General features: G+C 36.6%; 1 protein-coding gene and 3 long non-coding RNA genes across 4 annotated transcripts; 1 reads left to right on the top strand and 3 right to left on the bottom strand.

Moving 5' to 3' along the window:
* Positions 1–1,096: 1,096 nt before the first annotated feature.
* Positions 1,097–5,984, bottom strand: LOC128235146 (uncharacterized). Its single transcript, XR_008261144.1, has 3 exons — positions 5,652–5,984; positions 5,282–5,383; positions 1,097–1,996 (listed from the first exon to the last, which is right to left on the bottom strand). It is a non-coding gene; the product is annotated as an uncharacterized LOC128235146 (long non-coding RNA).
* Positions 5,985–35,399: 29,415 nt separating this feature from the next.
* LOC128233890 (uncharacterized) lies at positions 35,400–42,372 on the top strand. The gene is made up of 3 exons (XR_008260806.1): positions 35,400–35,545; positions 38,835–38,908; positions 39,824–42,372. It is a non-coding gene; the product is annotated as an uncharacterized LOC128233890 (long non-coding RNA).
* A 13,100-nt stretch (positions 42,373–55,472) lies between these two features.
* LOC128235770 (uncharacterized) lies at positions 55,473–59,850 on the bottom strand. The gene is made up of 4 exons (XM_052950568.1): positions 59,841–59,850; positions 59,518–59,622; positions 56,335–56,412; positions 55,473–55,594 (listed from the first exon to the last, which is right to left on the bottom strand). Exons 1-4 carry the CDS (start codon positions 59,848–59,850, stop codon positions 55,473–55,475), a joined length of 315 nt encoding a protein of 104 aa, XP_052806528.1.
* Positions 59,851–59,863: 13 nt separating this feature from the next.
* Positions 59,864–62,294, bottom strand: LOC128233433 (uncharacterized). The gene is made up of 3 exons (XR_008260685.1): positions 62,036–62,294; positions 60,778–61,742; positions 59,864–60,484 (listed from the first exon to the last, which is right to left on the bottom strand). It is a non-coding gene; the product is annotated as an uncharacterized LOC128233433 (long non-coding RNA).
* Between the last annotated feature and the right edge of the window lie 6,033 nt (positions 62,295–68,327).

The raw sequence follows: 68,327 nt of genomic DNA, 5'->3' as shown, positions 1-68,327 counted from the left end.
CTATTGTAGCTGTATTTCACAGGTGAGTGCTTTTCTGTCGGATACATAGTTGATACACAATTTTGTACAAAATTATCACAATTTTCATATAATAAAATCCAGGTTTGTTATAAAGTTAGAACAATAAAAACACATCTAGATATTCCTTGTATATTCATGTTCACACTTGTTAAATCATAATCCAATCAGCTAGATAAAAATCACAAAATTATTTGATAATCTAAGAGAACAGAAAAAACACGTCTGCCTTATACGGCGACACACATGGTTGTTAGTAACTGGAATTTCAAAGATGGGCTCATTAAGGTAGCAACGACTCCTGAATTAACCGTTTGATTAACATTCTGATATTTGTTTGAACACAATAAGTAAACAACATGATTATGTTTCGGTAGGCCAGAAGACGTGATGACTGACGGTTTAGCAATATTGAAATGTATTCTTACCACAACAGAGTTGCCTGGGGTTACAGGAGTGGAGATGGTTGGCATGAGTTTTCTTGCGAAGTTGACCATCTGAGTTGCTCTGACAACTGTAAAAGTTAATTGCAACAATCACGTTATAACAATTATATGATTACTTATTTTAGCTGTTTACACAATCCATATTATTTTAATATAACTGCTCTCATTTATAACCTTATTTTATCATGAATTATATCTTCATAAAATATTTATGGTTCATTAATTAATTAAGCATTTTAGAAGTTTGATCGAGAAAGCAATTATCTTTGCTGTGAAAATTGTTGATGGAGATTCAGTCGAATTGCGTGTGAAAGTGGCTGCTGAAATATCAAGAAGAACACATGTATATGCAGTTTTTTCCGTTTGATAAATTTGTTAATTTAAAGATTGTTTTTAAAATTAAGACTAAAACCGTTATTCCAGCATAATGCAGAACTTAATTAACATTTTGTTGTTTAAACGAACATATTAAAATGAATATATGGGAACTCGGTAGATTCCGGCAACCTTCGTTATGATAAGGCCAAAAACAATATTGTTTGTTTCCGCTAACATCTCCAAAAAAATAGGGTAGGTAGGTACCAGTAGGCATAACTTTTTTCTATTTTTTTTTTTTTGAGAACCGGCATTCAATACCAAACCCTAGACCTATATCAGGGTATATCACTTTTGTAAAATAAATGAATATAAAATGGTCAAATCTTAACATGTTCACATGAATAAATTCACATTTATTTAGGCACAAATCTTTCCTTTAGCCATCAACACAATTTATCAGTTACAATATTATATATAAATGTCTAATGCTTTCTTTATAATTCAAAAAAGTACACATTTTTCTTCAGATATAAACACACGGAAGTCGGATTTTGTATAGGTTTATCTCTTTCAATCAATTAACAATGTTATCAAAGAAAATAAAAGAAAAGAATATCACAAATCTATTATCGGTGTCATTTCCACATATAATGTATATGAATGTTCCAATTGTGTTCAACAGGAATTATTTTCCATATGGGCGTTGGGTTATTGGATGTTTTCCATTATCCGGGGAGTTCTCACAAATGGGTAACAAAGATTTGAATTTGGCTTTCAAAGTGGTATCAATCACACCGCCAGTGTCCCCACAATGACAACACACATCCACTCTGTTGCTCAATTTACTTGCATAGAAACAAACTTCTATCGGTTGCCACAAGTAAGTTTTCTGGATACTACACCTCTTAAACTCAAGTAAGAAGGATGGGCAATAGGAGCCCCACAGGTAAAGGTGAATTCAGATATACATTTAGCTATCAAAAGGTTTTGTTTGCATGTCAACTTGGTGCGACTGTAGTAGAGTCGAGGTTCATTACATTCACAGCAGTGAATGACTCCTCGTGCTGTTTGATCGGTCATTGAGAAGGTTGGTTCCCTCAAGCTATGTCCTACAGCTGGTTGCCTCTGGCTCGGTCCTTCCACTAGTATTGCAAGTCCCTTTGCAGCTGGATTGGTCTGTCCAACAACATGGCCAGGCTCTGCAGATGAAACCTCTGAAACACAGAATATTAAAGTAGAACCCCCGCAAACAACTGAAGAAGCAATATGCTTGAAATACTCTTAATCAATATTTGCCAATTTTAAACAATTCAAGAGGGTCATAACTCTGCAGTGAACAGTGATATCTGGGTAAGCTATCAACCCTCTCTTCCCTCGTCCTTTACGCATTAATTGGACTAGGGCACTTGTGGCCTAGTTCATAGCGATACTCACGATATCTGCATTCTCAAGCCGCATCTGGGTGTTCACTGACGTAATGTATTCATACGCTGTATTTTGATTGGATTGCCGTGAGCGAATTTGAATAATCAAAGTAGCACCAGAACTGATTACAATGAAAAAATCCAATAAAAATAGTTCTAACAATTCAAGCTAACCGTATGTTCTTTTAATGAAGCACAAGAAATTCATACGTAGCTAGTGAGTTAATCGGGTTAACTACATGAATGTTCTTGCATACGGTCAGATTATATGCAATAAGAATATGAACATATTGGAAAAGTATTCATTGAAATTTTCCCGTTCAATGCTCTGTATTGATAGACTGGTACCCTCTTTCTCTTTTATCCGAAAAGAAACCAGTATCAGATAACCGCGGTGCCCATCGCGCATTCGAAATGTCTTGTGAATTCATACGTAAAGCGACTAAAGTGTGCGGTCTAAGTAGAAATCAACCAGGAAAGTTTGTTTAAAAAAGTATTGTTTATATCCTTTGTATAGAATGTTGGTATTTATTTATAAAAACGATATCCATTGTTAATAAAAAAAATCGGAAGTCGGTCCCTGTTCTTTTTTCGACATAATTTGCATGTTTCCGTGATATTTTCTTTTCGATACAAAGTTTATTTTTTAACTTATCATTGCATGGTACTAAGCACTTTTTCAAACACAACATGCTTTTTGGTATTTATTGTTCAAATACTATAAATGTTAACTAAAACCCATATGCCGCGTACCTGTATAACTTTATATTTTTGAGGAAAAGTAAATCAGGGTACCAGTCTACTGTATTGACCTCATTTACTCCTGAAGATGATCGGAGCGGCCGAATGATTCAGACATGTATGTTATCACTACTTCCGGATGCTGATGATGTGAATTTCATACGTGTTTTATTGAAGAAATTTATCAATAAAGCCGCCATTGAATGCTTACCACCATCAAACGGATTTATTTTCATCTTACCGTGGGTAGCATTTTTAATTTGACACGTAAATTTTCAAGCAATACAAGTTCGTTTGATAAAATCATGTGATTTCAATTCTGCAAAATGGAGATAAAAAATATCAAATATGCGCATACTTATTTATGAAGTTTCATGTATGAATATGTGCACAGCATCTTGCTTATGAATAAGATGATTGTTTACCTATGTGCATAAAAAAAGTCTTGGAGCCACTCTCAGTGTAAGTACATTTTGTTCAATGACATTGTGGTAAGAACATTTTGTTCAATGACATTGTGATTAACCATCGCCGTAGGTAAAACAATCTTGCCTGCTCAATTTTGATTTCCTCTCGTATAATGCAGCAGTCAATTGTTACCACGGCCCCTTGGGGATATAACAGGGGGGGGGGCTGTGTTTCAACCTTTCAGGTGTCCTCGTAGCCAAAGAACTTCAGCGTACACATTATATATTACCTTTTTGAACTTGTTCAATGTGTTGTAAACATAAAAAATATCAACCTTAAAGTTATGGAAGCCAGAACTAGTGTCCTCGCAATGCCGGGAGATTGCGGTGGTTTGTCTTCCCGCAAAATATATCAGGGAATTGCTCTTACCTTAGATATCCGGGGTGCGGGTTTTTTCACGGGATTTTACCATCAGTTCGTTCCCGAAGGGCAGGGATTTTACCGCGGACTGGCTGGACCGAAAGTCAAAGTACCTGCTGTTCCCTGCGGGGGGGGGGGGCGTGGTTACAATTGACTGGTGCATACTTTACAAGTTCTTTTTCTGAAGACGCTTTGTGCTCACTTTTTGTTTTCTAGCCAACAATGAAAAACAATAATCAGTCAAAGATACAGTATGGTGATGCATTGTTGTTGATATATCAATATAAATTTGTGAAATATTTGAGGGAAAGGTATTTGGTTACATAATTTACAAGTGTAACTTCTGAGTTTTATTTAACAATGCTGTGCCGAATATTGTCGAGATAGAATTGAATTAATTTGTATTAATCAGTTGACTTGTGGCGTTTAGGGAACAAAATTAAAATCAAAATATTCAATAAAGGTCCATTATCACCCAATGTTGTGGAAGAGTGAAGTAATGAAGATTTAACCTCACAACAGTCTTTCTCAAATACTGTCCAGGCTTTTTTATGCTTAAGAATAACTAACCTGGCAATGTTAGAACAGAAATCGTCTTGGCATGAGATTGGATCACAAGGACCATTATGCTTCAGTCAATTGAAACCACAGCTCCCACATCCGGGGGTATACCGGGGATAGCCGTCGAAATGGGCCATGTTTTTACCTTTCAGTAGGCCCCGCAGTGCCGGGTCTTCCCGGAAAATACAGTGTGGATGGGGCTTAACCTAATGTCTCTTGGGTGCGGGTGCATTTGGTGGGGACTTAACCACCAGATTATCTCCGCAGGGCGGGGAATTTAGCTGGGGTTGGCTGGACCGAAAAAAAAAGTCCCCACTATTCCGGGACCGGGGGGGGGGGGCATGGTTGCAATTGACTGATGCATTAGCTTGTGTATTCAGATTCAGGGGTTTGGTGAGCAGTTGAAATATTAACTAATTGTCTAATTACATATTAAAAGTTAAGAATGAAAGAGGTGACAGGTTTTCTATATAGTATATAATTACATCATTGAAAATCTTCTCTGAAACTGCAAATAACAGACCTTTGATATAAAAGATTTGATCAAATTAAAGAAGTATGTGTACTTTGGTTAACATACGCCAAACACGTAAATTAATTTGTACAAGTCTGATTAAACGACTTTGAGAAATTCAAAAGAACTATGACTTTATCTGATTTAACGCTTTAGCCCCACACCCCGCCCCCCTCACTTTACACACACTTAACGAGATTTTTCAAATTTCCTTTGCAGCTTGCAAGCAATTTAAGTCAAAAGTTTAAGCTAGCCCATTAAACAGTGACCCCTTGTGATGTGAGCCGATTTTTTCAATGCTTAGAACATGGTTGTCAACATTCCCCTAAATGAAGCCCTAGTCCATCAGTGCTTTCAGCACTTTGATTTTTGTTTAAGTTGAATGAGGCAGATTTTCAAAAATTAAATATAAAGTATGCTATTTTCTTAACCTGTAAATCACCAGCGTGGTCATGAACAGGTTGATCAGTGGCACTATTGCTGCTGGCTTGGTCAGTATCAACATCATCTGGAATAGCAAGTTGTTCAGCTCGCTGAAAAAAACAAAACGAAAAAGGTAAACAATCTTGTGCTCTTTTGCCTTGATCCTTTATACAAAGAAAAACAAACTTAAACACAGCTAACACAACAACAATTAATATGTTTCAATACCAAACATTATCAATAATATTCAAATAAGACATTCAAATAAAAACAAGAAATTTAAATGTTATTAAAATTGATTGTTCTGACACACATTTTTGTACATTATAAACACTCTTAATTTAATATTACCATATCTTAATTTAAGGGAATGTATACCTTGTGATGCTGGTCTGTAATTGTTGCATTTACTTCCTCAGCGTCGGGGCTATGAGGTCGCTAATTTGTTTGTGCTAGTGGAAACTACCATAGGTTTCAACGATGGCCGATCAGATTCATCTGTCTCCTTGCCAATCAATTTCAAATTATCCTCCATCTTCCGAGGACGAAACTGTCACTTTCACTTTAATTTTCTGTTTATCACTGGACGTTTTGAATGGATGAACTTGTGAAAAATGTCTGTAATCGATGTAGAGTTACTATATGACGTTAAAAATGAACGAGTCTCGGCATGTGAACATTTCAAAAGTTTGATTCCCAACACTGACGCCATCCTCGTTTGTTTTTGAGGTCTTTGTTAATAGACGCTTGTATTAAAAGCGCTTGTATACTAGACGCTTTTTATAACTTATATTTTAAAGCGCCTATTCACCCTGATGAAAATGACACGACTAAAATACCGAAACGTGCTGCATTCATCGAAATTTTGTCTGAAAGCGGAGAAAATACCGAGCAAAACACGCACAAAAGTGTAGGGTCGGGAGGAAAAAATAGGGTCGGTCGGGTTAGTGGAAACAAAAAACTTTTTTTACGCCTAACACCGACAGCAATTGTATTTACTCGGAAACTTTCGCGGAAACCCGAGGGTTAATGCTGATATCTTTCTTTTCGTTGCACATATGAACTTCTTTGTGAAGTTTAATGATTGCGAAAATGCTTTTCAGGTGACAATTATGTAACAAGGCAAATATAAGGTAATATGGTTGTAATAAACATAGTATCGATATCCAACCAAATATTTTGTGAAGCATAAACCAAGCATTCTTAATCGCAATGAATTCTCGATGTTAATCAAACAAAATAGTTGTAAAAGTGAGAACAGACAAACACAATTTCAAAACAAATATTGGTAAAACGAGAAATAGAAAGGTTACCTCCATCTTTCACGACCACGTACCGCTTTGAATTGTTGCTTTTGATTATCCGCTAGTCTCACACAGCATATGCATTTTATTTCACGATTCAAAATTTGAAAGACTCCTCAAGTCCGCGTCATGCTTATCAATCACGGCTAACGTTCCATCTGTTGGTCAATACACACAACCATACGTTTTAACTATAACGTTACTCACTCAAGTTCAAATGTGTTCTTGGTAAAAGTGTAGTTATCCGTTATTAAGCGCGGTACATTTATGTCTATCAGTAATGGTTTCTGTGTGGGCATCTTGTGAAACACATGACCGGAATAAATAAAGGTTAAGGTTCACAAAGGGGAATCCGACCAGAATTGCGCAAGATAAGGCGAGTATTTATAAACAGCTGGATCTTGTACCCAATTGATAGCCCATGGGGCTTATCGGTGAGTCAAATATTGTAGCACAGTATTGTACATGATGACCTCGAATCGAGTGGAAGTTAATTATGTATAGCCGACTGTGCTAAGTTTAGTTCACTTGCTATAAGTGATTGATGTTATAATATCCCAACTAGTGTCATAAGTAACATTTTAAGTGGACTTCAAAGTTCATAAAAGCTGTATTTATATCATAGGGTCTTTTTTTTCCTTTATGTGTTTGACTTCCCTTTGTAGTTTTATTTTTATTTTTGTTGCATCTTTTATATTACAAGGAGAATGCGGTGTTCAGATGAAAGCATGGAAGATGTTTATCTTTTAACTCGCTATGTGAAATGTAAATGATAAAGGAAACATGAACAATTCAATAATTGGCACGACTTTCGAATATGTTGAATTTTTTGGCTGAAAATATAAGACTAATTTCGAAATTACGCCAATAAAATGTTTAAGTAGGATATTACGTCCCAAAGTTTTCGTAGTCACACAAATGTAAAAATATAATTATAAATACGCCCGTAATTTGTTTACGCCTGGAACTTATATTTTTACGTCCACAATCCACTAGGATTGTGTAGGGATATCGGGCGGAATAATGATTCCGTCCATACTCCAGGCGGAATTCACCGATTCCGTGCCAATTCCGCCTCAATTCCGCCCGGAATCCGCCCCTTTATTTCGTACGGTTATAGGTCTCCATTTTTTCAAGAATTGCTTAGGTCTATTTTCCTTTGGTATAAACACAATCGTACCTACATTTATATTTCTAGAAAACAAATTACACTTTCAGGCATGGTTTTTTGCTCTAACAACAAAATTGCCAATACTTTTCCAAAACATTTTGTAAAAATTTACTGTAAATCCGTCGCTTCCCGGACTTTTATCAGTTATCATAAGTTTTAAAGTATTTGATACTTCATCATATGTCAGAAGACCCTCTAAGGAGTCTCTCTGATGTTTGTTTAAAATATTATTTTCAATCCAGAGCATGTACGTATGAGAAACATGCAATAAATATGTAGTTCATTTTTTTGTGTTTGGGTTAGCTAAAAATGCTGCACGTTCAACATCAGAAAGTCTTGTAAGCAGATTAGTTGCATAAACTATTTTAATATGTGCCAGGTAAAAGTAATCTGAGGGTAAAAATATTTGCTTTTAAAACTGTACTCATGGTCAAAATTTCATTCCTGTAGCTTTAAAAATAAAAAAGTTGGTCAAAAGGTCAAAGTCAAGGACATCCGAGGACACATGTGCAAAAGTGTACACATGGTCAAAATTTCATTGCTGTTTCTTTAAAAATTAAAAAGTAAGTCAAAAGGGGTAGGACCAGCTTTTGCCCAAGGGGCATAATTTCAAATGTTTTGCTTGACGGTCGTCATATGATGATCCACAACAAAAATCAAAGGTATGAGCCTTGTGGTTTGAAACAAGAAGATTTTGAAAAATTTCTTAAATAAGTCCCCAGGAAACTTGTGACCCCCGGGGCAGTGCCAGTTTTGACTCAAGGGGTATAATTTGAACAACCATGGTAGAGGACCACTAAATTAAGCCTTGTTTAAAATAGCAGAGATCTGCATAGCTGTTTCAGACAAAGAGGTTTTTAACATTTCCCAATTTATGTATACCAAACCTGTGAACCCGTAATGATCCCAGGGGCATATTTTGAACAGACTTTCACAAGCAATTGTGACTTTACATGTAAACTTGGCTAAAAATAGACTTCGCTCATGTAGGCTTGGCATAAAATTACTTAGCTAAAAATACTATTTTTTTATACTTTCAAGACCCATAATCTAGGCATGCATCATGGGCGGATCTGGCTGGTTTTCGAAAGGAACCGAGCTCTAATGGATATCTAAATACTATTCAAGTTTCATCGAGATACAATCAAAACAGTGAAGACTGTATCGTGTTCACAAACCACCGCATTCGCTTTTCGGGAGAGTATAAAATCCGGCCCTATAAGGTCTCTAAAGAGGTATTGGTAAGAAAAACACGGCCCTAGGGTCTAACTTTTTTAATTCTTCACCAATTTAATAAATTTTGGTATCGTTGTAAAGAAGAAACAACCACCTTTCAGAAAATGTTTTTGGTTTTAATTTCTAGTTTAAAAAATTAAGCTAATAATACCTTAAAGTCATTGTTAAAAACCGCGTATTTTCACACAGAGAAACAGGTATGAAAAACACGGCCCTAGGGTCTAACTTTTTTATTTCTTGATACTTTTTTAGTTTTGGTACGATTGTTAAGTAGGAACATCCAGCTTTCAGAAAATGTTTTTGGTTTTAAATTCTTACCTTTATAAGTTATGTAAATAATGTCAAAAAGTCACCGTAGAAATTCGCGTAATATCGCACAGAAACGCAAGTAAGGAAAAACACGGCCCTAGTGTCTAACTATTTTAATTCTTCATCAATTTAATAGATTTTGGTATCGTTGCAAAGTAGAAATAACCAGCTTTTAGAAAATGGTTTTGGTTAAGCAATACTGCAGTTCCTTGGTGTGGGGATTGCTTTATTTACTTTAATAAACAAACAGTTCTTGCGTTGGAAAGTACAATGTATTAATATGCATTTTTCTTGCCCCGACTCCATCCAAGCCTTAAATCTTAGATCAACATGTACTTGGGGCTATGTGTAATATCAATGAGGACTATAAATTATGTTCAATTTAGTGTCACTTATGATATTTCATTCCACATACAAAAACACTAACATGTTCTTTAAAACCAATATCCTATGTTATAATAAAACCATTGCCAAGTTGGTAATTTAAAAAGACAAGAAATTATATCTGGTCAGGGTTTGACATAGTCTTTCTAGACAGCGTGCTGGACTTGTTTTGCATTTACTTTAAAAATCTTCAAAAGCTTAACTGAACAAGACTGGAGCAAAAAACTTACAATACCAAAAGGGGTTTTAAAGACTTACGAGATCATTCTCACATCACCTATACCATTAGTTCTTATCTACAAACTTAAGTCAACATAATAATTAATGTTTTACATAAATATTGCAATGAATTAAACATATTGCAAGTGCCAATAACATAGCAATCAAGTATGATCACTATAGGCCTAAACATGAGATTTCAACATTTCCTGATAAACAATAAAAAAAATTACTTAACAATTTTCTCATTATTTACACAAGCTGAAATTATTTTTGAATACTTCACATATTTCATGGCTTTCATCATTCAAACTAACATTTCGCTTGTTATTTCAATATTCAATGATTTTGTAAACATTCATAAATGATGGTTAAAATTAACCTTCATGCTAATCATGCCTACCAAAAGCATCTGACTGACCAATCAGTATCCAATTTTGGCTTGGCTTATTGGTGGTTCATTGAAATCAATCATGACCTCCCACAATCTGCACTGATCAACAGTAGTAAAAGAGTTGTTTCAATTGTTCTTATTTTCATAAACTTAGAAAACAACTGCAGTGAATAAAATGTGTTCATGATCTAGTAGGATATCAAATCCTACAAATGTATTCATCATTTTATATAACCGTATATAGTAAATGTTAAATTTTTGAAAGTCTAAAAAGTTTCATTTTTTTTTGTATATCAAAGATCATTTGTGTGTATAATTTGTGATTCATTTAATTTCATTCTTGTTTCATTTAGTGTTCAATCCCAAGCCTTCTTGTTCACATTTAAGTGCAAGAAAAGTCACTTAATAATGATCTGAATAAATTCATTTTTATGTAAGGTCACATAAAGGATATATTGTGCGTTTTGAAAATAACAATTTTTCATCTGTTTAAAATTATGTCAAATGTAGTGCATAGAAATTTTATTATGAGTTTAAAGCTGCACTCTCATTTTGACAACTTTTTTATTTTTTGTCTTGGAACGAGCCATTTTTTGCGAAAATCCATGTAAACCAGTTATATAAGACTGCTGACCAAAATTTAGATGGCAGATTTTTATATTAAAGTTAAAAAATTGATGTTTTAAGCATTATTCTTAAACTGTTAGTAACGGTTTAAGCCATAAAACATTAATTTTCGAACGGAAATATGACAAACTACGAGCTGATTGTTTGTCAGCAATCTGATATCATTGGTTTGAAGATGTTTACGCAAAAATTTGCTCTTTTTAAGACAAAAAAGTTGTAAAAACGGTAAATCTGTGAGAGTGCAGCTTTAAACTATGACAGGAATAATTCAAGGGAATGATTTTTTTGTGAATTCTAGCATTAAAATTGTATGAATCGCATGAAAATTTATAAATTATGTAAGGTATTCTCACATTGGTCACACTTTTTAAACTTTGTGCTGTCTTCTTTTTGTTTATGTCTCAAATTAATACAGCATTGGCTTCACTTGTTGTTTATGAAAGGGACTGTACACCAGATTGGCACCAAAAAAGTTGTTTTTTTCTGTAACGAATCTAAGGACACTTTTTTGATAAAATATTTTACTCTTTGATATCGTTATTGTAAATAAAATACTAAAAAAATGCAGTAAAGTGTCGTATCCACTATGCTATGAAGACTTACTTTTACTGGGTGGAATTTTCCAGATGTATACCTAACTCGCTAATATCATGAAATAACATCAACTGCAGATCGCGCATAAGGAATGGATTCTACTCTGTAGACATACCTAGTAATCTTTTTTTAATGGAAAAACACGAAATAACTGCTATTAAGAAATCATTTGTAAACTATGGGGATCATCAGTTAGTAAGTTTCAATGCATTAATTGTACACATCGATACCAAGTTTGTCAATTTTCTACAATTTTCTTTAAATTTTTGCTTTTTCATCATTAACTGAGTACAGCCCCTTTAAACTGTACCTTATAATGTCTGTGACTTATCAAATATTTAATAGTAATGGTCTACAACCAAGATTTGTTTTAATTATCCAGGTTTCAAACTGCATTGTGTATGCGATTGGAAAGGTAATCTTGAAAGCTCACTTAGTATAATTTTTACAAATAACATTCACCCTGCAAGGTACTCATATTTGGATGATACATAAAGATTTGCACAGTCATTTATGTATACTTGCATTTATTGATAAAGGATACCTTTTTCAAATATTTGATTTAGATTGCAAAGTATAACTTATATAAATAAATATATATTCTTAACTTTATCTGAATACACAAGCTAATGCATCAGTAAATTGTAACCATGCCCCCCCCCCCCCGGATCCGGAATAGCGGGGACTTTTACTTTCGGTCCAGCCAACCCCAGCTAAAAACCCCGCCCTGCAGAGATAATCTGATGGTAAAGTCCCCACCAAATGCCCCGCACCCAAGGGACATAATGTTAAGCCCCATCCACACTGTATTGTCCGGGAACACCTGGCACTGTGGGGCTACCTGAAAGGTAAACACATGGCCCATTTCGCCGGCTATCCCCGGTATACCCGCGGATGTGGGAGCCGTGGTTACAATTGACTGGTGCATAATGATCCATAGTGATCCAATCTCATGCCAAGATGATTTCTGGTCTGACATCGCGAGGTTAGTTATTCTTAAGCATAAAAAAGCCTGGACAGCATTTGAGAAAGACTGTTGTGAGGTTAAATCTGTATTACTTCACTATTCCACAACATTGGGTGATAAGGGAACTTTATTGAATATTTTGATTTTAATTTTGTTCCCTAAACGCCACAAGTCAACTGATTAATTAATACAAATTCAATTCTATCTCGACAATATTCGGCACTGCATTGTTAAATAAAACTCAAAAGTTACACTTGTAAATTATTTTATATTATAATTTATAATCATAATCTCTAATGGCGATTTGACATTGAGCTTTTCAAAGTGGCGTTTTGGCAAAGTATTTACGCTGCTTCCTGTGTCAATTTTGAAACTAACGTTTTAAAATTGTGGACCAATGCCTAAATTTACAAATGCGCGATCTGGGGCGGACGATTGTGTATGACTTACCGTGGGTCACTAGACTTACCGAAATACGATTATTTACCGAAAGACGGATAAAATTACCGAAATACGCATGAAAGTTACCGAAAGACGCCTTCTAATGCATTTATTTTTATATAATCTTGTATATATAATGATTATACGCATTGTAGCCAAAAAATATAAAAAAAATATTTAGAAATAATGACTTGATTGACAAAAGAATTCCCTTTTTTAGTCAAATAGAGTTATCTCCCGTCGTCAACCGAAATACGATTTATGGATACGGTTAAACTGGAGTAAACATGATAGAAATTTACCGAAAGACGCTTGCTATTGTATTTATTTTTAATATTCATATATATTTGATGATTTTACACATTGTAGCCAAAAATTAGAAAATAATATCTAGAAATAATGAGTTTTTTGACAAAAGAATTTCCTTTATTTAGCCAATAAGAGTATTCTCCTGTTCTCAACCGAAATACGATTTATTGATATGTTTAAGGTGAAGTAAGAACATGACAAATATATACAGTTAACTTGATACTAATTTTTTATTTTATTTTTCATCATTTCTCTACATACATGACATATACATTTGATTAACATCGAACATGGAAGGCTGCATAAAACATAAGTCATACACATAATAAAGTTACATGAAATATTGAACGCTGCAAATACAAAATAAAATGATTAACTTACAATATGTGTTGAAATCATTGACAAAGACAATAAAATTGAGATTGAGTTATAAGAATATATTAATAATTACCTTTGAATGCACCATGCGTATATATGACCATGAAGAAAAGAAAGTTGTTGTTACCTAAGTTCATATGTGCATGGCAAAAATGTTGCCCGAATTGAATTATGTTTCATTATTATGTGCAATATTTATTATTAACTATGTAGATATCTTCATCGTTGAAATCAAACAGTTAAAGTTAAGATACTTTATTTGTTATGGTTTAGCATGGTGCATTAGAAATAATAGCCTGCATTTCCAGTGTCTGCAATGGATTTCGACTAGTCTGAGTCTTCTGACGTACGTGGGCGCTTAAATTTTCCTTTAAATGTCTAGTGCAAAGGACATGGGTAGCATCTGGGAAACTAGATTCAATAGCCTTGACCAAGACCTTTTCATCGTCAGTTCCAATGACCAATTTGTCGGAACTGACTCCTAACTTGAGTTTCAGGTGATGGAAAAAGTGACTATATGTTTCAAAATCACTGTGGTCGTGTATGAACATGGGGCCTAAGAAAATTAAAATTTGAAAGCCCTGAACTATACTGTAGATCTAAGTTAGTTTAAAAGAAAATGATTTTAGCGACATTTTCGACCTATTTCAAAGGCAATGTTTCAAGTATATTCCAAAATACTTTCAAATGCTGTATATTGATCTAACATTTCCATAAGAATATAAATGCTATTATTTGAATCCAAATTCATAATCATTTTCATAATACAACAACTAATAAGTTATTTTTACCTGCGTTAAATCGTATTTCGGTTAGCGAAGGGAGACAACTATTTCACTGACATATTGTCTTTATTCAATTGAACAATAAGTAAATATTTTCATGAACTTTTTCATTTTTATGAGTGTGTTTTAGTTATATGAATATTATGAGATCATCATTAATTGGAATAATTGATTATTTTGGAAGCTTTTATCTGTCTTTCGGTTGGCGAGTCAGCACGCGGAATTCGATCTCGAACACTGAAATTTCAACTGCCTATTACATCATTATATTTTAATATTTTTCTCTAAAATTTGGTTTGGTAATGTATCTGTATAATATTAATATAAAAACAATAAAATAAATGCATTAGAAGGCGTCTTTCGGTAACTTTCATGCGTCTTTCGGTAATTTTATCCGTCTTTCGGTAAATAATCGTTTTTCGGTAAGTCTAGGGACCGACTTACCGTATTTAAAAAGTAATTGTCCATCCAAGAATCCTCCTCATCTTATCTGCGACACGCTATTTGTCACTTGGTGCACATCTTTCTTTGACCGGCATACAATTTTCCAGTGATTGTATTTCTTGCACAGTAAGCATTGTTTCCCATATGCTGGACATCTCCTTTTGTCTGATTGGTTGTGTATTGTCCCACATTTTCAACAAGTCGGTTCTTTTTTCCTATTCTGCGGCGGATTTTGCGCTCTTGGCATATGAGGTCTGCGTCCATGTCCACGTCCACGACCACGGCTGTTGACGTAGATGACATCTTGGGGTGATTTTGCTTTAAGAATATTCACCTGTTGTTTACAATATTCAAAATTTTGAGATAGTTGAATGGCCCTTTCTAGGGTGAGTCCTTCGCCCTCATTGATTAGTTTCTCTCTTAGTTTTTGATTACTAATACCAAATACAATTTTATCTCTGATCATTTCGTCCACAGAATTTTCTTGATATTTGCATTCCGTTATTTTTAGTCTGGTGACGAATTGTTGTCTTCTCCTTGCCTTTCTGATTGTTGTTCATTTCTGCAGTGCATACTTGTATAAAATGAAACGAAAAAGACAAATTAAAAGCCTGAAACAACATTCGTTTTCTTTTTATATCATTTTTTGTTAAAATACGTTATGAAAGTTTACTTTAAAGGTGAACATGACCAATAATACGACCAACGCAAAATATACGTCATTAACGATATATGTATACACAATCTTGTCTTTGCGAACACATATTCAATCTTCCGAGTAATCGAGTACTCGGGTACTCGATCGTCCGAGTACTCGAGTATTAATTTTACTACTCGTTGCCATCCCTAGTATTAATAGATCTATAGTCTGTTTCACAATAGAACAGAAACCAAACAACGTAAAGTGCTAGTTTTCAGACAGCTGTCATACTATGCCTTTATTACCACAATGAAATATGGTAAACATACTTAACAGTCGTTCTTAATAGTGTGAATCTTGGACTTCAGGACCTCTTCTTCCATGTGTGAGGCCATTTTCGGTGTGTATGTAGTTTTGCGTTGTGGACGTTCCTCGACTGGCAGATCTTATGTGTCCACAACCACTCGGTCCTCCTCCTTCATGTCGAAGGGAGATGGTGAATCCAGTTTTTACTGTAAGGGGGCCCTTGGTCTCATAGAATGTTTAGAACTGGTTTTATTTTTTTATTTTGTCGAAGACCGTAAAAACTGAAATTGAAAATAAATCTACATCAATGCACAAGAAAAATATGTATAAAAAAGGAAACCAAACAAGTACGTAAATTGCTAGTTTTCACACAGCTGTCATACTATGCCTTTAACCACAATGAAATATGGTAAACATACTTAACAGTCGTTCGTTAATAGTTTGAATCTTGGACTTGAGGACAGTAAATCATTTAAGAAATAGATACATGTACTTACGAATGCATATATTTATAATAAACAAAAAACCGCCTTTTAAACGATTTTCTTTGAACAGAAATTTCAATTGTTAAACATTTAAAAAAACAGAAGTAAAGCCTTCGTTCAATGCATTAATATAGAAAGCATCAATATACTTTGTCAGTTGAAAACACACAAATGTACATATACTACAAAGTTCTACATAAATCATAGGATACCCTACTAAAACAAGTTTCAATTACAAATGATTACATTGTCACCTGAAAGAGTCCATGGTATTAAATTAGCCAATAATCAACTTGTTTGTTGTGACAGTGTTGTTTACATTACTGTACAGTATATTTACATATATTTAGCATCCGTTTTAGATGTGTAAAAATAAGAAAAATAATAATGTTATATCATGACATGATAAAATGGTAACACTGTTTAATAATTCACTGACTACATGCCACAAATGCCGGTATATATATATATATAGCTTTATTTCCCCCATTTTCTGGAGATGTACATGGTATATGGTAATACATACATAAGCATGAATATTTACAAACACAATACAAATTTGATAGTACATAGTAATGAAAGAAAGTCACAGTAACATAAATTGCGACAAGTTTGTTTTATACGCATTAAGTTGGTCTCGTTTATAATTTAGCCGCTGCATACAAGTCTGATCTTACAAACGATTAAGAACAATGATAATGCATCGGCTAAAATCAATAGACTGTTTCCTATTAATTTAAGCAATATTTCTTCGAAAGCGAAATAGAAATAGCTGTTTTAGGATTAGCTCATTTTGTCGAGTGGCATTGTCATTGGTGAAGTGCACGCATCTAAATGCGTCTTAGTTTAACACATCATTGTATAATTTAGCACAGTTGATAAGGAAGTCCGGGTATAATTGTACATCGAGTACCTTTATCAAGAATTTCATGACATATTAAGCAGCAATGAAACCAAATCAAATTCTACATCATAATCCATGTTTTAGATGTACACAATATATATATATATATATATATATATATATATATATATATATATATATATATATATATATATATATATATATATATATATCAGCACATTACATAGATATAACTAAAAGCTTACATGTTCTACAGTTAAAATCCTTTTTTGACAGAACGGCGGAAATAGAACATTTTCATACTGTTTTCAGCTATTTTTAGACATAGTTTAAATCCACACCAGAGGACATGCTACATGCAATATTAAACTCTCAAATGTTGATAAAAGGTAAAAGTATGCTTTGATATGGGAAAATCTTCATCCGCCATCTTATTAAGTTAACGAGTGCCTCTTACCGATCGTAGGTTTACGAGCAAAATTAACGATAAAGCAGGTGCACGTTGTGTCTCTGAAACGGTGCCGATCGGTAATTTTGGTCGTACTACCAAAATCAGCTAACGATCGCCTTAACGATCGTCTCTGAAACGCACCCCTGGTTCTTCTAACCAAAGGTCCTTACGTTATTGAATTATTATGAATAAAAGAAAGAAAAATAGTCAAAGCCATTCGTTCGTTAGGAAAACGTTTTATCAGTGTCGTTGAACGCATAAACAAAGCGCTTAGCCGACAATGATTAACGATCACAGTATACTATATTTCCAAAATTTCACACAGCGGTTACTTTCCTTGGACGTTAAAGTAGCATAGCCGATGCAAGAAGTGTGTATATTTACAAGCTCTGACAACTTAATAAACTTAGACATTTACACTCCCACCAAATCATCCATGATTTCTCAAAAAATTCTTTAAAACTTATTTTAGGCAAAATATCTTAACAAGTACAAAAGTTGCTGCAAGATGCAGCAATTGGATGTTAGCGCGGGCCAACTATTGGTTATGCAAGTCTTTATATAGGGTCAGAACGAAGTAAATAAAGCAAGGGCTAACATTGATTGTAGATGTCAGTGAAGTAAAGTTGATTAAAAGATGACATAATTGGGCTGTTGTTTCTGAAATGAAAATAAAACGTAACACAATAACAATTGTACAACTGATGGTATATCTATGGCAGAAACCATAATTGTATCAAATAACTTTATTCATGAACTGTATCAATATACACACATTTATAAAATACAACATGGCCACAGTGGTGGTTTTCTTTTGGAGTGGCTGATATGATAGCTGAAATGTTAAATATGCCAACATGATTTGGTAAATTCTGGGCAAAGTTCGAGACGTTGAAAATTAGTACTTTGGTGAAATGTTGACTTTAAACAAGAGTAGCACCAAAGGTTTATCAAAAAAACTAATTAAGGACATCTGCTTAAAACAATGTTTACTTTTGGCTAATAATCCGCGAAACAAGTTGACCGGTATAATATTGAGTGTTACAAAGCCACTGTTTCTAACTGAAAAACACATAAAACTGTTTGCTTATGAAGCAGGGTTCAACACAATTAAAAAAAATACATTTAACATAACCTAAAAGAATTTGGTTATCCATGAGCTTAAAGAAAGAAATGTGATCATCATTATTAATGTCATTTTCTTTGTTCTGTGGCGTAGATGATTTATAGGCATGCAGGATGGAACAAGAAAGCCACACATGTATTACAAAATAATATGTTCTGATTTTATAGAAGAAAATTAATTTGTCCAAATTATCCCTTCAAATCAAATCTTAATCGGCAGGAATAGAATAAAAAAAAAACCTACCTAAAATTCTCAATTCTAAATTGCGTATAATTTTGGCGCCGCACTGAAGTGCGCGCCTATTATGGAATGGGAATTTATTTTAGTTAGTGGTAGGAGCGGTTTTTAAGTTGATTGACAGTTGGGTTTTACTGTTATTTTATTATGATTAAAAATGCTTATGTTTTATGTTGTTTTGTTATGTTTACTGCATTGCTAAACCATGAGGTAAGCTGTTTTCTTTAATTTAATTGATATTGGAATTAAATGTTCACCTAACTTTATTTGTTGATATGTTGAAGGTGACATTAGTAAAATTTTATCACGATTGCCCCCCGAGTTGTTTTATTTTTAGAACACTACACATATCCGGATGTTGCTATTTTTAGAACCAGAAGGTATTTCCCCGCTACTGTATAGTTGGAAACTAGGTGATGTTTTCTCATGAATATACGTTTAAAACACTAACAGTGCACACTGCCAGTTGATTACGATACATCTAACAATTTGAGTCATTACAGTAAAACATGGATTATAAGTGAATTATACGCGTAAGAGAAGATTTTCTGTCGAAAAAAACGAATGTCAACAATCAGCATGGAACTGGGATATTCGTATCAAAGTGCTATTCGTGTAAGTATCCTTGAGTAGTTGTGTACGTTTATGTGTTCAAAAATGTTTGTTTTTTAATTTATCTTTGGAAATCTTAAATCATTTTTATTTGCCAAATGTTAAGACAGCGTGTTAATATTTTTACATGTACTATAACTACCAGGTATACATGTTACATACATTACATCTACTTCTAATGCACCAGTCAATTGTAACCACGCCCCCCCCCCCCCGCACCCAGGTCGAGGAAAAGCTGGGACTTTGACTTTCGGTCCAGCCAACCCCAGGTAAAATCCTTGTCCTGCGGGGATGAACTGATGGTCAAATCCCCGCCATATGCCCCCGTACCCCAGGGAGCTTAGGTAAGGCATATGCCCTGCTATATTTTGCTCAAAGACAAAACCACCGCATTCACCCGGCGCTGCGAGGCCACCTGAAAGGTAAAAACACAGCCCATTTCCCCGGCTATCCCCGGCATATCCCCAGGCCTGGGGGCTGTGGTTACAGTTGACTGGTGCATTATACAGGTTACATATTTTTAAATGTACTTATGTACATCATTTATGTACATGATATGAGTATGTTATTTTTTATTTGATTGTTTTATCTTAGAAAAATATTAGACTTAAAATTTTGTTTAAAAATGATGTGTTTTGGTATGTGACCTATTCCTAACATACCATAATACATGAACATACCCATTATTTGTTTACAAACTGCATATTTTCAAAATAAACCTGTAAGAAAAGATGTACATGGTTTCGGGCTGGAAGCCACGACAGCTTGGACACAAGCGACATTCATTTGCTTGGTGTAGGTCTCGTTGAACGCCATACTGTTGTGAATCATTATCAACCATATGCACAACAACTACACATTTGTGCCTACCAACCCTTACTCTTGGCTAAAACGGATATTAGTGCAGAATGTATAATTAATAAATGTACATTTGTATTTTACGGTTGTAGTTTCTGTTGGTTGATAATCAGAAGTCTAATTTCTTTCAGGCAGGAAAATGACTGAATATTACTAAGTCAACAAATCGGGGTTATATGAAGAATTCCAGCCTTCATTAAATACTTTGTTGGATCATTGAGACAGATTTGACATCCATGTCTATCCACAAGGCAGTCACATCTGATAGAGATGATGTGAGTATTTCATATACTAACATATTTGAGTTGGTGTTTGTTGTTTTATAAACTCACTGCATTCAGTAATCCAGTGGTGGTGGTGGTGGTGGTGATGATGATGAATTTTATTGATAAATTTATTAATTTTCTTTATATAATATACATGTATGTATCAGCTTGTTGTTTTGTTTTTCATATAATGTCGAGAAATATTAAACTTGAAATATCTGGCTTTATGGACATAGTTCTTTGTGCGAAATCAGACACCTCTCGATTCCATGCAATAAGTTGCATTTATAAGCAATGTAATGCTTGTGAGGATTTCGGACAGACAATCCGTGAGCATTACAAGCCCCTACTTGAACTGGAGTCACATCAGAAAGTTGTTTGGCATCATTGGGAGCGAACAGAGGAGGGAGGAATTGTCCGAAAGCGTCTTACGACAAAGAAAGGTAGTCTTTACCAAGCAGTACAGGAACTGGTAAAAGATTTTGAGAGCCCCACTCAGGGAGCCTCTTTCCCAAAACATCATTTTGAGGCGGAATGGCAACAGATGCAATTCACCAGGTTGAAGAAAAATGTTCCACCTAAATCAGCGTTAATGGTTGTCGACTTTGGGAAAAATCGGACAATTCAACATCAAGACCAAGCCAAATCTGATTTCTTCTCGGCAAAACAAGTAACTGTGCATCCTGTAGTGATGTTTTACCAGTCTCCCTCAGTTCCCGGTTTAATAGTACGAGATGCAATGATTTTTGTGTCTGATGATCTGAAGCATGATTATTTTGCTGTTCAGCATTATTTTCAAAAGGCGGAAAGTTACCTGAGAGAACATATTCCTGTCAAGAAACTGTTCGTTTTTTCTGACGGTTGTGCTTCCCAATACAAAGGTAAAGGATCCATGGCTTCATTGTCACTTCTTGAAACGGATATTGACTGGAATTATTTTGGATCAGATCATGGAAAGAGTGAGGCAGATGGCGAGCTAGGGTCACTAAATAGAGCAGTGGACAAAGCTATTTTAGGGAGACAGGTGATTGTTTCGGGAGCAGAAGACCTTCAAAAATGTTGTAACTCAAAAGACAACTTAATGATTGATGAACCAGGTGTGAAGAGGCATTTTCACCTAGTAGATATTGATGAAGTCAACAGAAGTGGGGATGAAACATGTGTTCACACAATGAAAGGAATAAGAAATGTTCATCAAGTGAGAAATACCAAGCAAACATATGAATTGAAAACACGTCGCCTGTCATGTTTCTGTCTAGAATGCCAGACGATCACAGGAAAATGCATAAATTCTGAAGTCGTTGGAGAATATACTCACCAAGTACTTGTCAAGAGTAACGCAGGCACAAAGAAATGTGTAAAAGAAAAAGCTACTGTTGATACTGATTCAAAAAAGTTGGAGCTAACAAACATTTGGATAAAAATGAAATAAAAGTTGAAGCGCAGCAAAAAAATGGAAAGGCTGCAGGTGATGCAGATACAGGACCTAAAACGAGACGATTGGGCAAAGGAAAGCATTTGGATGAAAAGGAAATAAAGTTTGAAGCGCAGCAAAAAAATGGAAAGGGTGCTGGTGATGCAGATACTGGACATAAAACGAGACGATTGAGCAAAGGAAAACCTGCTTGTAAAACTGATTCAAAAATAATTGCAGCTAACAATCATCTTGATAAAGTTGATATCAAAGTTAAAGCGCTTCAGATAAATGTTGAAAGAAAGTCTGCTACTGACGCAGATTTTGAAGCTAGAACAAGACGAATGGGCAAGGTAATAGCTGCTGGTGAAACTGATTCGAAGAATATTAGTGATATAGAGCATCTGGATAAAGTTGATAAAAGAGTTGAAGCGCAGCAGAAAAATGTTAAAAGAAAGGCTGCTAGTGACGCAGGTATTGGTGCCAAAACGAGACGAATGAGCAAAGTAAAAGCTGCTGGAGAGAATCTGGATCAAGTTGAAGCACAGCAGAAACATGATAAAAGAAAGGCTGCCTGTGTTTCAGATATAGGAGCTAAAACGAGAAGATTAAGCAAAGATGATGATATAATATTAGGTGAAGTGAATAGAGACAGCATTTTCAAAAAGCTTCAAGCTCAACTTGCATCGTGCAAAACCTATAAAGAACTGGATGACAAAGTAAGAAATATGCATAGGCAACAGCCTGAGCTGCCTGAACAGAACGAAATAACATTTGTGTTCAGCAAAAGGCCAATTGATAAGACTTCAGTGCCGCTAGTGAAAAAGGAACTAATTGATGCTGGAATGTATCCCACAACCATTTTTGGGGACGGAAATTGTTTGCCGAGATGTGCAAGTTTGTTGGTATACGGAACAGAAGAAAAATATACGGAAATGAGAGTAAGAATTGTACTTGAATTGGTATATCAAGCAGACAAATATTTAGAAGACCGCTACTTGAAAGCAGGCGGTTCTATTTCAAAAGACGTAGCAAAAAGGTTTGCAATGTTCTCTGATAAATACACAGCTCAACGTCTGACAAAGCAGACCATCCGTCATATCTTTCAGTCAGAAACTTTAGGTATTTGTAAAAGTGGCGCGTACATGGGCATTTGGCAGTTAGCATCTCTTGCTAACATTTTGATGCGAAAAGTTATTTCACACTACCCAATATATGGTGGAAGGACTGTCCATCATGACCTAGACAGATATTTTGTTCCATTTGCCAAATCCGGACTGACTACTCTTCCACCTGTTACCATAATGTGGACGCATATTGATGGCTGCATGCTTGCTGCAAAGGAATGGTTTCCAAATCACTTCGTTGTCTTGCTTCGCACTGACAAACATAGTACATGTAAAACTGATTATGAAGCTACCAACATGGAAACTGATGATGAAGAGGAGAACAATGACACAGAGATGGGAAGTAGTTGGCTCTCCGATTTGCTTCTGGACGTTGACATTTCCATTGGGGATATTTCATTTGACGAGAAGATGTAGTAAGTGAATAATTTGAATTTTTAATCATAACCTATACAGATTGAAAACTAATTATCATCAAATCTGCACTAAAAGAACATTTTAAATTACTGGAGATATTAAGATCAAATAATTAATATAAATATTAAGATATATTGTTTGTTTTTCACCTGGTACCACACTCAAATGTTTTTTCTCCTCATTTTACAGCGCTGAGAGTTTAGCAGATAGCCCAGTCATGTCCACCCCGAAAGAAGTTGGTCCAGCAGTATTGAAGCAGAGCTGTGAGGCGGATCAATCTGCAATTTTACCGTCTGTCTCTAAGGAACAGCCAAGGTACTTTTTTCTGATACATGATACATGTCACTAAGCTAGAAATGTTACTTTCACCTGATACCACACTCGAATGTTTGTTCTCCTCATTTTACAGCGCTGACAGTTTAGCAGATAGCCCAGTCATGTCCACCCCGGAGGAAGTTGGTCCAGCAGTATTGAAGCAGAGCTGGAGGAGGATCAATCTGCAATTTTTCTGTCTGTCTCTGAGGAACAGCCAAGGTACTTTTTTCTGATACATGATACATGTCACTAAGCTAGAAATGTTACTTTCACCTGGTACCACACTCGAATGTTTGTTCTCCTCATTTTACAGCGCTGACAGTTTAGCAGATAGCCCAGTCATGTCCACCCCGGAGGAAGTTGGTCCAGCAGTATTGAAGCAGAGCTGTGAGGCGGATCAATCTGCAATTTTTCTGTCTGTCTCTGAGGAACAGCCAAGGTACTTTTTTCTGATACATGATACATGTCACTAAGCTAGAAATGTTACTTTCACCTGGTACCACACTCGAATGTTTATTTTCTTCATTTTACAGCGCTGACAGTTTAGCAGATAGCCCAGTCATGTCCACCCCGGAGGAAGGTGGTTCAGCAGTATTGAAGCAGAGCTGTGAGGAGGATCAATCTGCAATTTTTCTGTCTGTCTCTGAGGAACAGCCAAGGTACTTTTTTCTGATACATGATACATGTCACTAAGCTAGAAATGTTACTTTCACCTGGTACCACACTCGAATGTTTGTTCTCCTCATTTTACAGCGCTGACAGTTTAGCAGATAGCCCAGTCATGTCCACCCCGGAGGAAGTTGGTCCAGCAGTATTGAAGCAGAGCTGTGAGGCGGATCAATCTGCAATTTTTCTGTCTGTCTCTGAGGAACAGCCAAGGTACTTTTTTCTGATACATGATACATGTCACTAAGCTAGAAATGTTACTTTCACCTGGTACCACACTCGAATGTTTATTTTCCTCATTTTACAGCGCTGACAGTTTAGCAGATAGCCCAGTCATGTCCACAACCGAAGAAGGTGGTCCAGCAGTATTGAAGCAGAGCTGTGAGGCGGATCAATCTGCAATTTTTCTGTCTGTCTCTGAGGAACAGCCAAGGTATTTTTTTCTGATACATGATACATGTCACTAAGCTAAAAATGTTTCTTTCACTTGGTACCACACTCGAATATTTGTTCTCCTCATTTTACAGCGCTGACAGTTTAGCAGATAGCCCAGTCATGTCCACAACCGAAGAAGGTGGTCCAGCAGTATTGAAGCAGAGCTCTGAGGCGGATCAATCTGCAATTTTTCCGTCTGTCTCTAAGGAACAGCCAAGGTATTTATTTCTGATACATGATACATGTCACTAAGCTAGAAATGTTACTTTCACCTGGTACCACACTCGAATGTTTGTTCTCCTCATTTTACAGCGCTGACAGTTTAGCAGATAGCCCAGTCATGTCCACCCCGGAGGAAGTTGGTCCAGCAGTATTGAAGCAGAGCTGTGAGGCGGATCAATCTGCAATTTTTCTGTCTGTCTCTGAGGAACAGCCAAGGTACTTTTTTCTGATACATGATACATGTCACTAAGCTAGAAATGTTACTTTCACCTGGTACCACACTCGAATGTTTATTTTCCTCATTTTACAGCGCTGACAGTTTAGCAGATAGCCCAGTCATGTCCATCCCGAAAGAAGTTGGTCCAGCAGTATTGAAGCAGAGCTGTGAGGCGGATCAATCTGCAATTTTACCGTCTGTCTCTAAGGAACAGCCAAGGTACTTTTTTCTGATACATGATACATGTCACTAAGCTAGAAATGTTACTTTCACCTGGTACCACACTCGAATGTTTGTTCTCCTCATTTTACAGCGCTGACAGTTTAGCAGATAGCCCAGTCATGTCCACCCCGGAGGAAGTTGGTCCAGCAGTATTGAAGCAGAGCTGTGAGGAGGATCAATCTGCAATTTTTCTGTCTGTCTCTGAGGAACAGCCAAGGTACTTTTTTCTGATACATGATACATGTCACTAAGCTAGAAATGTTACTTTCACCTGGTACCACACTCGAATGTTTGTTCTCCTCATTTTACAGCGCTGACAGTTTAGCAGATAGCCCAGTCATGTCCACCCCGGAGGAAGTTGGTCCAGCAGTATTGAAGCAGAGCTGTGAGGCGGATCAATCTGCAATTTTTCTGTCTGTCTCTGAGGAACAGCCAAGGTACTTTTTTTCTGATACATGATACATGTCACTAAGCTAGAAATGTTACTTTCACCTGGTACCACACTCGAATGTTTATTTTCTTCATTTTACAGCGCTGACAGTTTAGCAGATAGCCCAGTCATGTCCACCCCGGAGGAAGGTGGTTCAGCAGTATTGAAGCAGAGCTGTGAGGAGGATCAATCTGCAATTTTTCTGTCTGTCTCTGAGGAACAGCCAAGGTACTTTTTTCTGATACATGATACATGTCACTAAGCTAGAAATGTTACTTTCACCTGGTACCACACTCGAATGTTTGTTCTCCTCATTTTACAGCGCTGACAGTTTAGCAGATAGCCCAGTCATGTCCACCCTGGAGGAAGTTGGTCCAGCAGTATTGAAGCAGAGCTGTGAGGCGGATCAATCTGCAATTTTTCTGTCTGTCTCTGAGGAACAGCCAAGGTACTTTTTTCTGATACATGATACATGTCACTAAGCTAGAAATGTTACTTTCACCTGGTACCACACTCGAATGTTTATTTTCCTCATTTTACAGCGCTGACAAGTTTAGCAGATAGCCCAGTCATGTCCACAACCGAAGAAGGTGGTCCAGCAGTATTGAAGCAGAGCTGTGAGGCGGATCAATCTGCAATTTTTCTGTCTGTCTCTGAGGAACAGCCAAGGTATTTTTTTCTGATACATGATACATGTCACTAAGCTAAAAATGTTTCTTTCACTTGGTACCACACTCGAATATTTGTTCTCCTCATTTTACAGCGCTGACAGTTTAGCAGATAGCCCAGTCATGTCCACAACCGAAGAAGGTGGTCCAGCAGTATTGAAGCAGAGCTCTGAGGCGGATCAATCTGCAATTTTTCCGTCTGTCTCTAAGAAACAGCCAAGGTATTTATTTCTGACACATGATACATGTCACTAAGCTAGAAATGTTACTTTCACCTGGTACCACACTCGAATGTTTGTTCTCCTCATTTTACAGCGCTGACAGTTTAGCAGATAGCCCAGTCATGTCCACCCCGGAGGAAGTTGGTCCAGCAGTATTGAAGCAGAGCTGTGAGGCGGATCAATCTGCAATTTTTCTGTCTGTCTCTGGGGAACAGCCAAGGTACTTTTTTCTGATACATGATACATGTCACTAAGCTAGAAATGTTACTTTCACCTGGTACCACACTCGAATGTTTATTTTCCTCATTTTACAGCGCTGACAGTTTAGCAGATAGCCCAGTCATGTCCACCCCGAAAGAAGTTGGTCCAGCAGTATTGAAGCAGAGCTGTGAGGCGGATCAATCTGCAATTTTACCGTCTGTCTCTAAGGAACAGCCAAGGTACTTTTTTCTGATACATGATACATGTCACTAAGCTAGAAATGTTACTTTCACCTGGTACCACACTCGAATGTTTGTTCTCCTCATTTTACAGCGCTGACAGTTTAGCAGATAGCCCAGTCATGTCCACCCCGGAGGAGGTTGGTCCAGCAGTATTGAAGCAGAGCTGTGAGGAGGATCAATCTGCAATTTTTCTGTCTGTCTCTGAGGAACAGCCAAGGTACTTTTTTCTGATACATGATACATGTCACTAAGCTAGAAATGTTACTTTCACCTGGGACCACACTCGAATAGTTGTTCTCCTCATTTTACAGCGCTGACAGTTTAGCAGATAGCCCAGTCATGTCCACCCCGGAGGAAGTTGGTCCAGCAGTATTGAAGCAGAGCTGTGAGGCGGATCAATCTGCAATTTTTCTGTCTGTCTCTGAGGAACAGCCAAGGTACTTTTTTCTGATACATGATACATGTCACTAAGCTAGAAATGTTACTTTCACCTGGTACCACACTCGAATGTTTATTTTCTTCATTTTACAGCGCTGACAGTTTAGCAGATAGCCCAGTCATGTCCACCCCGGAGGAAGGTGGTTCAGCAGTATTGAAGCAGAGCTGTGAGGAGGATCAATCTGCAATTTTTCTGTCTGTCTCTGAGGAACAGCCAAGGTACTTTTTTCTGATACATGATACATGTCACTAAGCTAGAAATGTTACTTTCACCTGGTACCACACTCGAATGTTTGTTCTCCTCATTTTACAGCGCTGACAGTTTAGCAGATAGCCCAGTCATGTCCACCCCGGAGGAAGTTGGTCCAGCAGTATTGAAGCAGAGCTGTGAGGCGGATCAATCTGCAATTTTTCTGTCTGTCTCTGAGGAACAGCCAAGGTACTTTTTTCTGATACATGATACATGTCACTAAGCTAGAAATGTTACTTTCACCTGGTACCACACTCGAATGTTTATTTTCCTCATTTTACAGCGCTGACAGTTTAGCAGATAGCCCAGTCATGTCCACAACCGAAGAAGGTGGTCCAGCAATATTGAAGCAGAGCTGTGAGGCGGATCAATCTGCAATTTTTCTGTCTGTCTCTGAGGAACAGCCAAGGTATTTTTTCTGATACATGATACATGTCACTAAGCTAAAAATGTTACTTTCACTTGGTACCACACTCGAATATTTGTTCTCCTCATTTTACAGTGCTGACAGTTTAGCAGATAGCCCAGTCATGTCCACAACCGAAGAAGGTGGTCCAGCAGTATTGAAGCAGAGCTCTGAGGCGGATCAATCTGCAATTTTTCCGTCTGTCTCTAAGGAACAGCCAAGGTATTTATTTCTGATACATGATACATGTCACTAAGCTAGAAATGTTACTTTCACCTGGTACCACACTCGAATGTTTGTTCTCCTCATTTTACAGCGCTGACAGTTTAGCAGATAGCCCAGTCATGTCCACCCCGGAGGAAGTTGGTCCAGCAGTATGGAAGCAGAGCTGTGAGGCGGATCAATCTGCAATTTTTCTGTCTGTCTCTGAGGAACAGCCAAGGTACTTTTTTCTGATACATGATACATGTCACTAAGCTAGAAATGTTACTTTCACCTGGTACCACACTCGAATGTTTGTTCTCCTCATTTTACAGCGCTGACAGTTTAGCAGATAGCCCAGTCATGTCCACAACCGAAGAAGGTGGTCCAGCAGTATTGAAGCAGAGCTGTGAGGAGGATCAATCTGCAATTTTTCTGTCTGTCTCTAAGGAACAGCCAAGGTACTTTTTTCTGATACATGATACATGTCACTAAGCTAGAAATGTTACTTTCACCTGGTACCACACTCGAATGTTTGTTCTCCTCATTTTACAGCGCTGACAGTTTAGCAGATAGCCCAGTCATGTCCACCCCGGAGGAAGTTGGTCCAGCAGTATTGAAGCAGAGCTGTGAGGCGGATCAATCTGCAATTTTTCTGTCTGTCTCTGAGGAACAGCCAAGGTACTTTTTTCTGATACATGATACATGTCACTAAGCTAGAAATGTTACTTTCACTTGGTACCACACTCGAATGTTTATTTTCCTCATTTTACAGCGCTGACAGTTTAGCAGATAGCCCAGTCATGTCCACAACCGAAGAAGGTGGTCCAGCAGTATTGAAGCAGAGCTGTGAGGCGGATCAATCTGCAATTTTTCTGTCTGTCTCTGAGGAACAGCCAAGGTACTTTTTTCTGATACATGATACATGTCACTAAGCTAGAAATGTTACTTTCACCTGGTACCACACTCGAATGTTTGTTCTCCTCATTTTACAGCGCTGACAGTTTAGCAGATAGCCCAGTCATGTCCACAACCGAAGAAGGTGGTCCAGCAGTATTGAAGCAGAGCTGTGAGGAGGATCAATCTGCAATTTTTCTGTCTGTCTCTAAGGAACAGCCAAGGTACTTTTTTCTGATACATGATACATGTCACTAAGCTAGAAATGTTACTTTCACCTGGTACCACACTCGAATGTTTGTTCTCCTCATTTTACAGCGCTGACAGTTTAGCAGATAGCCCAGTCATGTCCACCCCGGAGGAAGGTGGTTCAGCAGTATTGAAGCAGAGCTGTGAGGCGGATCAATCTGCAATTTTACCGTCTGTCTCTGAGGAACAGCCAAGGTACTTTTTTCTGATACATGATACATGTCACTAAGCTAGAAATGTTACTTTCACCTGGTACCACACTCGAATGTTTGTTCTCCTCATTTTACAGCGCTGACAGTTTAGCAGATAGCCCAGTCATGTCCACAACCGAAGAAGGTGGTCCAGCAGTATTGAAGCAGAGCTGGAGGAGGATCAATCTGCAATTTTTCTGTCTGTCTCTGAGGAACAGCCAAGGTACTTTTTTCTGATACATGATACATGTCACTAAGCTAAAAATGTTTCTTTCACTTGGTACCACACTCGAATATTTGTTCTCCTCATTTTACAGCGCTGACAGTTTAGCAGATAGCCCAGTCATGTCCACAACCGAAGAAGGTGGTCCAGCAGTATTGAAGCAGAGCTCTGAGGCGGATCAATCTGCAATTTTTCCGTCTGTCTCTCAGGAAGAACCAAGGTACTTTTTCTGATACATGATACATGCCACTAAGCTAGAAATGTTACTTTCACCTGGTACAACACTCAAATGTTTGTTCTCCTCATTTTACAGCGCTGACAGTTTAGCAGATAGCCCAGCCATGTCCACCCTGGAAGAAGGTGGTTCAGCAGTATTGAAGCAGAGCTGTGAGGAGGATCAATCTGCAATATTTCCGTCTGTCTCTAAGGAACAGCCAAGGTACTTTTTTCTGATACATGATACATGTCACTAAGCTAGAAATGTTACTTTCACCTGGTACCACACTCGAATGTTTGTTCTCCTCATTTTACAGGGCTGACAGTTTAGCAGATAGCCCAGTCATGTCCACCCTGGAAGAAGGTGGTCAAGCTGAATAACAGCCAAGGTAAAGTTATGAAGCACTATCTTTTAATAATGAATATATTTTTTAATGATAATAACATCTGTTTAAATATATTTTGGAAATGATGCAAATTTGTTGCTTTATTATAATAATATGCAATTAATATTATTTAGCTATTGTACTGGAGATTATGTATTGGTTGGTCATGGAACAAGTTTGCTTCCGGCGGTTGTAAGTATTCTAAAGTTGATGTCGATGATGAGACTTGTACATCATTTGTTACTTGTTCTTCTGTTTTCCCCTTTTTGTTAATGTATTAAGACAAAATTCGGATAAGACAGTTATTGCGCATTAGTTTCTTTCCTGTTATTTTCTGTTGGTTCAATAGCTGTTGTTTTTTTCTTTCATTTGTGTTTGACAATATTAGAAATTTATTTTAAAACAACAGGCTGCAACATGTTCTGTGTTATAACAACCGAATACTATTGTTAAAATAATAATTTGATTTCAAGCTCAGATTGTAAGGAAATTGTCAGTTGCAGTTAAGTTTGTGAACAAATTGATGTTTGCACTGTTAAACCCGCTGTTAGAGCCTAAGAAATAATGATCGCCTTTTTGTAACCTGATTTTAATGTGTGTCTTACCTTTACCACTGAATTTGCAACCAGGGTATCTTTAAGTTGATTCTTCAAAATTGTATTATGTTCTGCCTCCTTACCTGTGCTTAACCTACCGGGCCTGACTCTCAGTTGATGACTGCTCATATAGATTCTGAGACCAGTTCTTCATTTGTTTCAGGTCGATGAATGGCCATGGGTTAAATTTTTCAAAAAAAACAAAACGAATCTTTGGTCGATGAATGACATTTGTTACACCATTATGACCACTGATGTTGTGGGGAAGGTTGACCAACCAAATGAAGTCCCTCGTGGAAGGAGGCTGTTTTACAGATTTACAGGTAATAACTTGACTGTGTATGCTAGGAATATTTCAAACAAATCAGCTTTTGGAATTATTTTGTACAAAATATTATTTGTGTGATTAGAAGTCTTCTCTAAATAGTATGTTGCTTAAGATATATTCAGTTTAAACTTAACTCGTTTTAAATTTTGAAGATGGGTCTGGGCTTCTATTTGTCACCCTCGAATCCGTTCCCGTCGAAGTAACCATGTATGATGTATGATGCACTTTTAATTTATTCTTCAGATACACGCCTTTGAGCCTTTGAAGACCATGGATGATCTCATTTCTTAAATTGATCTGTCACTGTGTCAGTGTTAATAATAAATAAAGAAGCCATAAGGCAACTAACAGGTTTTCAATGGTTGTTTTCTATGCAAGTCTTAACAGCAGATGGAGTGGTTCTTGTTCCAAATATCAAGATGTTGGTTACATTTTCGACCAGACCTTGTTTAGCAAGCTTAGTTACAGTAGCTGGTTCATTTACTTTGTCTGTACATACTGTGTATGCACGTAGCTGAGGTTTCAGATTTCTCATAAATCCCGAAAGCATCTTTATTATCACTTGAATCTTAACACAAAAACTCACAAGCCACACACGATGGTCATGTATGGCTCTACTGTAGGATTGTTTGTATTGAAGCTATTCTATCCCGTTTCATATATATTTTTATGAAGGTATATTTGTTTATTGTGTGTCGAAATAATATTGCTTTAATTCTGAAATAATAATAACAAATTGATCTGCTGTCGGATGTATTTGCCCTAATACTACTATGTAATGATGACCCATACAGTGTTCTCGTACAGAGGACTCGTCGGACAAACACTGGAGACTTGAATCAACAGAATATTTATATAAATATAACAAGACTAGAACCCATTTAATAGATGTATTTATTTATTTGTTACACAACTATAAATGAGAATAGCATTATAACAAAATATAAGGTCAAACACTAATTTTTACTGTAGATGCTATTCCAACCATCATGTTGCAACTTCGTAAAATTGTGAATGCACATAGTATATTTTAAGTGATTATCAATTGCTGTCTAACAGGTAATCTGATATGTTTGATATTATATCAAGCTGAAGCTGTAGTATGTATGTAGAATTTTTTTTCTAATCTTTTGTGGAACTTTCTGTCCAACTGCTAATGTGACGTAGTGCTAATGTTACTCATTCTGTCTTGCGGTAACACTAGCACATACACATGATCCCCCCCTGAAAATCTATAAATAAAATGAAAACGCTATTGATAAGTGCACCATTCTAGAGCCCACTTGTACCACTGCAACATTACATAGATATTTATAACTTATCTGATCTGAAATGTTAAGAAAACATAACTTCTTGGGATCTATTTTTCGTCTTGTTGTCCAATTTGTATAAGTTTCAGTAAATTTACAAGAGAAAATAAAAATCTCTTTATTTTTATGATGGTGCAAACTTTTTAACGGCTTAATGTATCATTTGGTCCTAGACAAAATATTACTAAGGACCAAATTGTTTTGAAAAAAATAGTTTTAACTTTCAATATTGTAACACTAGCACAATCGGTATGGTGATACAAAAATCCATTTTTTTAAACAATAAATGGATTAATCATTGCAAATCTACTCATTTATGATCAATTAGGAGTTCTTTTAATAGTTTCAGGTGAAAGCAATGACCTGCAAAACATTTAAAAAATCAATTTTGACCGGGAACTTTATGGTCACATTTTTGTGAAATCTGCCATATGTATGGCAGTATTATTATCTATACTAAGTTAGAAAGTACTTTTTTTCTTTTACAGCACTAAACATTCTAGATAGCTAAAAAACCTGAAGCGGCATGAAAACCAAATCAGCATTGACTCAGCATTGAGTAATTATCATCTGTGCACACACTACAAGTACAAACGCATGGGGACAAACCAAACTTCAAATGTTGAAGAGTGAAGAGTTATTGTGAAAAATTCTAAATGTTAGAACACCATTGACTAAATAAAACAATGAGACATCGATTACCCGCAGAGAATGTTTATGATGTTGTTATGGTTGAACCTGTAATTATGTCATAATGTGTTTATACCTTCTCTAAATAAATATATTATTATTATTATTATTATTATTATTATTATTATTATTATTATTATTATTATAAATTGTCTTTTCAATTGTTCATTAGACATCATAGAAAATATTTAAAATGATTTCAGCAGGTTGTCTTATTATTAACTATTTTTTATGAATTTATAAAACTGCTATATATTTTCAAACATCGAAATACTGCTCTGTTCCGAAGACTCACAAGATCAATCAAAATGATTTTTTTTCCATGTGTATCAATAATATGTTCGGTTGAACTTAAGTTTTCTGTTAACTGAAGTTTATTTTACCAGAATCTATTGTGTTTATTTCATAATCTCTGATAATGTGAAGAAAAAAATCAAATATAGACACAATATTTTTAATTCACGGTAAAAAATCTTCAACATTTGGATAGAAGTCCCATAGTGTACCATGATAATAACTATGTTGTGGGTAAAAGCTTTATAAAAGTGTGTATTACTTATACCTGAAGTTAATTCAGTTTAAATAATTATCGCCTTTAAGGATTTTTGTTTTCATATAGATTTCCTGTTATATTGAGCTTTGTCAATTTTTGTTGTTGTTTTGTATTATGTACAATTACTACTTCTATTTTCTAACTTATTTTTTTTTGTCTCATTTGTCAAATTGAATTGTTACATATTTAAGTGAAAAAACACACACACTATTTTAAAGATGCACTCTTACTCCCAAATAAGACTTATCACAATTAATATTGTTGTTTTGATTTTTGGACGGTGCCCGCTCAGGGAAGCGTTCATAGTAGGGGCAATCGGCTGAAAAGATACAAACCGATTTACCGGCTGTCTCGGTCGAAGAAAGAGTGCGGTTTTTCAATGCTTAAAACACCAGTAATATTCAATAGCTTACAAGAACATTAATAATTATGCAATAAATCTATAATTCTAAAGCACAAAGGATATGTTTAAAAAACATTACTTAAGAATGCATGATTTATTTTATCTTGATTTTTTCCTGCGCGAGCCGACCGTTACATTTAATGACATTGGACTTTTTCCTTTTTTTTGGCACTGGTCAACCAAATTACTTGCTAGAATAAATCCGGACTCCAAGCTTTACTAGAATAAGGGCCAGTTTTATTAAACTTCGTACGAAGTCAGTTTTGCTTACGAACTTTGTACGATGTATCTCAGGCTGTTTAGCCGTTTTATAAGAATTTCGTACGAACAAGCACCAGTCCTGTTTCTTCGTAGATCTACGAAAATTTCTACGAAAGCTCTTAGGGTGGCGTACGAACTTCGTAGACTAAAATATGGCCGCCACAACAACAGATATATTCTATATTGGCGATCGTTCATTTATTATGGCGTATTTACACAAAATCATGACAGAAGACAACTCTGTGGAATCTACAATCCGGTGAGTAAATTAACAAATCGTTAAGACGCCGTTTTGACCAAATTTTCAGGGGACGCAACCTCGCTCCAACTGTCAAAATGTTTTGAAAAACAAAATGCTCTTATTTCGATGCATTTCAAGAGTTTTGTTGTGATACGAACACTGGAATATACTGTCGGAAACTGCTTCTCAACCAGTAGACTGAAATACTATCCAACCATTAGACTCATGGTATATGAATTTTACGGTGTTTTAAGTAAAACAAACAAGCTAAAAGCAGACTGATTTTATGACAGTGTTTACACTGATCTTAGTCCTTCTTAAATGCCGTCCAGGCTTCTTTTTTTAATGATGGTTAGCCTGGACGTCATTCATAACAAAATTCGTAAACATGTTCAAAATGCCGATCAGAATTTGGTCGCACATTTATTAAGAATTTTCCAATTTAGTCTATCAAAACAAAAAAAGAAGACTGTACCGGTTAAAAGTAATCCTTTTTACATCAATTGTACTATATATTATAAAATAATCATGTTCCGAATTGTTAGAACAACATGCATTTTCAAACACCATCAAAATTCATGGAACACCATTGTTTTCTTTAAAGAATGTAGCCGAGAATATCCAAATGCATTTTCTTTTCTCTGCTTAAGGTTACACATGACTATTAGTTACTTTAGTACGAGCTGTAGTGTCATTGGCAGTAGTTTTGTTAAGGCAACTTAAATGCTGTATTGTAAATCTGTAAATTATTCAAAATAAAATAAGAATGAAGTGTTTCCAAACATTAATTACTTTTGTTATTATATTGGAATAAAGGCATTTAGTTTTTGCAAAATGAATCAAATAGCAATATTGTTCAGTTCGTGGAATGTTATCATGCAGAGTATGGGAAGAATTTTCATTTGCATGCATGGCATTTTTTTCAATTCGTTTTCATTATTTTCTATTGTAGTAATTCACCCCTCTTTGCGCTCACTTGGATGTCTTTGGACTTTTGTATGCTTCATATCCTTTGTTTGGTGTCTTTAAAGCATCCAGATTCTGACACACAACAAAAAAACTTTTTCAAGTACTACTTGTCACAAACTTGTGGTAAGAGCAACCTCAGAAACCAACTGATGACTCTACGAGCTCTCTCCTCCCTACCTTCTTCCTACCAGTAGGCGAGTTAGTTTTCTGGTGTTCCCCAGTGAACGACCATTTGTATGTATGTTGACAAAAACCTGCCATAACGGTTTGAAATTCTGCAATTATTTGGAGGTTTTTAATTGCCATCTATTGACATAAAAACATTTCTACATTTCTTTCCCCTTTCCCACACGCATCTAGCCTCCCATCTAAAAACGACCATACGTTATAAATACTATATGTGTGCTTTTACTTTGTATGACTGTGTAATGTTGTCAGTGTAATGTATATAACGGACCCAAAACGGGATGGTTTAATATAGCTTTATTACATTCATATTCATACGCACACGATCTTGAATCTAATCAATAACTGAACTATCAACATACATGCAACTGTAAGCCAGAGGCGGGCTTATCATACAAAGAGGCGGGTTTATCAATACTGGGCTCTGAGTGGCCACTACAGACAGAAATGAGAATACTGGGGAAAATTACCGGTTGGCCTTTATAAGCTTTGTTAAATTTTATAGCGTCTCTTTGAACCGCTGGCGCGTTCATGTCACAAACTGGGCATCTGACCTTCTATAAGATGACATTTTAAATGTAAAGTCGGCGAAGATTGCACAAGTGTCTCATAAAAACCCGAGGCATATTCTTTAAGAGCATGAAGGCCAATTCTCACACAGGGGACCGGCTTTGTCATGTTTTAACCCCTTAAACACATTTATAAGTGTTACTTAAAATTGTTTACCAATATAGTTCTTTTAAAAAACACACAACAATTCTAACTCTAGTTGTTTTCCTATAAGCTTTAAGCTTGACAATAAAATGCACTCTAGTCGGAAAAAAAGCAAACAACAATGTTCTGTAATTACGTTTTTCTATCAATTCCTTTAAAAATAGTAATTTCCTGAAGATTCCCTTTAGTTGAGTTTTGTATAGGTTTTCTAATGTGAGGAATAAGGTATTTGTTAATATAAATATCATCATGAAACATCTGTTCTAGCGAAACTATATATATATATATATATATATATATACACATAATAAATTGATAAGTCAGCAAAAAAATATTTTAAACTTGGATTGACGTGTTGAAGTCAAATTGTGATTAATAGGTTACACAATAAAACATTTTGATTCACTTAGTGTAACAATTCTGTTGATATACATGTTGTTTTTTTAATATTTAGTCTTATTTTATATACATATGTATAATAGTATGCATTGTCCACATTGCCCTTAGAATAGTTTGTAAATAAATCTTGAATCCTGTATGTGACGATAAATGTTTTTCAAATTCATTAAAAACAAAAGTGTGGGAACTGATAACGATAGTGTTAGGGGAAGGTAATCCAGACTAAAAATACTACATCAGATTAAAACCCAAAAGTATAGTTGTGTGTAACCTTTTTTCTTTTTGGCAGTATGAAAGCTCCTGTCAACTGAAATCAGGTATTTAAATTACTTTTTTGAAGAAATAGCTTGTGAATTTGCAAAATGGATATGGTAATTGATAAGAATTAAGGTATTTATTGGCAGTCTTAAGCCACAGAATACAAATGAAGAACATTTCATTTCATTGACAGTTTTTACATGTTTTTGAATTTTGTTATGAATGACGTCCAGGCTAACCATCATTAAAAAAAAAGCCTGGACGGCATTTTAGAATGACTAACACTGATCTGTCATTTCATCTGTCAAAGTTTTTATCATTTTTCGATAACTTGCCTTGACTTATATTTACAAGATTATCATGTCTCTTATAGTGTTCAGAAATTCTATATCAACATTGAAGCTTATAAATTTAAAAGTTGCATGGGGGTGGGGATGGGGGTGGGGATGCGGGGGGTGGGATGGGTCAAAAAGTATTTTTTTAAATATCCAGAGCAGCCAAAAGGTAAGCATGAGCTCTATTGGTCACAGTTGGGAGACTTGTTTTTCCCAAACTACATTTTTTTCAATTTTCTTGCGGTTCTGAAAACAGTGCAGCTAGTAATGGGACTTGGACTGGGGACTCCCTGTTAGCAAGTTTGTGCTCTATCAACTTGGCTCACAGGCCCTTAGAACTTAAAGCTTGCAGTTGAATTGTTCAACCAGCTGGACAAACTGTTCCTGATAACTTAATTTGCAAACAATCTGACCTTTGTGGGTTAGTACTGGGACACGCTCATGAACGGTATATAGTATTAGTCGGTAAACCTGGGTGCAAAAGTGGGACAGGTTCAGATCTTGAACCCCACGACTGATGACTACTTGAGCTCAAGCAATGGCTTTATTAAAACAGAAACCACCTTGCATTTAAAGAAAAATGTCAACCATATTTTAAGCTTCAGAAAGAAAATAGCCTGTTTATAAATAAATAGATTATTCATTTTTTATTTCAGATCTTGACATGGATCCAAGAGGCTGGTAACTAGGCGGGATGGATTGTTTCACAGAACTGCAGGTTTCTGGATGGGTAACTAAATTTCCATATTTCCAGTTTACTTGTGTTATTTATAAGCAAGATAAAAGTAAATACACCACAAGAGCAAATCAAGTGGAAACCGTGCATTATGTATGTATTTACAGTCAGTTTGTAGCATATTTTTTTACCAAATCTCAATTTAATACAAACTTTTAAGCTTATCATGCTTATAGTTTGATGCACATTCTATAATTATAATATTGAAGATGTGCAGCATATATAATTATGGAATGATCCACATCACTGGATACTGTATATATGTAACATTGCATGTGAAAATGCATATAGCAACAAGTGATATAAGACTGCTGAAAAAATCACATTGCAAGTTTTCATATTTATTTTTAAAAATTGATGTTTTATGCATTTTTCAAAAACATTAATTTGCGACAGGAATATGAAAAACTGCGATAAAATCTTTTGTCAGCATTCTTGTATCGCTGGTTTTCAGATGTTTACTTAAAATTGGCTCATTCCTGGACAAAAGAAAAAATATTATCAAAACTGGTAATCTGTAAGAGTGCAGCCTTAAAGAAAACAAAAGAAATAAAAACGGGTTTTAATGATTTCTAGTAGATAAGTCTGTTTTCAAAGAACCAAATTCAAGGTATCATTATAGCCGTCCATCATGTCAGAGACAATACACTAATGTTATTGTATTATATTTGTATATGATGTATAGGTCCTAATTATTAGGTCTATAAATCCGGCTTTAAGTGATTTTGAGTTGTGCCCTTTATCTAACTGAGAAAACAAATGATGTCTTATTATACATATTTTACAGTGGCTCTGTGAAATATTCTGTGACTGTTAAAAAGTGTAAATTTAAAATATTTTGTATACCGGGTATGTACTCAATTTTTTTTTATCATTGTTTATTTTTGCAATTTTTGTTATTCGTTTCAGAGACTCAGCGCCATGTCACAAATACTTCAGAACCTAGAGTGAAAGTTACCGAAAGAGCAATAGACTTTCCAATCTCTACAAAATTCATCTTAACTGTTTTTCAAGGAGATACTTGAGACTACCAAAGACTTTTCAAGGACAGAATTCACAAAACAGTTTATGCCACCATCTCATATCAAAGGATTGTGCTGGAGTTGAACAGCCTTCAAACAAAAACTGTTTCAACACCTTCAATGGATTCATTCTGATTCAGTTTACCCTTGCTGTGATCTGAGCAACTATTTACATCAGTTCAACATTGTAAATTGTTTTAACTTGAAAATTCTGTCTTCTTGCAACTCACATGAATCTATTTACTGTGGACTTTGATGTTGAAGAGACCATCTTTATACATGCTGGCATATCATTTAAAAAGGAAGCAAATATTATAACCAACATACTGCACTGTTATGTCATCCAAGGACTCAGCTACTGACTCAATTTATAAATACTTGAAAGGAAAAATGTCTCTGTCAATGTAATTACTGTTGTGCATAATAAGACATTTTTTATTATGCCCCCCTTCGAAGAAGAGGGGTATATTGCTTTGCACATGTCGGTCGGTAGGTCGGTACCGTCTACCGTATGTAGACCAAACCTTATCCGAGTGATAACTCAACAATTCCTGGACGTATGGTCATCAAACTTGACATGAAGGTTGGGCCTGACCAGTAGATGATTTTAGGGCTCATCGGGTCAAAGGTCAAGGTCACAATGACCTTGAATGGTAAATTCATTTTAAAGCTTGTCCGAGTGATAACTCAACATTGCCTAGACCTTGATATGGAAGTTGGGCCTCACTAGTAGATGATCCCTATTGTTTTTGGGGAAAATCGAGCCAAAGATCAAGGTCACAGTGACCTTGAATGGTAAAAGGTTGTCCAAGTGATAAATCAACAATGCCTGCACCCATGGCCCTCAAACTTGACTCGGAGGTTGGGCCTTACCAGTAGATGACCCCTATTCATTTTAGGGGTCAAAGGTCAAGGTCAAAGTGATCTTGAAAGCAAACTGGACAATTCCTGGACCAATCATGCCATTCAGTCTGAATGGTCATCAAACTTGACATTAAGGGTTGGGCCTGACCAGTAGATGACCCCTCTTGACTTTGAGGGTCATCAAGCCAAGGTCAAGGTCACAATAACCTTCAATGCAAAAAATATAACAAATCCTCTCCCAGGGATATCTCAACAATGCCTGAACCTATGATCATCAAACTTGACATGGAAGTTGGGCTTTACAAGGAGATGGCGCTTATTGATTTTAGGAGTCATTGGGACAAATGTCAAGTTCACAGTGACCTTGAATGCGAAAATGTTTGTCTGTGTGATAACATGTCAATGCCTGAACCCATGTCCCTCAAACTTGACTTTTAGTTTTTTGTAGACCAGCTGATGACTCATATGGATTTTGAGGTCATAGAGTCAAAGGTCATGGTCATAACACACTCTATCCTCACACTTTGAATGGTCATAATCTTAAAACTGCCTCAACGGCATCCAATGTCAGTGACTAATCAGCTGTCATTTCGGTCCGTGCTTATTTCATTCAATTGTTCATAAAATCCTGACGACATGGCACTCAGGTGGGGGCATAATGTTTGACAAACACTCTTGTTGATACTTGGCTCATTTCTTACATGTAGCTGTAACATTTTGGGCAACTTCTCAATTATTTTGTTGAAGACATTTTTCATTCAGCTCATCTAAGCCTAAGTTAGTGTTCATGTTAACTTTTATGACTGCCTGTTTATTGTACTTTTTATAAATTATTTTCAATGAATTTTTCTCAAGAACCATTTGGCTAAGTACGTCTCCTCCTGAAATAGACTAATTCTTTTAGCTGGAGTTGTCTGTCTGTAACAAATTGTGTCTGCTTCATGTCTCTTTAACCTTTTGAAGGATTTGATATAACTTCCCACAAATGTACACCATATTGAGAGGAAGGGTATATTATTATAACTGTTAAGCAGTTTCTGAACTTGACTGTATTATATCTTGCATTTACCTCAAGCTGTGAAGTGAACAATATAACATTGGCCAATACAAGGAACTAAACCTTCTAGGTCACCATTTTGGAATAAAGTAATACTTAAAGCTCATATTTTCATAAGAATCTGCTCATATACAGTTTAAATAGCTTATACAAGTATATCATTTCAACATAACATCAGATCCTCCACTGTTTTATGTTTGCAACATTTTTGTTTTAAACTTTGAGTTATATATCATGACTTTTATTAACAAATACCAAACAGCAACTCACAGACCTATGCTCATTTGGGCAGAATTTTGTAAATCCAAGCATTGTCTTTTGATATTCAATGCTTTTTGGCAAATTGGGGCATTTTCTGTCACATTAAAATCAATTTTAACCATAAATCTACAACTTAAATATTCTCATATTTTTGTGCCCATTCTTTGCCAATTATTTGTTTGTCTATTGGTATACATGTATGTTTATTCATACTGTTTGTCAAAATAACGAATGAATAAAATGTTTGAAATATTTTATTTGTTAATAACATATTTAATATGACAAAAAGATGACTGCATTTTGTTTTATTTCACATCATGATCACTCGTAGAGTGAGACTTGAAGAAGTATAGTGATATAGCCACAGGTGTTTGTCTGACCCTTCTACCCAAGAGGGCATGCGTTTGAATCCAAAGTTGGAAAACGCAGTTCAAAGGTCAGTTGATGTATCCTGATTGCAGGCAAAGAGAAACACTCTATGATCTGCACCTGTAAAATAGAAGATACATAAATCTTTACTATTATCCATAAAACGTGAAAGTTGTTAGTAAAATAAAAAAGAAATGGTCTACCATTTTTTTCAAATACAATTCTCGCAGAAATCTTCGTATGCAACTTCGTACGAAGTGATCGTTTGCTTAACATGCATTCATAAAAAATAGTCATGCATGACGAAAGTTGGCTCTTGAAATAACCAAACTGTCAATAGTTGATAGTTTTTCTGCACATACACCAGAGGCACCGTCCCTCAGCACTTTCAGTGCTTTGATTCTAAATGGGTTGATAGATGTCAACAACAATGTTTCTAATGAAGGATCTTGAGTTCAATTTGCTAATAAGAATGAACATAAAACATGGTATTTCTGCCTTGTGATTCTATAGTAGACCACAGTAAATCTTTTAGCAATCACCAATCATTTAATATTTGTCATGCTTTCTGCTATTATAAACAGGGTCAAAAGCTTGTTATCAGTAAACAATAGTTCAGTAAGTGCATTATTTAGTAAGTAGTTATTGTTTTATCAGTCAATTTGATGTGTGTTATAAATACAATTATATGTATTGATTTCAAATAAGTGTTTCACTTTAAAGATGCTCATTTAAAGATAACAAACAGACACACAAAAACTAGACACATTTGATACTAATTATATGAATGATTGTTTGGGTGACCTCTGATTATACCCCCACAAACGAAGTTTGAGGGGGTATATAGGAGTGAGCTTGTCGGTCGGTCTGTCTGTCGGTTGGTCGGTCGGTCGGTTTTCATGGTTTCCGGACGATAACTCATGAAATCTGTCTAAGATTTGAAATTTTTTTGGTACACAGGTGTAACATCAGAAGATACAGGTCAAGTTCGATATTGGGGCTGGTGGGGCCAAAGTCAAGGTCACTGTTACTAAAAATAGAAAAACGGTTTCCGGACGATAACTCATGAAAGGCTTGACAGATTTGAACAATTTTTGGTACACAGGTGTAACATCTGAAGATACAGGTCAAGTTCGATATTGGGGCTGGTGGGGCCAAGGTCAAAGTCATTGTTACTAAAAATAGAAAAACGGTTTCCGGACGATAATTCATGAAAGGCTTGACAGATTTGAACAATTTTTGGTACACAGGTGTAACATCAGAAGACACAGGTCAAGTTTGATATTGGGGCTGGTGGGGCCAAAGTCAAGATCACTGTTACTAAAATAGAAAAACGGTTTCCAGACGATAACTCATGAAAGGCTTGACAGATTTGAACAATTTTTGGTACACAGGTGTAACATCAGAAGATACAGGTCAAGTTCGATATTGGGGCTGGTGGGGCCAAAGTCAAGGTCACTGTTACTAAAAATATATAAACGGTTTCCGGACGATAACTCATGAAAGGCTTGACAGATTTGAACAATTTTTGGTACACAGGTGTAACATCTGAAGATACAGGTCAAGTTCGATATTGGGGCTGGTGGGGCCAAGGTCAAAGTCACTGTTACTAAAAATAGAAAAACGGTTTCCGGACGATAATTCATGAAAGGTATGACAGATTTGAACAATTTTTGGTACACAGGTGTAACATCAGAAGATACAGGTCAAGTTCGATATTGGGGCTGGTGGGGCCAAGGTCAAGGTCAGTGTTACTAAAAATAGAAAAACGGTTTCCGGACGATAACTCATGAAAGGCTAGACAGATTTGAACAATTTTTGGTACACAGGTGTAACATCATAAGATACAGTTTGGTACACAGATGTAACATCAGAAGTTATAGGTCAAGTTCGATATTGGGGCTAGTGGGGCCAAGGTCACTGTTACTAAAAATAGAAAAACGGTTTCCGGACGATAATTCATGAAAGGCTTGACATATTTGAACAATTTTTGGTACACAGGTGTAACATCAGAAGATACAGGTCAAGTTCGATATTGGGGCTGGTGGGGCCAAAGTCAAGGTCACTGTTACTAAAAATAGAAAAACGGTTTCCGGACGATAACTCATGAAAGCCTTGACAGATTTGAACAATTTTTGGTACACAGGTGTAACATCAGAAGATACAGGTCAAGTTCGATATTGGGGCTGGTGGGGCCAAGGTCAAGGTCACTGTTACTAAAAATAGAAAAAACGGTTTCCGGACGATAACTCATGAAAGGCTAAACAGATTTGAACAATTTTTGGTACACAGGTGTAACATCATAAGATACAGTTTGGTACACAGATGTAACATCAGAAGATATAGGTCAAGTTCGATATTGGGGCTGGTGGGTCCAAGTTTACTGTTACTAAAAATAGAAAAACGGTTTCCAGACGATAACTCATGAAAGGCTTGACAGATTTGAACATTTTGGTACACAGGTGTAACATCAGAAGATTCAGTTTGGTACACAGATGTAACATCAGAAGATATAGGTCAAGTTCGATATTGGGGCTGGTGGGGCCAAGGTCAAGGTCACTGTTACTAAAAATAGTAAAACGGTTTCCGGACGATAACTCATAAAAGGCTTGACAGATTTGAACAATTTTTGGTACACAGGTGTAACATCAGAAGATACAGGTCAAGTTCGATATTTGGGCTGGTGGGGCCAAAGTCAAGGTCACAGTTACTAAAAATAGAAAACGGTTTCCGGACGATAACTCATGAAAGCCTTGACAGATTTGAACAATTTTTGGTACACAGGTGTAACATCAAATGATACAGGCCAAGTTCGATATTGGGGCTGGTGGGGCCAAGGTCAAGGTCACTGTTACTAAAAATAGAAAAACGGTTTCCGGACGATAACTCATGAAAGGCTAGACAGATTTGAACAATTTTTGGTACACAGGTGTAACATCATAAGATACAGTTTGGTACACAGATGTAACATCAGAAGATATAGGTCAAGTTTGATATTGGGGCTGGTGGGTCCAAGGTCACTGTTAATAAAAACAGAAAAACGGTTTCCAGACGATAACTCATGAAAGGCTTGACAGATTTGAACAATTTTTGGTACACAGGTGTAACATCAGAAGATACAGGTCAAGTTCGATATTGGGGCTGGTGGGGCCAAGGTCAAGGTCACTGTTACTAAAAATAGAAAAACGGTTTCAGGACGATAACTCATGAAAGGCTAGACAGATTTGAACAATTTTTGGTACACAGGTGTAACATCAGAAAATACAGTTTGGTACACAGATGTAACATCAGAAGATATAGGTCAGGTTCGATATTGGGGCTGGTGGGGCCAAGGTCAAGGTCACTGTTGCTAAAAATAGAAAAACGGTTTCCGGACGATAACTCATGAAAGGCTTGACAGATTTGAACAATTTTTGGTACACAGGTGTAACATCAGAATATACAGGTCATGTTCGATATTGGGGCTGGTGGGACCAAAGTCAAGGTCACTGTTACTAAAAATAGAAAAACGGTTTCCGGACGATAACTCATGAAAGGCTTGACAGATTTGAACATTTTTTGGTACACAGGTGTAACATCAGAAGATACAGGTGAAGTTCGATATTGGGGCTGGTGGGGCCAAGGTCAAGGTCACTGTTACTAAAAATAGAAAAACGGTTTCCGGACGATAACTCATGAAAGGCTTGACAGATTTGAACATTTTTTGGTACACAGGTGTAACATCTGAAGATACAGGCCAAGTTCGATATTAGGGCTGGTGGGACCAAGGTCAAGGTCACTGTTACTAAAAATAGAAAAAACGGTTTCCGGACGATAACTCATGAAAGGCTAGACAGATTTGAACAATTTTTGGTACACAGGTGTAACATCAGAAGATACAGTTTGGTACACAGATGTAACATCAGAAGATAAAGGTCAAGTTCGATATTGGGGCTGGTGGGGCCAAGGTCAAAGTCACTGTTACTAAAAATAGAAAAACGGTTTCCGGACGATAACTCATGAAAGGCTTGACAGATTTGAACAATTTTTGGTACACAGGTGTAACATCAGAAGATACAGGTCAAGTTCGATATTGGGGCTGGTGGGGCCAAAGTCAAGGTCACTGTTACTAAAAATAGAAAAACGGTTTCCGGACGATAACTCATGAAAGGCTAAACAGATTTGAACAATTTTTGGTACACAGGTGTAACATCAGAAGATACAGGCCAAGTTCGATATTGGGGCTGGTGGGGCCAAGGTCAAGGTCACTGTTACTATAAATAGAAAAACGGTTTCCGGACTATAACTCATGAAAGGCTAGACAGATTTGAACAATTTTTGGTACACAGGTGTAACATCATAAGATACAGTTTGGTACACAGGTCACTGTTACTAAAAAAAGAAAAACGGTTTCCAGACGATAATTCATGAAAGGCGTGACAGATTTGAACATTTTTTGGTACACAGGTGTAGCATCTGAAGATACAGGCCAAGTTCGATATTGGGGCTGGTGGGGCCAAGGTCAAGGTCACTGTTACTAAAAATAGAAAAACGGTTTCCGGACGATAACTCATGAAAGGCTAGACAGATATAAACAATTTTTGGTACACAGGTGTAACATCAGAAGATACAGTTTGGTACACAGATGTAACATCAGAAGATATAGGTCAAGTTCGATATTGGGGCTGGTGGGGCCAAGGTCAAGGTCACTGTTACTCAAAATAGAAAAACGGTTTCGTGACGATAACTCATGAAAGGCTTGACAGATTTGAACAATTTTTGGTACACAGGTGTAACATCAGAAGATACAGGTCAGGTTCGATATTGGGGCTGGTGGGGCCAAGGTCAAGGTCACTTTTACTAAAAATAGAAAAACGGTTTCCGGACGATAACTCATGAAAGGCTAGTTTTTCTTGTCAGCAGTGTAACTTCTAAATTACTCAATAGATTTAAATAAAACAATACATGCATGATAAAAGAAGATGCAGTGTGCAGTAACCTTGGAGTTATGGCCTCTTTTCAAAGAATTGGTTTGCCATTCCTGTGTCCAGGCGGCATTTGGGGGTATTCGTCACTCCTTTGACAGCTCTAGTTTGTTTTGGAGATATTCATAAATGGGTGTTATTCTTTGTTATCTTCAGTTTCTTATACATTTAAGGATTTTTATAATTGCTTTTCTGGTATATATTACAATGTAATTTAATGCAAATGAAAACACACTTTAAACTAGACACATTTGATACTAATGATATAAATGATTTTTGATTACATGTACTCTGATTTTTTATGACGATATTCATAAAGGGGTGTTCTTCATGTTATTATACATTTTGGACTTGATTTAGTATTGCTTTTCTGGTATATATTCATTTAATGCACAAAGAAATTATTTTAAGTGTTCAGTATCACTTTCACACATTGTTTACTATTTTTGTGTGCATATTTGGCCTATTTATGCTTATATGTGCATTGTTGTATTTCAAAACCTTTGTGAAAAATAGAAACAGTATTATTTCTTTCATACATAGTCTGATACATATTCAGTTTGAATGCGTTATTTTTATCATATTTAAAAAATTGCCACTGTCCAATAAGACCCATGCTATTTTTGTGTTAATATCATTATCAACTAAAAATATCCATTTTCAACTCTCTACTTTACCATGTAAATGAAGAAGTTAACATTATAACTCCATTGACCAGATTTTTATGCAATTTCACATTACGTTTAAGTATTATTAAACAGCTAAAAACAAGGCATGTTATGTTATAAATGCATTTCATCTAGTAAACAATGTTCACTTTTTATATAACAGTTCAATAATTATGTTCTATTTATGTTTGCAACTTTCAGACGAAATGATAATGTATATTAAAGTACTACAAAAATTGTTAAATTGTTATTTCATATCACTTCTTCATGATGAATGAGGAAACTTATTCTTCCCTACAAGTTGTCATTCCAGCATGGTGACGTTGCCCCCTCCCCCTATATGATTAGAACTGTAGTGTACATGAACAATAACTCTATTTCAGCGTATTGCAAGAGTTATTCCCTTTGTACCTTTTCCTGTCCGGAGCATAACTAGAAAACTACTTTTTTGGATTTTCATTAAACATCATTCAATAGTATTTAGCACAACGAGAGGAAGTGCAGTGCACAATGACTAAAGCTGTATTTCAGCTAATTACATAATTATTGCCCTTTGTCGCTTTTTCTTGACCAGAGCATTACTTTTAAACTACTTATGGTATTGAAATAAAACTTGGTATATGGGTAGGTGGCAATGACAAAAAGTACAGTGCACAAGCACCCTAATTCTGTCGTTTTCATTAATGTACCACACCCCTAATGAAATGTTCAACTTGAAACTCTTCAATTTCAATGCTTTTGCCTATGTTGTCAAGCAGAATACTACAAATATTTTGAGAATTTCATGGATGCGGTTCATTATGCACCATAATATGCTTGTAGGCCTTGACATTCCTTGTTTTTCAACATATAACAAATGCATAAACTATTAAACGGCGCCCTTTGATGCTTTGCATCAATGGTCTTTCTTGTATCTTCTGTAATTGGTTTCTACCGTACATGAAGCAGATGCCATTCAAACCAGCTGACCGATAATCGATTGCATAATCACCGCCAAGATAAGGCGGGGCTTATCAGTTGCCCAGCGCTTTCCTCCATGATCTCCAACAATAATGAATTGACATGACGCAGACTGCCTGTCAGACTAGCCGCTTCAAATCACACTGACAAATCAGCGTCCAAACTGGGCGGGGCTTATAAGTAACCCGTTGCTATCAATCGATGTTACTCTAGAGTCCCGACAAAAAGAAAATAGGAAAGCAAAAAATTCTGACTTTTTTAATTTAAGCAAAGGAAATGCAAAATGAATGAATCCTCCAAATATATCGATCGTTTAATGTAAATTTTGCAAATAATATTCGTAAAAGTAGAAAATATCATTATGAGTACATGGAATCTATTAAGTGTGTACTAGTGACGTTATTTTGCGTTTTTGTTTTTATATTTTCAAATGTGTATCATTCTTGTGCATAAAATAAAGCATTTTGTTTGTTAAGATATACTTTTAAGGTATTGTTTTTTTTTAAGAATTAAGAAAAAAATATGACTTAAGATTACAATAAGTATAAACATTTTTAAATATATGTATTCAATGTTAAAATACAAATCACATGCTATCCAGAAAAGTGTACCTTACCGACTTAGTTTTTTGCGCAGTATCAAATAATCTAACCCCTATACCTGTTTCTCATTCAATGCGTATTGTATTAAAACGTTTAACATGACGTTATACGTAATACGTAATATTATTATTGTTAATAAGAGCTTAGTTTTGAAAAAAACAACACTGATCAATACTATAACAGTAATTGTTTATTTCCGTTAAATTCATAATTCAGCATGTTTTTGTTTCTGTTAAACCCCGAATAATAAAAATTATCAAATCATTGTAGCACTGATTATAAATGAACTATAGTTAAATAGGTTATATAAGCTCATTTAGGGTGGTTATAGCTCACATACAAATACACGCACATAACGCAGGTACAATAAAAGCACGCACGTAAGAATGCGTAAAAACTCACCCCACAAACCATCCCACACTCAAGAACGCGTGAGCACGCAGGCAGGTATGCGGACACGCTCGCAGGCGCGCGCACACACGCACGCACGCACGCACGCACACACACCAACACGCACGCACGCACGCACACACACACGCACACATACTAGCACACGCAAGCACGCACGCACGCATGTCCAGTAAGTTTAATGCTAGGGATATCTGTTATTGCTGTTGAACACACACAAGACGGGCGCTGAATTACCAGCATTCTCAATCAACGGATGACTGAAATCTGGCGGCTATTTTAATGAGAGGCTTTCGAAATTTGCCGAATTATAATTTTTTGATAATACACATCAATAATCTTTCAATTCATTGGACTATGCGTATGCACCAGTCAATTGTAACCACGGCCCCCAGGTCCGGGGGTATACCGGGGATAGCCGGGGAAATGGGCAGTGTTTTTAATTTTTTACCTTTCACGTGTCCCCGCAGTGCCGGGTGAATGCGGTGATTTTGTCTTCGCGCAAAATATAGCGGGGAATGGGTCTTGCGGGGGTGCGGGGGCATTTGGCGGGGATTTTACCATCAGTTCGTCCCCGCGAGGTGGGGTTTTTACCCGGCGTTGGCTGGACCGTAAGTCAAATTTCCCACTGTTCCCCGGACCAGGGGCCCATGGTTACACTTGACTGATGCATTAAAATCATCCAATATTACCTAAGTACGTCACTATCTGAGAAAAATGTAACAGTATACAGACCTATAAAATACGCGATAATAAAGTTCAGTGTTTTGGATCTAGGTTTGATGTAGTCAAACGGTTGGGGAAGGGGGTGGGTGATGGTCAGTTATTAACGTTTAAAAATAATCGGTCATTCTTTGAACAGAAAAAATACTCATATTGTCAATATATAACGGGGTCAAAATTGAATGTTTCATCGGCGTTAATTGAAAAAAACACTTACATTTTAAAGTGAAATTCATATTCAAAATCAACATTTTATGTGTATAACAAACATCAATTTGGACTGATAAACCCTACTAATTAATAAATTCATGCAAACTATTATTCACTGATAAGAAGGTTTTACTTGTGTATTTAATAGCAGAAAGCCAAAAAAAAGATTTATTTTTTAGGTAAATGCTGAAAGATTTTCTATGACCTTGTATCGCCTTATAAGGTAAAAAACGTGATAAATGCACATTTCTTTCAAATTAAACTCGGTTCCATACGAACCATTGATTTCGATATTATTTATTCATTCTTAAAGGACTATCAAAACAATTTTATTAATTGTGGAATCTCTCATTTGGGAGCAATAGTGCATCTTCAAGCATTGCGTATTGTGTTTAATACTTGCATTTGCATTGATTAAAAATGATCATATTGAATCCTTTTCAAGGTTTTTATAGTTTTTTACACAATTTGCACTCACATCATGAACGCACGTATACGCCCACATACCCGTCTATGTACGCACTCCCCCCTCACACTCATCCACGCACTCACTCACGCACGCACACACGCACACGCACACGCACGAACACACACATACACATGCACATATGCCCATACGCTAGCCCATACATACGCACACATACACACACGCACACGATTACGCCCACACACACGCTCTCACACTCATACAAGCTATCCCATGCAGGCATGTATGCACACACGCGTTCACAGCCATTGTACGCACGACAAAGTGCAGGATAATGTAGCTATGTTGGCTTTTGTATCATGGGATTGAATGCATTGCTGAAACAGAAAAATTCGGTATTGGTAAAAACAAGCAATGCGTTGATTAAAAAAAAATATATTTTAGTGAACTTATAACATTTAACTTCAAGATCATCATTTTAGCCATTTGGAACATATATTTTATCGTATTGTGTGTGAGTGTGTGTGTGCGTGGGTGCGTGCGTACGATTGCGTATGTGTGTGTGTGTGTGTGCGTGTGTGCGTGCGTGCGTGTGCGAAGGTGCGTGGGTGCGTACGTGTGATTATGTGTGTCTGTGTGCGCGTGTGTGTGCGCGCACGCATACGTGTATTGCATGCGCTTTGAGGACCTTGACATATATCGACGCTCGGAGGACCCATTGTTTATATGGACGCTACATCGTCGTCTTTTTCAGTATATATTGTTCATGAACGGCAATTTCCAATGTTGAAAATTATATATTGTTTCTATTTTTGGTTTCTATGAAATTGCCATTTATTTATTTGTCAATGTTTTCGAAGGCAATGAGGACCCCCATAACCTATCGGCATTACGAGGACAGTGCTAAATATTACAATGCTTGCCAACTTTGAGAGGCCTTTAAACAAAACATTTAATATGCTTCAGTTGAATATCTGAGTTCTCAAACACTATAACAAAGAACATGTTTATGTGTGTGTTTTTAAAGAAAGAAACAGAGCCGAGACAGCGGCCGCCATACAATCTTCTTTGACAAATATCAAATATGCATACTACTCAGAAGTTCTAAACCGCCATGGGCCAGCAAACCTATTGTTTAATTCCAACCATATTTTCTTACCAATTTATTTTCATTGCATTTTTTAATCATATATCTTAAAGATATTTCAGTGGCTCTTCTTTTCTATATATGTATCTGTAAGGTAGCATTTTTTCTGTAAATGGCATGTTGTTTCTTTACATGGGATAGAAAATCAGAAAAGTTATATTTTGTCTTTTTATAACAGTGAAACTTAAGTTGAGTGAATCACTCATGGAGTCATTAAGTTACAAGCAGTTTCGCTTGGTATTCTTCGATTTTATTGATTTTAACATAAAACATACACATATCGTAGATATAGCGTATTTTAAGAGACTCAAATGTTTATGTCCTCCAACAAGGAAAGGTCATTGTCAACATTAGTAGAAATATTTGACCTTCGTTTTCAGGGACCATGGTAATTTTTTTCTATTTGTGGGGACTTTCTTATATGGGGAATTATCCTGATGACAGAAATTGCTTAATCATGATAACCTAGAAAATGTGTCCATATGACACAGATGCCCTAAACCTCTACTTCTGCTTTTTCACAATAATGCCATATTTTCACAAAATAGAGGTCCAAAACTCCGTGAATAATAATTTCGGACGGATGAAAATACCCAGGTGTACAAGTTCACACCTTGAATATTATATCCATACGGTTTCAAATCTGTAGAAAAAAACACGCTTTTTTTGAGTTACGCGAGACACAAACTGTTCGGGACGTACATACATTGTGCCACACACTGAACACACTGCAACAACAAACAATCAATCTGAGGACTTAACATTTTGAGGACTTGCACAAATATTGTCAACTATTTGCACAAGTTCATTTAATATCTGCAAATTATGTGATGCAGTCTGACAGCAGAACAAACAAGAAATTGTGAAACAGAAATGCCCCCACAGGTTATTGTCACAAAAACTAGAACATGTGTCCATAGGACACAGATGCCCCCACTAGCGCTTTGTCAAAAATGCAGATTTTTCACTAAATCAAGGCCCATAACTCCGTAAAAATAAAATTTAGCTGACTAAAAATACTCAGGTGCACAAATTCACACCCTGAATAATACATCCATGCAGTTTCAAGTCACTACTACAAACGCTTTAAGAGTTTTGGACGACACAAACTAAAAATGCCGTTTTTTCACTAAATCAAGGCCCATAACTCTGAAAATATAAATTTTGGAGGGATGAAAATACAGGTGCACAAGTTCATACCCTGAATAATACATCCATGAAGTTTCAAGTCTGTACTACAAATGCTTTTAGAGTTATGGATGACACAAACTTAAAATGCCGCTTTTTCACAAAATCAAGGCCCATAACTCCGTAAATATAAATTTTGGCCGGATGAAAATACCCAGGTGCGCTAGTTCACACCCCGAGTAATACATCCATGAAGTTTCAAGTCTGTACATCAAACGCTTTTAGAGTTATGGACGACACAAACTTTTCTGGACGGACAGACGGAATGACGGACGGACATACCAAAATTTGTGTGTTTATGGGCTTTTTGTTCTTTAAAAGATCAAAGGAAAAGCCCGTAATAAACAAAGATATTATGGGCTTACGGAATGAACCTATTGTATTCTTTTGTCTTAGGCTCCTCCCCTAAGCTCATAAACCCACATTTGTTGGCTCGGACGGACGGAATGACCGACGGACAGACGGACAAAGGCAAAAAAGAGGTGGGGGCATAAACAATGACCTTTGACTTTAATTTGACCTTTGACCTTGAATGGTGACCTTGACCTTGACATGCAACCACTCAAATGTTTGGTTTCAGACGACGTACATGCATGCCAAGTTTCAAGTATGCGTATATAATGGTTCAAAAGTTATGGACAATGGTAAAATTGGTAATCGGGGTTTGGCGAAAGACTATTGTAACTCCTTCACAATTGTGAAGGAGTAACAATATTCTTGCGCCAAACCCTCGAACTATATATTTGACCGCTGACTTTGAACGATGACCTTGTACGTGTAATATTTGCCCTCAAAATGTGTGGCTTTATGAAATACATATGCATGCCAAATGTGAAGTCTCTATCTGTATTATTTCAAAAGTTATGGCCAATATTAAAGTTGAACACACACAAACAAACAAACCAACAAACAGACAGGGCAAAAAAAATATGCCCCACATCTATAGATGCTGGGGGCATAGAAATATCCCAATTCAATTTAATTCCCTTGAATTCAAAAGGTAAACACTTACTAAATACAATCCCATAGCCCCCCCCCTCCCCCTTCTCAATAACGGGTATCTCAATGTGTATGGCACTCTTTTGCCAATATGCCTATATAGTGTTGGTTTAGTGATTGATTTATTGGCTTATTAACAGGTACTTAATGGTTTCTTGAAAACGTTAATTACCCCCACCCTCCCCACAAACACACATCTTTTTTAAAACCTTTTTATTGCTGATACTTGTACTTTTATAGTTGTAATGTCGGTGTAGATAAAGCATGTGTTGCTTTACCTTCTTTTGCATTGCATTCGGCCATTTAAGTGTTTTCTTTTGTTTGCTTCCCATTACACAGGTTGGCTTTTTGGATGTGGATATGGGGTGTATTTAACTTGGCTTGCGTTTTCTATTTTCTACTTTTGGTATTCTCAGGATGGTAAAGGAGAAATGATCCAAAATAGTTTTTTTTCTTTAACTGAAGTCATAGGTTAAGGTTAAGGTCACAGAGTAACACAAATAGGAAATGGCACACTTCCTACCCATGATGTATTGACACAACCAAGTAACCAGCTAACAGCAAAGCGGTTTAGATATTGTCTGGACAAAATATGTCAGGCCGACAGAAGCATGGAAAGGCGTAAGGACCGATGGACAGAGTGCAAATCTCTAGGCCCCACACCCCATCAGTGGGGCCTAATAACTCTACTAGTTCTTACCACTTTGATGTATGTCGGGGTGGGGTTGTAGAACTACCAACGACTGGTACCCTAGCTGACCATCATCACATTCATCACCACTGGACGACCTCACCATTTCATCATTTGGCCCTGTTTTATAAACATAATATAATGACATTAACAAGAAAGCTGTGTTTGTGAAACAGCAATGCCACCACAGTTTGTTGTCACAAAAGAAATGACCTTTAACCTCAAATGGTGACCTTGACCTATATATTCTGACTATATATGTCTGACTTTGAACAATGATCGTGACCTGTCTGCATTCAAAATGTGCGGCTTCATGAAATACATATGCATGCCAAATATGAAGTCTCTACCTGTATTTCAAAAGTTATGGCCAATGTTAAAGTTGGTCCCAAAGAAACCAACCAACCAACAAACAAATAGACAATATGTCTCTAGATCTAGGGATATAAAAAACACACTTTGTAAGATCAGTACACAATCTGTATGAGAACCTAACATCCTGAGAACTTGCAAAAATTATAAAATATTATATTGTTACAGTTCATCTTTTATCTGAAGATTATGTGAAACAATTTGACAAAATAACATAAGTCATTCCAACTTCAATGGGGGCAGCACAATATGACATTTATAATACACACTGTAAGGTCACACAATCTGTGTGAGGACCTAACATTCAGAGGACTTAAACAAAATATTGTCAACTATTACATAACTAACCAGTTCCTTAAATATCTGCAAATTATGTGATAAAGTCTGAATTATGAACTAAGGCTTTCCGATTTCAACATAGTTGCTAGAGACTAATACTGTAAATAATTTTTTACTAACGAAGAGACATTATCTTAACTAGATCTTACAATTGAGCTGTGTGTTGATATGGTACCATTGCTGGCAATGTTTAATGGGCGACCTCAACTGCAGCTTATCATTCTGCCCTGTTTTAAAAACAAAACAACATAAGACCTTTAAAATTCACTCTCTGTAATATACACTCTTTGAGAGGACCTTAGTCCAGAGGACACACAAAATAGTGTCAGCTGTAGTATAGTGCACTATACGATGCAATACATTATACCATACAATCTCATTCGATGTTGGTGCCAAATTTAAAAGCAAGGTAAATAATAAGCTGCTGTAAAATTTGTTTTTAATACTATGGTTTGTTAAAACTCATTTGCAGGGTAACAATATACAATTATTGATTTTTAGTGAGGTCGATATGAGGATTTATCGACTTGGAAAAAGTGATATTGACCGAGGGCGCAGCCCGAGGTCGATATCACTTTTTTCAGGTTGATAAATCGTCATATCGACTGAATCTGAAAGGCAACAATTGTTTAATAATTAAATAAAGCCTACATGTACGCTTTCAATAACTTTGACTTAATGTTATCGTTTCGCACCAGAGCCTATATTCACAAAGCCTTTAAGTATTTCCCTAAGGAGTTTCACCTAAGTGAGATTTTCCCTTAAGTAGCGAAACTCCCTAAGGCGTATTCACAAAGCTCCTTAGGAATTCCTTAGAAAATTTGCTCCTACAGGAAATCGGACTTCTAAGTATGTCGGAAATAATACCAGACCTTGTGTGCAACATGGCTGCGCAGGACGTCGTGTGTGACGTTGCTGCGCAGGACATTGTACATGACGTCAGTAGGAAAGCGTTAAGCGTGAGTTAAATGGATGCGATTGTGTCAGAAACTTATGGAATTATTCGGATCCGGTCAGTTCATATTTAGGCCACGACTACGAGTCATATTTTTTTAGGCCACACCTATGAGTCAATATAGTAAAATTACTGAAACTCACGTGACCTCATTTAAACCAATCAAGATCTAGATGGGGGGGGGGGGGCATATTGTTTTTGCCCCGTCTGTTTGTGTTTGTTGGTTTGTGTGCAACTTTAAAATTGGCCATAACTTTTGAAATAATACAGGTAGAGACTTCATATTTGGTATGCATGTGTATTTCATGAAGCTGCACATTTAAAATGCAAACATGTCAAGGTCAAGGTCATTGTTCAAGGTCATACGCCAAATATATAGGTCAAATAACCAATTTTAACATTTTACATAGCTTTTTAACATACTAGATACTTGGCATGCATGTACGTATCCTGGAACCAAACATTTTGAGGGGTCTCATGTCAAGGTCAAGGTCACCATTCAAGATCACAGGTCAATTCAAGGTCAAATGTCAATTTTTGTGACAGTAACCTTTGGGGGCATTGCTGTTTCACAAACACAGCTTTCTTGTCAAAATTAAAGCAAGATCCAATTGAATGGTCAGAAAATGTTGACATGCTTATGTTCCTCCACGACAATCAAAAGACTGAATGACCCGATTCTCATATACTTAACATTTTGAATCTGGAGTAAACTAGGGTTCCAAAGGCAGATTTAGAGGGGTAGGAAGCAGCGTACGCCTACACTAAAATTTGCCAAGGTGCATTTTTTCAAAGAGGAAAATCGCCTAAAAAAGACCAAACTTTGATAAAATGAGATCGAAAAGAACCATATTGAGTGAAATAAGTCATGTTATTGTAGTACCGTATTTCTCCTAATAGTAGCGCCCGGGCGCCGTGCAAACCGATCAGGGGGCGCTCTTATTTCAGACCTTATTTTTCATTATCTAGAAATTTCACGGTCACTAAGTGCTATGAAACTCTATACACAAATACCGATCGGTAATTGCAGCTTCTCTGATAGTACGACGTTATCTTTCGATTATTTGAAATTGTAGACACCAAGTTTTATCTACAAGAGATCCAAAATGCCTGCCAAACGATTTTTTCCGCAAATTTTAACTTGTAATATCATCGGAGAGGAAAGCAGAAGTTGACAATATTGGAGTCAATGGCTAGCACTCGGGAGTGGATCGGATTTTCTCTGAGTACCCTAAGATCTACTTTAACCAAATATGAAATTCATTTTTTATAACAGAATGTTTGACGGATATATTTTAAACTGGGAATTTAATTAAAATAATCAGGTATTATCATTGTTTACGAATGGAAACAATCCAGCTGTATCCGGGGGAAAAGAGACCGGTCCCGAATGGTAGTGCAGTAATGTTTACGTTTTACGATGAAACGAAACACTTAAGAGTTTCTAATAGAATTTGTGTATGGAAACGGCGGAAAATCTCGTTTTTTACAAATGATGTATTCATGTTTAGTTTACTTTCAGCCTAATTAGCAATAGAAACCTTTTTTTTTCGATCGCAATACAAGATTCACCAGTGCATTGATATCTTTTAGTCAGTGGGTGGGGTTGACATTTGGATTCAAAACATGGGGGGGGGGGGCGCTACTATTAGGGAGGGTGCTTCTATTAGGGGAAATACGGTATTTATCTACTTTTCCTTTATCACAAACACTGTCGTTTATACCCATTGACAGACCCCTGCTTTGTAAAACCTGGTGTGCATTTTCACTAAACTCGTCACAGTTTACATGTATTTTTAGATGTTAAACACATTAATTTGTCTATTAAGACTTTAAGAGTCTAAGATACCCTTGGGGAAGACCCAAAGTTTCTTGCATATAATCATGGTCGCTTTATTGTTCATTTGTAGGGGGTTACATTGCCAAACAGTTGCCCCCCCCCCCCCCCCAAACCATCGGAAAACCCTGGATCCGCCCCTGGGTTCCCTTAAAGTATTTCCATAAAACAGAATTCCAATAGAAAACTAGAAAATGTGTCCATAGGACACAGATGTCCCCACTTCCACTTTGTCAGAACAAGTTATACATAATACATAAGTCCCTACCGGATGAGAAAAGCACAAATTCAAAAATTTGAAATACACACTTTGAAAGATCACAAAATCAGTTTGGGGACCTTACATTCAGAGGACTTGCACTTTGGAAGATGAACAATCAGTTTGAGGACCTTACGTTCAGACGACTTGCACAAACTAGCGTAAAAAGCACCCTTTAATTAAATATCTCTAGATTTAATTATACAAACTGAATGATAAACAACGGCATTCAAATATCAATTGAGTTGCTAAATATTAAGAAGTAACAAGCCACAACCTACTCAGCCTGAGCTGTCTGTCAGTATTGGATGTTACAGCATTTGGCGACTGGTACCCTTGCTGGGAATCATCACTTGGAGACCTCTCCTGCAGCTCATTATTCTGACCTGTTCAAAAAACAGCATAACATGATTTCTAACCCATTCCCTAATATGGGGTTTCTGCAGCAAACAACATTTAGAAAGATGTGGATAAAAGATCAAACTGTTTACAGAAATGAAAATTTCATGTTTAGAAAGCATTAAAAATTGTGGCAAAGTGAGAAATTGCTACTGCTACTCCCCCTTTGACAAAATATTTTCAACTGTTGTCTGCTGCAGGAGACCTAAAAACATGTTAGCAGGGCCTCTGTGGTAGCAAGGTTAGAGTCGCTGACTCATAATCTCTAGCCCCTCACTGCTGTGGGTGTGAATCCCAAAAGGAGTGAATATCCTTATGTGAGGAAGCCACCGGCTGGCTTGCGGTAGGTCAGTGGTTCTACCAAGTTGTCTGTCTGTGTAACTCAGGTGGGTTTCTTGGATCTTCCTCCACTTGTTATAAGCCGGGCGTCGCAAAATGACAGAAATACTGTCGAAGTGATGTGAAAAACCCGACAAAACAAGCAAAGACATGTTAGTATCTAGTATTGGAATACAATATACTCTTCGAAAAATATCACAATCTTTGTGAGGACCTTACATTCAGAGGACTTGCACAAAATATAGCCAATTATCGTTAAAAGGCAACAGTTCATTAAATACCTGCAGATTATGTGCTACAGTCTAAAAGATAAACAAAGGCATTCCGATTTCAACTTAATACCTATTGATTAACAAGATAAACACTTCCTAAATAACAGGCCAATTTTATCTCCGCCAGTTCTTACTATTGAGCTGTGTGTCTGTATTGGATGTAATAGCATTTGGCGACTGGTACCCTTGCTGACCATCATCACTGGGGGAGACCTCTCCTGCTGCTCATCATTCTGCCCTGTTGGAAAAAAACAGCATAACAAGTCATTTGAAATACACACTTTGAAAGATCACACAATCAGTTTGAGGACCTTACATTCAGAGGACTTGCACTTTGGAAGATAAACAATCAGTTTGAGGACCTTGCGATCCTGAAGACGACTTGCACAAACTAGCGTAAAAAGCACCCTTTAATTAAATATCTCTAGATTAAATTATACAAACTGAATGATAAACAAAGGCATTCAAATATCAATTGAGTTGCTAAATATTAATAAGAAACAAGCCACAACTTACTCAGCCTGATCTTACCATTGAGCTGTCTGTCAGTATTGGATGTTACAGCATTTGGCGACTGGTACCCTTGCTGGGAATCATCACTTGGAGACCTCTCCTGCAGCTCATTATTCTGACCTGTTCAAAAAACAGCATAACATGATTTCTAACCCATTCCCTAATATGGGGTTTCTGCAGCAAACAACATTTAGAAAGATGTGGATAAAAGATCAAACTGTTTACAGAAATGAAAATTTCATGTTTAGAAAGCATTAAAAAATTGTGGCAAAGTGAGAAATTGCTACTGCTACTCCCCCTTTGACAAAATATTTTCAACTGTTGTCTGCTGCAGGAGACCTAAAAACATGTTAGCAGGGCCTCTGTGGTAGCAAGGTTAGAGTCGCTGACTCATAATCTCTAGCCCCTCACTGCTGTGGGTGTGAATCCCAAAAGGAGTGAATATCCTTATGTGAGGAAGCCACCGGCTGGCTTGCGGTAGGTCAGTGGTTCTACCAAGTTGTCTGTCTGTGTAACTCAGGTGGGTTTCTTGGATCTTCCTCCACTTGTTATAAGCCGGGCGTCGCAAAATGACAGAAATACTGTCGAAGTGATGTGAAAAACCCGACAAAACAAGCAAAGACATGTTAGTATCTAGTATTGGAATACAATATACTCTTCGAAAAATATCACAATCTTTGTGAGGACCTTACATTCAGAGGACTTGCACAAAATATAGCCAATTATCGTTAAAAGGCAACAGTTCATTAAATACCTGCAGATTATGTGCTACAGTCTAAAAGATAAACAAAGGCATTCCGATTTCAACTTAATACCTATTGATTAACAAGATAAACACTTCCTAAATAACAGGCCAATTTTATCTCCGCCAGTTCTTACTATTGAGCTGTGTGTCTGTATTGGATGTAATAGCATTTGGCGACTGGTACCCTTGCTGACCATCATCACTGGGGGAGACCTCTCCTGCTGCTCATCATTCTGCCCTGTTGGAAAAAAACAGCATAACAAGTCATTTGAAATACACACTTTGAAAGATCACACAATCAGTTTGAGGACCTTACATTCAGAGGACTTGCACTTTGGAAGATAAACAATCAGTTTGAGGACCTTGCGATCCTGAAGACGACTTGCACAAACTAGCGTAAAAAGCACCCTTTAATTAAATATCTCTAGATTAAATTATACAAACTGAATGATAAACAAAGGCATTCAAATATCAATTGAGTTGCTAAATATTAATAAGAAACAAGCCACAACTTACTCAGCCTGATCTTACCATTGAGCTGTCTGTCAGTATTGGATGTTACAGCATTTGGCGACTGGTACCCTTGCTGGGAATCATCACTTGGAGACCTCTCCTGCAGCTCATTATTCTGACCTGTTCAAAAAACAGCATAACATGATTTCTAACCCATTCCCTAATATGGGGTTTCTGCAGCAAACAACATTTAGAAAGATGTGGATAAAAGATCAAACTGTTTACAGAAATGAAAATTTCATGTTTAGAAAGCATTAAAAAATTGTGGCAAAGTGAGAAATTGCTACTGCTACTCCCCCTTTGACAAAATATTTTCAACTGTTGTCTGCTGCAGGAGACCTAAAAACATGTTAGCAGGGCCTCTGTGGTAGCAAGGTTAGAGTCGCTGACTCATAATCTCTAGCCCCTCACTGCTGTGGGTTTGAATCCCAAAAGGAGTGAATATCCTTATGTGAGGAAGCCACCGGCTGGCTTGCGGTAGGTCAGTGGTTCTACCAAGTTGTCTGTCTGTGTAACTCAGGTGGGTTTCTTGGATCTTCCTCCACTTGTTATAAGCCGGGCGTCGCAAAATGACAGAAATACTGTCGAAGTGATGTGAAAAACCCGACAAAACAAGCAAAGACATGTTAGTATCTAGTATTGGAATACAATATACTCTTCGAAAAATATCACAATCTTTGTGAGGACCTTACATTCAGAGGACTTGCACAAAATATAGCCAATTATCGTTAAAAGGCAACAGTTCATTAAATACCTGCAGATTATGTGCTACAGTCTAAAAGATAAACAAAGGCATTCCGATTTCAACTTAATACCTATTGATTAACAAGATAAACACTTCCTAAATAACAGGCCAATTTTATCTCCGCCAGTTCTTACTATTGAGCTGTGTGTCAGTATTGGATGTAATAGCATTTGGCGACTGGTACCCTTGCTGACCATCATCACTGGGGGAGACCTCTCCTGCTGCTCATCATTCTGCCCTGTTGGAAAAAAACAGCATAACAAGTCATTTGAAATACACACTTTGAAAGATCACACAATCAGTTTGAGGACCTTACATTCAGAGGACTTGCACTTTGGAAGATAAACAATCAGTTTGAGGACCTTGCGATCCTGAAGACGACTTGCACAAACTAGCGTAAAAAGCACCCTTTAATTAAATATCTCTAGATTAAATTATACAAACTGAATGATAAACAAAGGCATTCAAATATCAATTGAGTTGCTAAATATTAATAAGAAACAAGCCACAACTTACTCAGCCTGATCTTACCATTGAGCTGTCTGTCAGTATTGGATGTTACAGCATTTGGCGACTGGTACCCTTGCTGGGAATCATCACTTGGAGACCTCTCCTGCAGCTCATTATTCTGACCTGTTCAAAAAACAGCATAACATGATTTCTAACCCATTCCCTAATATGGGGTTTCTGCAGCAAACAACATTTAGAAAGATGTGGATAAAAGATCAAACTGTTTACAGAAATGAAAATTTCATGTTTAGAAAGCATTAAAAAATTGTAGCAAAGTGAGAAATTGCTACTGCTACTCCCCCTTTGACAAAATATTTTCAACTGTTGTCTGCTGCAGGAGACCTAAAAAACATGTTAGCAGGGACTCTGTGGTAGCAAGGTTAGAGTCGCTGACTCATAATCTCTAGCCCCTCACTGCTGTGGGTGTGAATCCCAAAAGGAGTGAATATCCTTATGTGAGGAAGCCACCGGCTGGCTTGCGGTAGGTCAGTGGTTCTACCAAGTTGTCTGTCTGTGTAACTCAGGTGGGTTTCTTGGATCTTCCTCCACTTGTTATAAGCCGGGCGTCGCAAAATGACAGAAATACTGTCGAAGTGATGTGAAAAACCCGACAAAACAAGCAAAGACATGTTAGTATCTAGTATTGGAATACAATATACTCTTCGAAAAATATCACAATCTTTGTGAGGACCTTACATTCAGAGGAATTGCACAAAATATAGCCAATTATCGTTAAAAGGCAACAGTTCATTAAATACCTGCAGATTATGTGCTACAGTCTAAAAGATAAACAAAGGCATTCCGATTTCAACTTAATACCTATTGATTAACAAGATAAACACTTCCTAAATAACAGGCCAATTTTATCTCCGCCAGTTCTTACTATTGAGCTGTGTGTCAGTATTGGATGTAATAGCATTTGGCGACTGGTACCCTTGCTGACCATCATCACTGGGGGAGACCTCTCCTGCTGCTCATCATTCTGCCCTGTTGGAAAAAAACAGCATAACAAGTCATTTGAAATACACACTTTGAAAGATCACACAATCAGTTTGAGGACCTTACATTCAGAGGACTTGCACTTTGGAAGATAAAAAATCAGTTTGAGGACCTTGCGATCCTGAAGACGACTTGCACAAACTAGCGTAAAAAGCACCCTTTAATTAAATATCTCTAGATTAAATTATACAAACTGAACGATAAACAAAGGCATTCAAATATCAATTGAGTTGCTAAATATTAATAAGTAACAAGCCACAACTTACTCAACCTAATCTTACCATTGAGCTGTCTGTCAGTATTGGATGTTACAGCATTTGGGAACTGGTACCCTTGCTGGGAATCATCACTTGGAGACCTCTCCTGCAGCTCATTATTCTGACCTGTTCAAAAAACAGCATAACATGATTTCTAACCCATTCCCTAATATGGGGTTTCTGCAGCAAACAACATTTAGAAAGATGTGGATAAAAGATCTAACTGTTTATCGAAATGAAAATTCCATGTTTAGAAAGCATTGAAAAATTGTGGCAAAGTGAGAAATTGTTACTGCTACTCCCCCTTTGACAAAATATTTTCAACTGTTTTCTGCTGCAGGAGACCTAAAAATATGTTAGCAGGGCCTCTGTGGTAGCAAGGTTAGAGTCGCTGACTCATAATCTCTAGCCCCTCACTGCTGTGGGTTTGAATCCCAAAAGGATTTGTGAATATCTTTATGTGAGGAAGCCACCGGCTGGCTTGCGGTAGGTCAGTGGCATTCTGGCAAACTTTCGCATTCTGTTTCCGTTTTGCGTAGTTGCATGGAGGAGTAACAATATTGCTATTGTTATTTCAACAGCGACATCTTAAGAGTAAATGCCTTGCTTCTCGATAAAGTCAAGTGACGGGAAATGGCGACGATTATCGGATCAAACTGACCACCCTAATATAATATGGAAACTGGTCTTCCGGTGCCAAAGGTAAGCTCCGCCCTCGTCAATAACTTCCCTTGAATTTCGATACACACCCACGTAGACAAAACACACATTGGGAAGCCGGCAATATAAAATTAATTGTTTATATCATAACAACTTATTTAATTTTTCGCCTGCCTGTCTTCAATTTTCATCGATTGCACCGGGATTATCTTCCATAATCGCCCCAAAATACTAGTCAATAAAATATCCGGAAAAGCGATTTTTAAATCTGTCATTAAACATTAACAAACACGATTTATATGAGATTAAATTGGCTTTAAACACAGAAAAAGAACATAATTCGGCGTTGCAGAAACATTTTTTTATATTAAATAGTCATTTTTTCAAAAATTGTGTGAAACTTTTTATGTGGGTACGTTTTGACCAGAAAAGCGCTTATGTTTTGACCTGGTTTGGGTACGTTTTGACCAGGATGTGGGTACGTTTTGACTTGGGTACGTTTTAACTTGGGTACGTTTTGACTGGTTACCATCGCCCTAGCCGAACCATCAAACATGTAAACGGGATATATAAAAAATCCGTTCATCTAAACTTATTTACTCAAATTATCTGTATCATGTCGTCTTTAATTGACAAAGCAATGCGCTGAAGCAATTAGCGGAGCCCGAAAGCGAAGTAATTAGAGGTCTGGCTCCTAGTCCTAGAGTCGTCTCGTCGTAGAGGTTTGAACCCGGGTTCCGTCACATAGTTTGTGACTGTCTAAATATATCACAAAATCCTTTTTACGGCCATTTGCCTTTTTTCTGATTCATTGTATGTCAGTCTTAAGTGAACGACAAGATTAAACAAACTCTGTTCGGGTAAGTTTAGACCATGAAAAGTATATGCAGGTAAAGTGATCGCATTGATCGTGTTACGACCTAAATGGTGATAAAAACTGCGTACGTTAAACAACAACAACAACAACAACAACAACATCAACAACAACATCAACAACAAAAACAACTCAGCCCTCTCATCAACCCAATTCACACAAGGGAATTCATGGAAATGTATTGGTAGGCTAAATATTCACTCATTTCTAAATTTCGTTTTGTTTTGTTTTGTGTTGGGTTTTACGTCACTTCGACAGTATTGCAGTCATTGCGCGAAGTCCGGCTAACCTCAAGTGGAGGAAGACCCCAGAAACCCATCTGAGTTGCACAGACGGACAACTGGGTAGAACCACTGACCTACCGCAAGCCAGCCGGTCTTAATTTCGTAAAAAATCATCAACTAAATTCAGATAAAACATATGTACGCTTTTTTTCTATTTTTGAATTACACTAAGTGGACATTTTCGCCATACAGGTCTACATTATTCCCAGCCAGCAAGCATATATATGGGCGATATCAGTAATCTGATATAGGTATTCGGATATTGCATAGATAAAGCATTGATGTATGATTTAGGATATAGTTTTTATGATATCGAGTCAATATCGGCGTGATGTTTGAACTCGATGGCATATCACGGGGATTATCAGTACTCCGATATAGGTATTCGGATATTACATAGATATAGCATTGATGTATGATTTAGGATATAGTTTTTATGATATCGAGTCAATATCGGCGTGATGTTTGAACTCGATGTCATATCACGGGGATTATCAGTAATCTGATATAGGTATTCGGATATTGCATAGATAAAGCATTGATGTATGATTTAGGATATAGTTTTTAAGATATCGAGTCAATATCGGCGTGATGTTTGAACTCGATGTCATATCACGGGGATTATCAGTAATCTGATATAGGTATTCGGATATTACATAGATATAGCATTGATGTATGATTTAGGATATAGATTTTATGATATCGAGTCAATATCGGCGTGATGTTTGAACTCGATGTCATATCACGGGGATTATCAGTAATCTGATATAGGTATTCGGATATTTCACAGATATAGCATTGATATATGAATTAGAATATAGTTTAATGATATTGAGGCAATATTAGTATGATGTTTTGAACTCGATGTCAAATTGATACCACTACACACAGAAAATCGGATATTTTACAGATATAGCATTGATTTATGAATTAGAATATAGTTTTAATGATATTGAGGCATGTTCAGTGTGCCCAATGTCGGTATGATATAGGACTGTAGATAACATTGAGATTGAAAATATATTTGTCCAATATTGGCCCTATATTGTCTTATTACCTCCCTTTTTATTCATTTAAAACCAAAACAATTTGAATAAAAATGAGTTGACCATTTCAATTGTATATTTTATCCTGCATATAATTTTAAATAAGACTTTATTTCTGTTTGCTGTTACATTTCAGGATAAATACACCATTTCTTTAAAAAATAAATATCTTTAAATTAAGAGTAGAGAGAATTAGGAGAATTAATATTTGTATATTACAAATTGTCATCAAACTAAAGCTCAAATAGCTATAGTAATATTTGAAAAGATGGATATTGGCATCTCTATTTAAGCAGCTGCCCTTTTACAGCGAAAGTTGTAAATGGGAAGCTAATCTAAATATATAGATATAATAAATATGCAAAACTGGTAAAGTGATTATAGTTTAATATTGAAATTCAAAGGACATCAGCTTCCGTATATAGATCCTATATCAGAAAATCGACATCCAGGGGATATGGAACTATATTGAGGCTATATACCGTCTATAACAATACGGATATCCAGGGGATTTAGCATAGGATGTGCAAGATTTCGATCGCCCCGATATCCGGTACCGATATCCAGCCGACGTCCATGCCGATATATTTGCTATATAGACCCAATATACGTCTGCTGACTGGGTTAGTGTTTCAACTAACATTCGGAAAAATAAAAACCCATTTGTGCCCAAGGTCCCATCAATTTGAGCTCTCCAAACACTGTAGACCCAGACGAGAGAGCTCCTGGAAGGACCCTTCTGGCCTGGGTCTGAAGTGTTTGGATTCATAATTTGTCATTATTTAAATACATGTACACATTACCGTCAAAACCAAAATGAACTGGTCCAATTATTGAAAGACGACTGGCTTATTCAAAGATTTGGGCATACATGGTTAAATATATACAAAGTCGGTCTTGATTTCTATTAACACTCTTTCAATGTTTATGTCCAT

The sequence above is a fragment of the Mya arenaria genome, chromosome 5 (assembly GCF_026914265.1).
Source record: "Mya arenaria isolate MELC-2E11 chromosome 5, ASM2691426v1".
Classification (NCBI taxonomy): domain Eukaryota; kingdom Metazoa; phylum Mollusca; class Bivalvia; order Myida; family Myidae; genus Mya; species Mya arenaria.
Note: the sequence above shows the minus strand (reverse complement) of the source record. Positions and strands in the feature narration are given on the sequence as shown.

What these genes read in the sequence shown, in the direction of transcription:
- LOC128235770 (XM_052950568.1), bottom strand. An exon ending in TGACAGACAGCTCAGGCTGA is followed by an intron (nt 56,413 to 59,517) that starts GTAGGTTGTGGC and finishes TTTTTAAAACAG; the next exon opens with GGCAGAATGATAAGCTGCAG. An exon ending in TATCAACACACAGCTCAATT is followed by an intron (nt 55,595 to 56,334) that starts GTAAGATCTAGT and finishes TTTATAAAACAG; the next exon opens with GGCCAAATGATGAAATGGTG.